Source organism: Triticum aestivum, chromosome 3B, assembly GCF_018294505.1.
Source record: "Triticum aestivum cultivar Chinese Spring chromosome 3B, IWGSC CS RefSeq v2.1, whole genome shotgun sequence".
In the NCBI taxonomy this organism is placed as follows: domain Eukaryota; kingdom Viridiplantae; phylum Streptophyta; class Magnoliopsida; order Poales; family Poaceae; genus Triticum; species Triticum aestivum.
The window spans coordinates 662137630-662209285 of record NC_057801.1 but is presented as its reverse complement, the minus strand read 5'-3'; the positions used below and the strand labels follow the sequence as shown (position 1 = coordinate 662209285).

Genomic DNA, 71656 nt, shown 5'->3' with positions numbered 1-71656 from the left:
TTCAAAAACATGGCAAACTTGCCATGGCAACTTTGTCGTGTTAAAAAACACGGAAAGTTATATATGTTCAAAAACATGGCAAACTTGCCATGGCAAACTTAATATGTTTTTTGGCAAATGTATTAACGGGGCATGGCAATTGTAGTTCACAGGGCATGGAAATACCTTTATTCACAGCCAACGTTGGATTTTTCTACGTTTTTCTTGCCATGGCAATTTTACTTTTAGTGACATGTCAAATTTCACTTTGTTTTTTTACATGGCCATTTTATTGTATAGAGCATGGAAACTTAAATTTAAATATGATGGCAAATATACATTTCCAGAACATGACAAATTTTAATATATAGCATGGCAAATATACTTGTGTAGCCATTGCAATTTTTTAATTTATTTCCATGGCAAAATCACACGATTTTTGCCATGGAAAAATTTAGTCCTTTTTTTGCCATGGCATACTTTTAATGATGCAAATTTTGCTTTTTTGCCATGGAAAATTTATTTTAAAGAGCATGGCAATTTTAATTTAAATATGATGGCAAATTTACATTTTCTGGAGCGTTGCAAATTTTTACTATGTAGCATGGTAAATATACTTGTATTCTCATGGCAATTTTTCATTTATTTTTTCATGGCAAAATTTAATCCATTTTTGCCATGGCAAAATTTACTCCATTTTTTGCCATGGAAAAATTTACTCCATTTTTGCCATGGCAAAAGTACTTTTATTCACATGGCAAATTTTAGTTTAACTTGCCATGTGAAGTTTTTCTGCCTTTTACATTTGTGTATTGAAAAATGGCAAAGTTAAGAAAAATTTCTCATTGTTGTTTTTTGCGTTTTCAGGCTTTTTTTAGCGCAGCAGTATGCAATTGGGTTGTGCCTCACTTTTTTTATTTCTGGGCTCATGACTTGTGTGCCAAGTGGGCCACCAGGGGGGTCGTTCAGGACGGGACATTTTCTGATCGAACTAAATCGTTCGGTAGGTTCCCCACCATGTAACGAACGACTCGTTCGGGTTGAGGATCTCCCATCCGGAACGTTCGGTAGTTATTGACGTCCTAGAGTTAAGCATCATCAGGCTACTTCTGGTATGTGTTCTATTTTTAGGGTGGAAGATCAAAATATTTTTCATGCCCTGGTGAGGTGCCCTAAGGCGAAGGATCTTCATATGGCACAGAGAGAAGTTTGAAATATTCTTGGGGAAGAGGTTTTCAACTTCCTTATTTGGCTGGATCAGTTGAGTCCTTCAGTGCTTGAGCAAATCATATTCATCTTTTGGAGAGCCTGACACTTAAGAAATGACTTGATTTGCCTCTGCTATTTTAGTGGATAACTATTGGTGGTCTTTCTCGTCATGCCTTCCAAATATTGAGTTGATTCCTACCGTCAAAGGCAGGGCGGTGGAGGCAGGATTAAACCCAGTCAATACTAGTAGGAGCATCATTGAAGTGTGGCAGCCTCGCCTCTGATTATATTAAGATTAATATTGATGCTAGCTCTGTGGGTATCAGCACTACAAGCATGGGGTGGTTGCCAGAAATTCTTCTGGTGATGTCCTTTCTTCTATACTAGAGGTTGTACGTGATTTGTTGTGTTGTTGATAATGTTGAGATTCTTAAATTTCTTTACTCACTCTATTTTAAAATATATGGTGTATTAATTTTTTGAAAAGTTAAACCTCTTTAAGTTTGATCAAATTTGTACAAAAATATTTCAAAATTCATAATATGAAATTGGTGTTATTAGATTCATCATGAAATGAATTTTGATATTAATTGTGTTCAATATTATGGATGTCGATATTTTTGGCTCTAAACTTGGTCGAAGTTAAAGAAATTTGACTTTCCAAAAAACTAATACCCCTTATATGTTGAAACTGATGGAATATTTAGTTAGCAAGTGGGGGAGATGAAGGAGTGTGTTTTCTTTTTATTTATAATGCAGTTATTTGGTGGGCCTTTCGCGGTATGATTTTGTGTTATCCGCTAACCAATCCATATTTATGTGGGAATTTTTTTTGCGTCGGTGGTTGCATGTATTATATTCGTGCTACAGTATCACATGGTGGCACTTTTTCTGGGTGATGGGAGTCTGGAGGGATTGATGTGTTTTTATAGGTCAGTTACTGGTGATTAATTTAAAAAATCGTTGGCCTAGTCAAAATGGTAAACCAATTTCAAAATTGAATACCTCAATTGAATGAAAGAGCTTTAAAATTAGGTAACATAGAGAATAAAAATAATTAATGGGGGGCTCCTTGAGAAATTGTTGACCCGGTCAAAATCGAGTGACCCAACTTTATATTGAAGCCTCAATTAATTGTGGAGATCTAAAAATTAGAAAGCATATTTTATTGTATAAAAAAATGAATGATGGAGTTTTGAGAAATTGTTGACCCGTCAAAACTGGGTGACCAAATTCCAATTGAAGACCTCAATTGATTGAGGCCTCCAATCCTAGGGAGCTTAGTGATATAGTATGTTGGTTTATCTACCACTGTGGATGAAGTTAGCTAAGGGTGTGTCTCGCTAGTCTCTATATCGATATCACCCTTAATAGACATGTTGTATTAGAAATTGATTGCTCTTACGAAGGAAGTTCTATCCATCACTAAACTTCTGCACAATTTTAAGCTGGCTAAGATAAATAGGTGGGCCGATGAGGTGGCACATTAGATTGCAAAGTTTAGTTTTGATAATAGGTCGGAGGGAATTATGTATTGTATAATAGTTTTTCACCCTGTGTGGCGCATGTTGTAAGGAACGATTGTAATAACATTTTAATTAATTAATATATAGGAGGTGTTTTCAGAAGAAAAAAATAGATGCCAGACTATCAGGCTCATTGTTTCCAATGGTATCTAAGATTTTTTTCAATAGCGAGCCCGTATCAATCAGGATAGTAACACATCCATGATCGGTCCATTGGTCGGGCAAAGAGGGGGGCCGCCCTGGTCCCTGAGAAGAGGAGGGCCCAAATATTTAATACAGTAATAACCACTATACTATTATTGATTAAGTTCAACAGATTATTGTACATGTGAAAAATAAAATCCTAATTTTGTTGGCAAAAAGTTACACCACATCATAGTAACAACCAATCTAATAGGCAGCAGTGAATCTGATAGGCTACAATGAGCTTAGTTAGCCTGCTAATCTCTTGCCAATAAACGTCCTATAGGTTGCGTTGAAATACATGTTAACTAGTTTTCTATGTTTAATCGGTATAGAACTTTTACTTTAGAAACTAGCATAAGGTCTTGTATACACCAGAAGAAACCAAACGTCTAAAATGAGTGTATCAAATACACAGACTGTATGTATATATAACTAAAGCGGCTATACGTTTACATTCACTGGTGATCTATATTATTTCAATACCATGCATATGTTGAAATTATTACTGAATTTAACTTACAACACATTTGCAAATGGTACAATTTATGCTCTATAAGGTTGTATAAATATGTCCATCTAATACACTGAAAAGCACAGTTAAGATATTAGTTAAACATTATTCATTAGAAACCTCTAACATGATATTTAATGAAACTAAAATATACAAAACATATGCACATACATCTACAATATGTATGTATGCACTATATAATTTATGAAATTTTCACCAAAATAATTCAAAGATAAATTTTGTTACATCACTTAATTCATATTTAGCATAAATAAAAGGATCAGCGATAGACACTAATAGTGATAAAGAACACTGGTTAACTATACCAAACAAATTATTTGGTTAATTATACTAACTAAATAGTTAAAAATATACTCCTTAAACTATAGTGTGACATGACATAAGATTAAATAAGTATAAAATTTTGGTACAAAAATAATTATTTTATTTTGCCCTCGGCCCAATATTAGTTTGCATTGTAGCCAAAGGGAGAAAAATGGCATAAGCTATTTCCACCAATGACAATGGACTGGTTGTGCAAACAGTGTTGTGCCACTCTATAGATCCGATCTTCACACTATGACATGGACAAAAGAGTGTCATCATCTATTTCAACTAGCATAACCATAAGAAATATAGCAACTCTGGAGAGAAAAACATCTAGTTCTACTTTTCCATGTTCCACATTGTTGATGATTTTAGTAGTGTGGCCAGCATTAGTTAGAAATAGCACTGTCAGACTCCTATCCCATCCGGTGAACATCTAGTTATAGCATTTTCCTTGGTCATTGCTTCCACCTTCACCATGTGATCCTGCAGTAAACTTGGAGTTGCACAAGGCGGATCCATGAGGAGTTGTAACGCCTCTTGTGAAACAAACTTTAGAGTGAAGAATATGACAATCAAATTCGTCAGAGAGAGTTTCATCAAGTGATAGTAATTTCAGCAGCATATAGGACGTGAGAAATGAACAATTATTTGCATCATGATTAGCTTGCGTCCCAACAAGAATTTCTTAGGTCTCTTGAAATTTCATCAGCCATTGAATTTCGTCTTGAGACCTGACCCTGCAAAAGAAATTAGTTATTCTTCTTAACCACCCACATCTATAGGGGTGGCTGAGAAGCAATGTATCGAAGTGCGCCAATTGAGAATTTAGGCTTTGAAGAATATGTATTTCTCTTCACGCGGGGGGGGGGGGGTGTAGAGTACTCAAATGAATATGAAGAAAAAATCTTCAAGGATTTATGAACATAGTGGTTTGAAGAATAATGCATATATTCATCAGACTGATGATTGTTACCATGCGAAATAGAAGCATTAGCATGACCATTTGACGACTTTGGTCCATGTGAAGAATTTTCCTGTGATTTTTCTTCTTCATAGGTGGTGTCATGACAAACATTCACCTAAAGATTTTCCTGAAGACTTTTGGGCACCCAGTTTTCTTCACTGGGGACCATTGTTAGTACCAACAATCTGGCAAATACTTCACCATTCTGATTTTTTGAACTGTTTATAGGTAGAGTCAAATGACTCATCAAAGGAATATGAAGTATCACAGTTGTAGCCAGTCAAAGTGGATGGATCTACAAGAGGTTCTTTTGCAGCAACCCAGGTGGTTTTGGGGTACTCCTCAGGTTTCTGGTAAGATCCATCAGCATTGAGTTTCCTCTCAAATCTAATACCCTCTTTCCTAGGGTTCCTATTCAAGATCTGCTTCTTGAGCACATCATAAAGGGTTTGATGCCCTTTGAGGCTTTTTTACATACTTGTAACATTCAATTCCTTCAAACCTGCATTTTTGTCAGTAACATTTGTGGTTTCCTCAGATGAGGGGACTGAGACCGCAGACACAGTTGAAGATATTGCAGTTTTAGAAGCATTTGAACATTCAAGTGAAGAATTTGCACTATCACGTTCAAGCCATTTCAAGCAAGTTGGAACAAATTCTTACTGGGCGGTACTGATCTTTTGAGCGAGCAATGGATCATTTTCCTTCTGAAAATCATCATGGGACACTCTTAGTTTTTCAAGATCTTGCTTCCACGAAGAAATTCATAGGAAAGCTTCTCATGATCGGCTGAGAGGGTCACATGACAACTTTGAATTCTTCATACTTTGACTGAAGACTTTTGATATTGTTAGTCCAAGCTTGGCTACGATCCATTTCCTCATCCAACAGATCGTCAGTTTTGTCTAGCAGTTTTTGAATCTTTTCTACAGCAATTTGTTGCTCAGTTGCAATTTTAGCGAGTTTCTTATAGCTAGGTTTAGATTCACATTCAAAGTCATCTTCACTAGAAGTATCAAAGTAGGCAGCACGTGAGGTTACCTTGTGTTGGTGTACAAAAGTATGGGCTCTTCTGTACCCCTTACTTGTGCATGGGTAGTTGTAGCCACACCTGCGGCAGGGCTTGGCAGGGCAGAAGAAGGAGAAACACAAGACTACCAAGACAACACTCAAGACAGTGAACAAAGATCTGAGGACGAGTTGGACCTCCCCCGGCAACACCCTTGTTGGGGCGGCTTGCGTGGCCCCGGCAAGCTCCTTACCAGGGCGGCTTGCATGGCCCCGGCAAGCTCCTTGTCGGGGCAGCCCGTGAAGCACTAGCAAGGCCATCACCCTTGAGGCTGAGAGCTTTGACACCATCGACAGCGTCAAGGCCAAGACTTGGGGACGCATGCATAGTAGCATGCAGATCTTTGTGAAGACTAATGGCCTGCAGGCCCATGTGGGACCAGAAGACGAAGCCCCCCGGCAAGGCCCTTGCCGGGGACGACTGCGAGGCCCCCGACAAGACTCTTGCCGGGGACAATTGCGGGGCCGCAGCCAGGCCCGTGCCCGACAAGGATTTCGCCACCTCACCACCACTCCAGCACGACAATCAGCCTGCCAACTAGGCAGACGCCTGCGTGGCGGCATGCAAATCTTCGTGGAGGCTCTACCACCGCGCCAGCACAACAGCTAGCCAGCCAGCGTGGCACTGCATGCCTCATTAGCTCGGACGCGTGTCAAGGTAGGAAGAGACGGCAACGGATAGGACGGCTTTAGTTACCGTCCCGGTTAAAGCAAGAGGGCACGTAGGCAGCACACTAAATGCGTTTGTCCTACGGTGCCAAGCGATAAGCTCATACACTGTAGCTTGCTTTCCACCTCCTGTGTGCCACTGTGGCAACCCCTTTTGACATATAAAAGGAGGCCTGAGGCGTACTGAGGGAGGATTCGGACTTTTTGGACTGGGCATGCACTGCAGCTAGTTCAAGAACTCAAGAACACTAAATACACACAAGCGGGACTAGGGTTTTACGCACCATTGCAGCCCGAACCTGGGTAAAAAATCCTCGCGCCGATCATTAGACCTGCTCTTCGCGCACATTCTCACCCCGCCAACCGTAGAAGGGATCGCCCCTGATCCCATAGGTGTCTTCCCCGACATCTTTGGCGCGCCGGGTAGGGGAGAGAAGTTGTGAGAATCTGGTCTAGTAGTTAGGGCAGCAGTTTCTTCATCGCCATGGCTTCGAAGAAGAAGATGATTGCAGCGGTCGTTTCGTCTGGAGCCGGTCCACCCGTGCTAGTGCGAACAGGTGATGTGGCAGACGCTGGTGGCGGAGGAGATCAAGACCATCTACGTTGCTCCGGTACCAGCAGCCAGGCGAACGGTATCGTCTGCAGCCGCAACGACGATCCGCACAACAACAAAAAGCTAAGTCACGCCAAACCTTGAGCGATTTCCTTTTTATAAGGTTATTTCCCTCGAATGGTTTCGGTTTTGTATGGAAAACCTGCACGCGAAGGAACCCTGTCACTATTAGCAGCGCCCTTGTTCTGTTTCAAGTCTGCTCAACAGCTCAAGTGGCTGCGCCAAGAACGGCAAGGTGGCTTGCCCGGCAGCGACACCCCCAAGCAGGCTGCTAAGGATATGTTCCTCAAAGCGCCCACGGCAAGGGTTAACGCGCTGGCAAGCCTATCCAACCAAGCGTAGGGTGTAGTACATAGAAAGAGAAATCGAACAAGAAACAACATGCACTTAGCTCAAAACACAACAAAGTTATATTACATCAGTGGTTGTCGCGGTTCTAACTTATGATAAAATTGTCTTGGGAGTGAACTCGCAGCGGCAACAAGAAATGGAGCAGCTACTCCCGGTGCTGGCCCTCCAGCCTCTTAACTCCGCCGACACAACTGATGATGGGCTTGATGCACTCCTCGAGAGCCTAGAGGTCCGCATCCTCCGGCAAGCTCTTAAGCGCGTTGGCGAAGTCGACGTTGGGGTTCCAGTACGCCACCTTGGTGAGCACCTTGGTCAAGGCGCCCCGGCAAAGCTTCCGGGCCTCTTCGGCTGGATAAGTCACCCGATTGGAGTGGATCAGTGCGAGGGCGTCAAGGACACACTCGAAGAACGGGGTCAGCCTGGCACTTTCGCTCACATTTACCTCCAGGGAGAACCTGAAGCTTGGCATGCCCATGGCGGACAACTACGTGGTGAGCCTCTCCGCGATGTCTACAAGGTGGCTGGTCCAGAGCTTCGTGTTGGCCACAAATTCATTGTGGGTGGCAGCAGCACTCTGCAGCAGCTGTCTCTCGTCTACGAGGTTCTTGATCAGGGTCTTCTCATGGGCCCTGGTCTTCGAAAGCATCCCTTCCAAGGTGTCCAGCTTCAGCTTCAGGTCAGCAATGGAGTTGTTGGCCTTGGAAAGCAGCTTGGTCTTGTCGGATATGGTGACCTACAGGTCCGCTAGTGTGCGGACGGACTTGTCTCTGTTGTCCTTCAGTGTCACGATCTCCTTCTTCAGCTCCTCCAGCTCCAGCTCCAGCTTCTCCACCTTGAGCCAGCTCGAGCTTGGCGGCCTCTATAGCCTCAGAACCGTTGACGGCCTCCTTCAGCTTGCTGGCATGGTCCAGGGCCAGAGCATCGAGTGCCTCTTTGTGCTTCAGCTCCAGCTCTTGGGTCCGCTGCACGACAAGCTTTTCAACCTCTTTGTCCTTGGCATGAAGCTTGGTCGCAAGCGCCTATTAACGAGCGACCAGGTCCTCTTCTTGAGCGTCAAGCAGGATGCGGCGCTGCGTCTAGTCAGATTCATCCTTGGCAACTTGTGCCTTCGCCGCCTCTTGGCCCTTCTCAATGTCGGCCTACTTCAGGAGGAGCTCTAGCTGGCGCTCGCCCAGCTGGTCCTGGGTGGCCCTCAAGTCTTGCTAGGCCTCAGTAAACCAGACTTGCATCTGAGCAACACGCTCCTGGAAGTCCGCTTCTGCCTTGTCCACAACCGCCATCCTGGAGTCCACCTTATCCTTGCAAGCGCGGTACAGCGCCTGGAGCTTCTGGAAATTGGAACGCATGGCCTGGAGGAGCTGATCTTCCTTGGTGCTGGTGCTGCTGGCGCCCGGTTCATCAACAACTTGGAGCCCGGCAGCGGTGAGGACCTCATCGTCAAACACCTCCCCTTTGGCTGGCGCTCCGGTGCTTGCCGTCCCTAGGAGGCTGACAAACAGATCGCCACCCACCTTCAAATACTTGCTCGGGCAGGGGCTGAAGAGGAAGAGGGTTGGTCATCGACCACCTCCTCCCCGGCAGGATCCTTGGCAGGCTCCTCAGTGGCGGCCTTGTCGGCCTCCCCGGCAGGCCCGTTGGCGGCCTCCTCGGTAGCGGCCTTGCCGGCCTCCTCGGCAGGCCCCTCGGTGGCCTCCTTGGCCTCACCCTCGGCAACCTCCTCAGTGGCAATTTTGGTGGCCTCAGCCTCGGCATCCTTGGCGGTCTCCTCAATGACAGCATCAACGTCCGTCTGGTCCATCAGGGGAGGATCTGGAGACCAAAAAGGAGAGTAAGGCAGATCCAAAGCCAAAGTTCAAGACAAAGAAAAGAAAGAAAATTGCATGGCAAAGATGGCAAGGGGCGGAAGGCAAGCGGCTTACCTGTAACAAGTGGGGAGTGTCTCCCTCCCCGACAACATTCGTTGCCGGGACAGAGTCACAAGCGCATGTGCCCACCACCTCTTCCTCCATGCACGTGGGCTCATAAGTGGATGTCCTTGCCGGGGACACCCCTCTGGTTGGCGTGGTTGACGGGGGTGGCGAGTTAGCGGTGGCCCTCAGTGGCTCCTCCTGTTACTGCTCTCCTCCTGCAAACCCGGCAAGGTCAGCACTGAAGATACGCACTCCAACACCCGCCAGCGAGAAATGACTAATGGACTTACGCTGGGGGCTGGGATGGGGGCTATGTCGAGGGCTGGTCTCCGGGCTGATGAAGATCATCCCCAGTGCACGTGAAGTGCTTGCCGGGGGCTCATCGCCCCATCGGGGCCCTGGCTCTCTTTGCCACCCTCTGAGCCAGCGTCTCCGTGTCCCTATGGAGACAAGATCAAGTCAAGACAAAATGATCTAGATAAAGGATCAGGAAATGAATGGGGAGGCGAGGTGCTCACTCGTCTTCCTCTTTTGGCTTTCTCTTCTTCTTTGGGCTGAAGGACCCAAGGTCAAAATCGGCCACCGGGATGGTGTCCGCAAAGGGAGGAGGAGGAGACGGGGTCCTTGGGTGCTTGGTCGAGGAGGAGGCGGCGGCGTGCTTGGTCAAGGAGGAGGCAGCAGCCGCAGCTTTCTTCGCCGCCGTAGCTTCCTTCACCGCTTCCGTGGCCGCGCGCCTCGTCTAGCGCATGGTTTGCACCTGAGCCTCTTGCCGCTGCATGGCCTTGCTGGGCCGGACTGGCTCCCCAGAGCCGGCCCGCTGTAGAACGCGCTTCTTCGGGGTTGAAGGCTCGGCCGCCTCGGACGCTTCCTCAGCCGCCTCCTTGGTCGTCTCCTCATACGTTTCTTCAACAAGAGGAGCCCCAGCGCTGGTGCCGTTGGGCCCCCCGGCAGACCCCGACCACTCAGCAAGCTTCTTCTCCTCTTTGGCCTCCTCGGCCTCGTCCTCCATGGCGCCAAGGCTACCGACCTCCTCGACAAGTGCCTCCTCCTCCACCCTAGTGGCAATGTACTCCATCTCTTCCTCAGTGGTGTGGCGGATGAGCTGCGACTCGGCGTGGACATACGTCTCCGACAAGTTGTCGAAGAACTTCTACACTATCTCTGCTTCTGGCTCGACCCAGGTCGAGTCGAGGCCGTGCGCGTTGAACGTCGGCATCATGGCGATGATAGCGGTCAGGCAAGATTGTTGCTCAACGGGACCACCCCAGCTGGCAACTTGAATGGATTGTCCACCTTGCCGGTCTTGGCGGCCTTGCCAGACTTCTCGTCCTTGCCGGTCTCGTCAACCTTGAGCTGAAAAAGCCTTTGGCAGAGATGCGCATGTTGTATCACCGTAAAATTATAATTCAGGCCAGGGCGGAGCCTCATGATGTCGGCTGTATTCTTGAAGTCCTAGGCTGGCCTCCCCTTGTTGTGTAGAAAAGCAATATGGCGGCGGATGAAATCGGCCCCGATCGTCTTGAGCGTAAGCCCGGAAGAGGTGAGGCGATGGATCCTGGTGGTGACGATTGTGAGCTTCTCGTTGTTGGCATCGACCTCGGCCAAGTCACTGCCGCGGGCCGGCGGCCTCCTACGGACCTGGAAGAAGTCTTGCGGATCCTTCTCCTTGACCCATCACCACCGGCCTCGCCATTCATCCCACTTATCCTTCATGGAACCCTCCGGGTACGTGCCCTTGCTCAAGGCCCTTGGGATCCAAGTGACGTAGCCAGAGATGGCGCCCCTGCCTGGATGTGAGGGACGAAATAGTGGTGGAAGAGCGTCGTGTTGGGATGTACCCCGGCAAAGCCCTCGCAGAGGTGGGCAAAGAAGGCTATGCATGCCATGGCATTCGGCGTAAAATCCAAAAGATGGAAGTCGTAGGTGTGCATGATGTCATTGAAGAAGTTGGAGAAAGGAGGGCAGAGTCCATAGGAGAAGTAATCAACGAAGAAAGGGTATTTGTTTAGACCTGGCTTGGAGAAGGGAGCAGGGATGATGACCGTAGCAGGATGCCCCACTATCTCTCTCACCCACAGGCACTTGAATTTCTCCTTAAGGGTGAGCGCGTCGATCGTCGAGATGAAGAGGGTGTGCTTCTTCCGCAGGTTCACCAGCTCGCTCTCCGACACCTCCTTCCCCTCGACGGCCTTGGCCGCTCCCTTGCCCTTACTTGCCTTGGGCGCCATGGCAGCTGAGAAGGGGCGAGGGGTCAAGAAGTAATGGAAGCGCGGTGGCAATGGGCGGAGGCAAGAACTCTGGTTTTCCTCGAGGAAGAAGAGGGGAATGGCGGTTCCTAGATTGGGAAAGGCGGGAAGGGTAAATGAGCAGCGCCCCTGTGGATTCCTCTTTTTATGGGGAAGGCGCAGGCCGCCTCTTTACTATTCATTGTGAGGTAACGCAAGCATGTTGCGGCCGTTCCACGCACGATCCCACGTCACCCTTGAGGCTGAGAGCTTTGACACCATCGACAGCGTCAAGGCCAAGACTTGGGGACGCATGCATAGTAGCATGCAGATCTTTGTGAAGACTAATGGCCTGCAGGCCCATGTGGGACCAGAAGACGAAGCCCCCCGGCAAGGCCCTTGCCGGGGACGACTGCGAGGCCCCCGACAAGACTCTTGCCGGGGACAATTGCGGGGCCGCAGCCAGGCCCGTGCCCGACAAGGATTTCGCCACCTCACCACCACTCCAGCACGACAATCAGCCTGCCAACTAGGCAGACGCCTGCGTGGCGGCATGCAAATCTTCGTGGAGGCTCTACCACCGCGCCAGCACAACAGCTAGCCAGCCAGCGTGGCACTGCATGCCTCATTAGCTCGGACGCGTGTCAAGGTAGGAAGAGACGGCAACGGATAGGACGGCTTTAGTTACCGTCCCGGTTAAAGCAAGAGGGCACGTAGGCAGCACACTAAATGCGTTTGTCCTACGGTGCCAAGCGATAAGCTCATACACTGTAGCTTGCTTTCCACCTCCTGTGTGCCACTGTGGCAACCCCTTTTGACATATAAAAGGAGGCCTGAGGCGTACTGAGGGAGGATTCGGACTTTTTGGACTGGGCATGCACTGCAGCTAGTTCAAGAACTCAAGAACACTAAATACACACAAGCGGGACTAGGGTTTTACGCACCATTGCAGCCCGAACCTGGGTAAAAAATCCTCGCGCTGATCATTAGACCTGCTCTTCGCGCACATTCTCACCCCGCCAACCGTAGAAGGGATCGCCCCTGATCCCATAGGTGTCGTTTCCCCGACATCTTTGGCGCGCCGGGTAGGGGAGAGAAGTTGTGAGAATCTGGTCTAGTAGTTAGGGCAGCAGTTTCTTCATCGCCATGGCATCGAAGAAGAAGATGATTGCAGCGGTCGTTTCGTCTGGAGCCGGTCCACCCGTGCTAGTGCGAACAGGTGATGTGGCAGACGCTGGTGGCGGAGGAGATCAAGACCATCTACGTTGCTCCGGTACCAGCAGCCAGGCGAACGGTATCATCTGCAGCCGCAACGACGATCCGCACAACAACAAAAAGCTAAGTCACGCCAAACCTTGAGCGATTTCCTTTTTATAAGGTTATTTCCCTCGAATGGTTTCGGTTTTGTATGGAAAACCTGCACGCGAAGGAACCCTATCACTATTAGCAGCGCCCTTGTTCTGTTTCAAGTCTGCTCAACAGCTCAAGTGGCTGCGCCAAGAACGGCAAGGTGGCTTGCCCGGCAGCGACACCCCCAAGCAGGCTGCTAAGGATATGTTCCTCAAAGCGCCCACGGCAAGGGTTAACGCGCTGGCAAGCCTATCCAACCAAGCATAGGGTGTAGTACATAGAAAGAGAAATCGAACAAGAAACAACATGCACTTAGCTCAAAACACAACAAAGTTATATTACATCAGTGGTTGTCGCGGTTCTAACTTATGATAAAATTGTCTTGGGAGTGAACTCGCAGCGGCAACAAGAAATGGAGCAGCTACTCCCGGTGCTGGCCCTCCAGCCTCTTAACTCCGCCGACACAACTGATGATGGGCTTGATGCACTCCTCGAGAGCCTAGAGGTCCGCATCCTCCGGCAAGCTCTTAAGCGCGTTGGCGAAGTCGACGTTGGGGTTCCAGTACGCCACCTTGGTGAGCACCTTGGTCAAGGCGCCCCGGCAAAGCTTCCGGGCCTCTTCGGCTGGATAAGTCACCCGATTGGAGTGGATCAGTGCGAGGGCGTCAAGGACACGCTCGAAGAACGGGGTCAGCCTGGCACTTTCGCTCACATTTACCTCCAGGGAGAACCTGAAGCTTGGCATGCCCATGGCGGACAACTACGTGGTGAGCCTCTCCGCGATGTCTACAAGGTGGCTGGTCCAGAGCTTCGTGTTGGCCACAAATTCATTGTGGGTGGCAGCAGCACTCTGCAGCAGCTGTCTCTCGTCTACGAGGTTCTTGATCAGGGTCTTCTCATGGGCCCTGGTCTTCGAAAGCATCCCTTCCAAGGTGTCCAGCTTCAGCTTCAGGTCAGCAATGGAGTTGTTGGCCTTGGAAAGCAGCTTGGTCTTGTCGGATATGGTGACCTACAGGTCCGCTAGTGTGCAGACGGACTTGTCTCTGTTGTCCTTCAGTGTCACGATCTCCTTCTTCAGCTCCTCCAGCTCCAGCTCCAGCTTCTCCACCTTGAGCCAGCTCGAGCTTGGCGGCCTCTATAGCCTCAGAACCGTTGACGGCCTCCTTCAGCTTGCTGGCATGGTCCAGGGCCAGAGCATCGAGTGCCTCTTTGTGCTTCAGCTCCAGCTCTTGGGTCCGCTGCACGACAAGCTTTTCAACCTCTTTGTCCTTGGCATGAAGCTTGGTCGCAAGCGCCTATTAACGAGCGACCAGGTCCTCTTCTTGAGCGTCAAGCAGGATGCGGCGCTGCGTCTAGTCAGATTCATCCTTGGCAACTTGTGCCTTCGCCGCCTCTTGGCCCTTCTCAATGTCGGCCTACTTCAGGAGGAGCTCTAGCTGGCGCTCGCCCAGCTGGTCCTGGGTGGCCCTCAAGTCTTGCTAGGCCTCAGTAAACCAGACTTGCATCTGAGCAACACGCTCCTGGAAGTCCGCTTCTGCCTTGTCCACAACCGCCATCCTGGAGTCCACCTTATCCTTGCAAGCGCGGTACAGCGCCTGGAGCTTCTGGAAATTGGAACGCATGGCCTGGAGGAGCTGATCTTCCTTGGTGCTGGTGCTGCTGGCGCCCGGTTCATCAACAACTTGGAGCCCGGCAGCGGTGAGGACCTCATCGTCAAACACCTCCCCTTTGGCTGGCGCTCCGGTGCTTGCCGTCCCTAGGAGGCTGACAAACAGATCGCCACCCACCTTCAAATACTTGCTCGGGCAGGGGCTGAAGAGGAAGAGGGTTGGTCATCGACCACCTCCTCCCCGGCAGGATCCTTGGCAGGCTCCTCAGTGGCGGCCTTGTCGGCCTCCCCGGCAGGCCCGTTGGCGGCCTCCTCGGTAGCGGCCTTGCCGGCCTCCTCGGCAGGCCCCTCGGTGGCCTCCTTGGCCTCACCCTCGGCAGCCTCCTCAGTGGCAATTTTGGTGGCCTCAGCCTCGGCATCCTTGGCGGTCTCCTCAATGACAGCATCAACGTCCGTCTGGTCCATCAGGGGAGGATCTGGAGACCAAAAAGGAGAGTAAGGCAGATCCAAAGCCAAAGTTCAAGACAAAGAAAAGAAAGAAAATTGCATGGCAAAGATGGCAAGGGGCGGAAGGCAAGCGGCTTACCTGTAACAAGTGGGGAGTGTCTCCCTCCCCGGCAACGAATCATGTGCCCACCACCTCTTCCTCCATGCACGTGGGCTCATAAGTGGATGTCCTTGCCGGGGACACCCCTCTGGTTGGCGTGGTTGACGGGGGTGGCGAGTTAGCGGTGGCCCTCAGTGGCTCCTCCTGTTACTGCTCTCCTCCTGCAAACCCGGCAAGGTCAGCACTGAAGATACGCACTCCAACACCCGCCAGCGAGAAATGACTAATGGACTTACGCTGGGGGCTGGGATGGGGGCTATGTCGAGGGCTGGTCTCCGGGCTGATGAAGATCATCCCCAGTGCACGTGAAGTGCTTGCCGGGGGCTCATCGCCCCATCGGGGCCCTGGCTCTCTTTGCCACCCTCTGAGCCAGCGTCTCCGTGTCCCTATGGAGACAAGATCAAGTCAAGACAAAATGATCTAGATAAAGGATCAGGAAATGAATGGGGAGGCGAGGTGCTCACTCGTCTTCCTCTTTTGGCTTTCTCTTCTTCTTTGGGCTGAAGGACCCAAGGTCAAAATCGGCCACCGGGATGGTGTCCGCAAAGGGAGGAGGAGGAGACGGGGTCCTTGGGTGCTTGGTCGAGGAGGAGGCGGCGGTGTGCTTGGTCAAGGAGGAGGGAGCAGCCGCAGCTTTCTTCGCCGCCGTAGCTTCCTTCACCGCTTCCGTGGCCGCACGCCTCGTCTAGCGCATGGTTTGCACCTGAGCCTCTTGCCGCTGCATGGCCTTGCTGGGCCGGACTGGCTCCCCAGAGCCGGCCCGCCGTAGAACGCGCTTCTTCGGGGTTGAAGGCTCGGCCGCCTCGGACGCTTCCTCAGCCGCCTCCTTGGTCGTCTCCTCATACGTTTCTTCAACAAGAGGAGCCCCGGCGCTGGTGCCGTTGGGCCCCCCGGCAGACCCCGACCACTCAGCAAGCTTCTTCTCCTCTTTGGCCTCCTCGGCCTCGTCCTCCATGGCGCCAAGGCTACCTACCTCCTCGACAAGTGCCTCCTCCTCCACCCTAGTGGCAATGTACTCCATCTCTTCCTCAGTGGTGTGGCGGATGAGCTGCGACTCGGTGTGGACATACGTCTCCGACAAGTTGTCGAAGAACTTCTACACTATCTCTGCTTCTGGCTCGACCCAGGTCGAGTCGAGGCCGTGCGCGTTGAACGTCGGCATCATGGCGATGATAGCGGTCAGGCAAGATTGTTGCTCAACGGGACCACCCCAGCTGGCAACTTGAATGGATTGTCCACCTTGCCGGTCTTGGCGGCCTTGCCAGACTTCTCGTCCTTGCCGGTCTCGTCAACCTTGAGCTGAAAAAGCCTCTGGCAGAGATGCGCATGTTGTATCACCGTAAAATTATAATTCAGGCCAGGGCGGAGCCTCATGATGTCGGCTGTATTCTTGAAGTCCCAGGCTGGCCTCCCCTTGTTGTGTAGAAAAGCAATATGGCGGCGGATGAAATCGGCCCCGATCATCTTGAGCGTAAGCCCGGAAGAGGTGAGGCGATGGATCCTGGTGGTGACGATTGTGAGCTTCTCGTTGTTGGCATCGACCTCGGCCAAGTCACTGCCGCGGGCCGGCGGCCTCCTACGGACCTGGAAGAAGTCTTGCGGATCCTTCTCCTTGACCCATCACCACCGGCCTCGCCATTCATCCCACTTATCCTTCATGGGAACCCTCCGGGTACGTGCCCTTGCTCAAGGCCCTTGGATCCAAGTGACGTAGCCAGAGATGGCGCCCCTGCCTGGATGTGAGGGACGAAATAGTGGTGGAAGAGCGTCGTGTTGGGATGTACCCCGGCAAAGCCCTCGCAGAGGTGGGCAAAGAAGGCTATGCATGCCATGGCATTCGGCGTAAAATCCAAAAGATGGAAGTCGTAGGTGTGCATGATGTCATTGAAGAAGTTGGAGAAAGGAGGGCAGAGTCCATAGGAGAAGTAATCAACGAAGAAAGGGTATTTGTTTAGACCTGGCTTGGAGAAGGGAGCAGGGATGATGACCGTAGCAGGATGCCCCACTATCTCTCTCACCCACAGGCACTTGAATTTCTCCTTAAGGGTGAGCGCGTCGATCGTCGAGATGAAGAGGGTGTGCTTCTTCCGCAGGTTCACCAGCTCGCTCTCCGACACCTCCTTCCCCTCGACGGCCTTGGCCGCTCCCTTGCCCTTACTTGCCTTGGGCGCCATGGCAGCTGAGAAGGGGCGAGGGGTCAAGAAGTAATGGAAGCGCGGTGGCAATGGGCGGAGGCAAGAACTCTGGTTTTCCTCGAGGAAGAAGAGGGGAATGGCGGTTCCTAGATTGGGAAAGGCGGGAAGGGTAAATGAGCAGCGCCCCTGTGGATTCCTCTTTTTATGGGGAAGGCGCAGGCCGCCTCTTTACTATTCATTGTGAGGTAACGCAAGCATGTTGCGGCCGTTCCACGCACGATCCCACGTCACGCACTCAATGCGGATCATGGGGAAGCGCAACTGACGAAGATTTTACAGCGGTTAAAACCCTACCACGCGTGCCCGCGCACTATTCAGGGCCTGGCCCAACAACGCTTTGCACTTATGTGAGGCCCAGGCCCGGGGGCTCCTGTCGGTGTACAAAAGTATGGGCTCTTCTGTACCCCTTACTTGTGCACGGGCAGTCATAGCCACGCCTGGGGCAGGGCTTGGCAGGGCAGAAGAAGGCAAAACACAAGATTACCAAGATGACACTCAAGACAGTGAACAAAGAGCAGAGGACGAGCTGGACCTCCCCCGGCAACACCCTTGCCGGGGCGGCTTGCGTGGCCCCGGCAAGCTCCTTGCCGAGGCAGCCCGTGAAGCACCAGCAAGAGTTGGAATAAACGCTTTCATAGTATGATCAAAGCATATGGTTTTATACAAACTTTTGGAGAAGCCTGTATTTAAAAGAAAGTGAGTGGGAGCTCTGTAGAATTTCTAATATTATATGTGGATGACATATTGTTGATTGGAAATGATATAGAATTTATGGATAGCATAAAGGGATACTTGAATAAGAGTTTTTCAATGAAAGACCTCGGTGAACCTGCTTACATATTGGGCATCAAGATCTATAGAGATAGATCAAGACGCTTGATAAGATTTTTCAATGAGTATATACCTTGACAAGTTTTTGAAAGAGTTCAAAATGGATCAGTCAAAGAAGGATTTCTTGTGTGTATTACAAGGTGTAAAGTTGAGTAAGACCCAAAGCCCGGCCATGGCAGAAGATAGAAAGAGAATGAAAGTCATTCCCTATGCCATAGCCATAGGTACTATAAAGTATGTTGTCTTGTGTACCAGACCTATTGTGTACCTTGCCATGATTTGACAAGGGGGTACAATAGTGATCTAAGAGCAGATCACTGGATAGCGGTCAAAATTATCCTTAGTGAGGACTAAGGAAATGTTTCTCGGTGATAGGGGTGATAAAGAGTACATCGTAAAGAGTTACGTTGATGCAAGCTTTCACACCGATCCAGATGACTCTAAGTCTCAATCTGGATACATATTGAAAGTGGGAGCAATTATCTAGAGTAGCTCTATTCAGAGCACTGTAGACATAGAATATTTGCAAAATACATACGGCTCTGAATGTGACAGACTCGTTGACTAAAATTCTCTCATAAGGAAAACATGATCACACCTTAGTACTCTTTGGTTGTTAATCACATAGCAATGTGAACTAGATTATTGACTCTAGTAAACCCTTTGGTTTTTAGTCACATGGCTATGTGAACTATGGGTGTTAATCACATACAGATGTGAACTATTGATGTTAAATCACATGGCGATGTGAACTAGATTATTGACTCTAGTGCAAGTGGGAGACTGAAGGAAATATGCCCTAGAGGCAAGAATAGGTTTACTATAGTACTTATAGTAGTGGTTTGGTTTCTTATACAAATGTATCTCACGAAGGTTTTGTTTGAGTTTTGTGTGATTGAAGTTTTCAAGTTTTGGGTTATATTACGATGGATGAAGGAATAAGGATAAGAAAAAGGCTAAGATTGGGGATGCCCGAGGCACCCCAAGATAATATTCAAAGAATTAGAAAGCAACTAAGCTTGGGGATGCCCCCGAGTGGCATCCCCGCTTTCTTCTAACAACCATCGGTATTTTACTTTAAACTATATTTTTATTCGTCACATAATATGAGTTTTGCTTGGAGTGTCTTGTATGATATGAGTATTTGCTTGTTTTGCTTTGTGTTTTAAGTGTTGAATCCTTTCTGGACACACCCTTTTTAGAGACCCAAAAATTATGCTATGCTTGCTCCTATGCTTCACTTAAATTTTTAGAGCCATGGACTTGCTCTAGTACTTCACTTATATCTTTTTGAGCACGGTGTGCTTTGTTAATTTTGAAGAAATGCTCTTATGCTTCACTTAGATTTATTTGGAAGTTAGTAATTTTTTAAGAAATTCTCTCTTGCTTCACTTAAATTATTTTGAGAGAAAGAAAAAAATTATGCTCATGATCTTCACTTATATTTGTTTGAGCTTATCAAAAGCAACATATGAAAATAGTCCCAGAGTGATAGATATCCAAGGAGGATATAATAAAAACTTTCATGAAGACCATTGGACAAAATAAACTTGATTCTTAGTAATGCTTTTGAGATATGACGATATGATATGTGAGTCATGTTGATGAGTAATTGTGCTTTAGTAAGAATATTGATGTTAAGGTTTGTGATTCCCTATGCAAGCACGAAAGTCAATAGTTATGCAATGAAATTTATATCCTACTTATGGTGCATTATTTGGTGTTACTTATGCTTAATGCTTGGGTACGAGATTTTTCGCTTTTTGGTGGTCTCTTCTCAATCTTTTTGCTAGCCTTCATTTTGCACTAAGTATGATCACTACTTGTGCATCCAAAACCCTTTAAACCAGTTTTGCCTTATGAGTCCACTATACCTACCTATATGCGGTATTTCCATGCCGTTCTAAGCAAATTTGCATGTTCCATCGTCTAATATTCAAAATAAATTTCTCTTTTGTGTGCTCTACTACTCGCGAGGCGGTAAAGGGTAGCCAATGTTTTCCATGCTAGATGTGTTATTCTCACGATGAGTGTTTATTCACGTGTCGCACGAGAGTACGGCAAAGGTACTAGGGATGCCTAGTCCCGAAATGAAAAATGAATTTACTTTATGTTGTCAAATAAATTCCTTGGAAAGTGTTGGTATGGAAGGCACCCGTGGATACGGCTAGCCATGGAAAGTGAAAGTTATGGTGGAAAAAGGAATAAACTTAATTTTCTGTTTGGGAACCGCCTATGATGTATCTAGCAATGAAAGTGTTGGGATGCTCCAAGTCATTTTCGTTGGTAGGAAAAGTATGCCTCTCAAAAATAATTTTATCTCTTAATTTAAGCTTTGAGCTCTTGCACCTCTACAAATACCTACTTCCCTCCGTGAAGGGCCTTTCTTTTACTTATGCAATTTTTATTTTGAATTTGAGTCTCCATCTTCTCTTATAAAGCACCAACTAAGGGGCACTATGATCGTATTTGAGCATTGGGTGTAGCTAATATTCGAGTGTGTTTCATGAATGGAAAAATGATTGAGCATGATGGGCTAGGGATAACTTGCTTTAGTGTTGATATTTATAAAGATATGGTTGCTTGTTGGTATGCTTGAGTATTAACGTCTTCATGTCAAAACTAGACTATTGCTTTGAATCATGTAAAAGTCCATATGTCCATGCTATAAAGAAAAGAATGTGATGAACATGTTAGGCAGCATTCCACATCAAAAAATATGTTTTTATCATTTACCTACTCGAGGACGAGTAGGAATTAAGCTTGGGGATGCTGATATGTCTCCAATGTATCTATAAGTTTCTATTGTTCCATGATGTTATATTATCATTCTTGGATGTTTTACAATCATTTTATAGTCTTTATATCATTTTTTGGTACTAACCTATTGACATAGTGCTCAGTGCCAGTTGTTTTCTGCATGTTTTTTACATCACAGGAAATCAATATCAAACGGAGTCCAAATGCAACGCAACTCCTGGAGTATTTTTGGGCCGCCAATGGGCCAAGGAAGCACCTGAGGGGCTGCTCGAGGTGAGAAGCACCCACCAGGGTGTGCTAGGAGGCCCAGGCGCGCCCTGGGGGGTTGTGCCCACCTCGGGTGCCCCCCGAATCGCCTCTTTGCTCTATAAATACCCAAATATTACATAAATCCTAGGGGAGTCGATGAAATATTGATCCAGCCGCCGCAGAGTCCAGAACCACCAAGATCCAATCTAGACAGCGTCATGGATGGGTTCACCACTTCCATTGGTGCCTCTCCTATGATGCGTGAGTAGTTCTTTGTAGACCTACGGGTCCGTAGTTAGTAGCTAGATGTCTTCCTCTCTCTCTTGATTATCAATACAATGGTCTCTTGGAGATACATATGATGTAAGTCTTTTGGTGGTGTGTTTGTTGGGATCCGATGAACTTTGAGTTTATGATCAGATCTATGTTTTTATCGATGAAAGTTATTTGAGTCTTCTTTGATCTCTTATATGCATGATTGCTTATAGCCTCGTATTTCTTCTCCGATATTTGGGTTTTGCTTTGCCAACTTGATCTATTTATCTTGCAATGGGAAGAGGTGCTTTGTAGTGGGTTCGATCTTACGGTGCTTGATCCCGGTGACAAAGAGGGAACCGACACGTATGTATCGTTGCTACTAAGGATAACAAGATGAGATCTATATCTGCCGAAATAGATAAGCGGATCTCGTCTACATCATGTCATCATTCTTATTGCATTACTCTGTTTTCTCATGAACTTAATACACTAGATGCATGCTGGATAGCGGTTGATGTGTGGAGTAATAGTAGTGGATGTAGGCAAGAGTCAGACTACTAATCTTGGATGTGATGCCTATATAATGATCATTGCCTAGATATCATCATGATTATTTGAAGTTCTGTCAATTGCCCAATAGTAATTGTTTTCCCATCGTTTGCTATTTTTCTCGAGAGAAGCCACTATTTGCCTTTGTCTATTTTTCTCGAGAGAAACTACGGCCCTCGGGTCTCTTTTCATCATATTTGCCTTTACGATCTATTTTCTCTTGCATTTATTTCAGATCTATTAAACCAAAACTACAAAAATACCTTGTTGCAATTTATTTGTTCCGCGATCTATCTATCCTATCTACCACATTTTACATCACGTTATTTGCCTACTTGGGCATCATACCCGAAAGGGATTGACAACACCTTTAACACGTCAGGTTGCGAGTATTTGTTATTTGTGTGCAGGTCTTGTTTACGTGGTGTGGGGAGGTTCTCCTAATGGTTCGATAACCTGGTCTCATCACTGAGGGAAATACCTACCATCGCTATACTGCATCATCCCTTCCTCTTTGGGGAAATACCGACGTAGTTCTAGCAGACATCACCCGCATATGATATTCTTCGCTTGAGAATCAAGTTGCTTGAATCTCTTCACATCAGTAGCATTGGTGCTCGGTCCAACAGAGGGCACACCATTCTTGACGATAAACCAGAGATCCTTGTCAATAGCCTCAAGATGCATGTGTGTCTTGTTATTCCAGTAGGGGTAGTATGTGCCTTCAAAGATTGCATGCGTCAGAGACCTTGATCATACATGTGGTCGACATAACTAACTCCAGGTCGTTAAACCAAAATCATACAGAACAAGGGAGTACCTTGCTCTGATACCAATTGAGAGAGCGGGTTATCTCCCAAGAGGGTGAATGGGATATTTTTAGAAATTCATCAAACTCTGGCGAATTTGACGAAGATCATAGTGGCGAAATAGAAATAGAGGCAAGACTAAGTCATCACAGAGAAGTAAAACATGCATACAAGATAGGTGCAGGTGAAGAACATGCAATCATACATACAATCGGGCATACACAAGATGAACTGAATAAATGAAAAGAATCATGATGAAAGTCTTCGGTTCAAATTCTTCAGAATGGAGATCACAAATTCTTCTAAAGCAGAAATACTGAAAGTAAAGGGTTGAGGAATTTGAAACCAGGTTAGCTTGGTGATGACACCATGATTTCATAGACAAGTTCTAGTTGCTGCATCAACTGTACATCTGGTTGGAGTGGTTTGAGATTTAACACAGAAGACACGTAGTCTTCACTGTATTCTCCTTGAGCTAAGGTCACTTTAGACCTTGCACAATCACTTGTGGTAAGTCTTCAAGGTTGACTTCCAAAACCTTCACAAACTTGTTCACTGGTATTCCACAATGACTCTTGGATGCTCAGAACTTGACGCCTAACTGTCTGGAAGAATGACAGTCTTCAAAGGTAACAGGTCGGATCACACAGATCAATCCCTTCAGGGATGCTCAATCACTTTGGCTCTGGTTGGGTTTTTTCTTGCTTAAGTTTTCACAAAGTCGTTGGAGGACAGGTTGCTCTCAAATGACAAGTGTCAATCTCTCTCTTGGAGCATCCAACCAACAAATGCTTGTGGGGGCGGCTATATAGCAAGGGCAACCCTACATGAATTGTCATAAATGCCCCTTCAAACATGACGGTTGTCGGGATAAGGATCAACTCGACAACTGGCACTCGCATAGCCACGCTTGGAAATTTGAACTCAAATTCATCGAGGCAATCAATTTCCTCATGGTAGGCATATCACACTGGCGAAATACTAACTCCACGGTCACACCAATTTCGTCAATGGTCAGAAGAACTTCATGATACGTCCCCAACGTATCTATAATTTTTTATTATTCCATGCTATTATATTATCAATCTTGGATGTTTTATACGCATTATTATGCTATTTTATATCATTTTTGGGACTAACCTATTAACCTAGTGCCCAGTGCCAGTTGCTGCTTTTTTCCTTGTTTTTGTCTTTACAGAAAATTCAACGCCAAACGGAGTCCAAATGGAACGAATTTTTTTATGATTTTTCTTGGACCACAAGACACCCTGGAAGCTTCGGGAGGAGGCCAAAATGTCCACGAGGCGGCGACAAGCTCAGGGTGGCGCGCCCCCCTAAAGGAAATATGCCCTAGAGGCAATAATAAAGTTATTATTTATTTCCTTATTTCATGATAAATGTTTATTATTCATGCTAGAATTGTATTAACCGGAAACTTAGTACATGTGTGAATACATAGACAAATAAAGTGTCACTAGTATGCCTCTACTTGACTAGCTCGTTGAATCAAAGATGGTTAAGTTTCCTAGCCATAGACATGAGTTGTCATTTGATTAACGGGAACACATCATTAGGAGAATGATGTGATTGACTTGACCCATTCCGTTAGCTTAGCACTTGATCGTTTAGTATGTTGCTATTGCTTTCTTCATGACTTATACATATTCCTATGACTATGAGATTATGTAACTCCCGCTTACCGGAGGAACACTTTGTGTGCTACCAAACGTCACAACGTAACTGGGTGATTATAAAGGTTCTCTACAGGTGTCTCTGAAGGTACTTGTTGAGTACGTATTTCGAGATTAGGATTTGTCACTCCGATTGTCGGAGAGGTATCTCTGGGCCCTCTTGGTAATGCACATCACTATAAGCCTTGCAAGCAATGTAGCTAATGAGTTAGTTAAGGGATGATGCATTATGGAACGAGTAAAGAGACTTGTCGGTAACGATATTGAGCTAGGTATTGAGATACCGACGATCGAATCTCGGGCAGTAACATACCGATGACAAAGGGAACAATGTATATTGTTATGTGGTTTGACCGATAAAGATCTTCGCAGAATATGTGGGAGCCAATATGAGCATCCAGGTTCCGCTATTGGTTATTGACCGGAGACGTGTCCCGGTCATGTCTACATAGTTCTCGAACCCGTAGGGTCCGCACGCTTAAAGTTCGGTGACGATTAGTATTATGAGTTTATGTGTTTTGATGTGCTGAAGGTAGTTCGGAGTCTCGGATGAGATCGGGGACATGACGAGGAGTCTCTAAATGGTCGAGACGTAAAGATCGATATATTGGACGACTATATTCGGACTTCGGAAAGGATCCGAGTGATTCGGGTATTTTTCAGAGTACCGGAGAGTTACGGGAATTCGCCAGGGAGTATATGGGCCTTATTGGGCCATACGAGAATAGAGGAGAGAGGCCAAAAGGAAGGAGGCGCGTGCCCCCCCCTCTGGTACGAATTGGACAAGGGGTGCAGCCCCCTTTTCCTTCTCCCTCTCCCCCTCTTTCCTTCTCTCCTACTCCGGAAAGGAAAGGGGAATCCTACTAGGACTTGGGAGTCCTAGTAGGACTCCACACACTTGGTGCGCCCTGCTCTAGGGCCGGCCTCTCCCTCCCTCCTTTATATACGGGGGCAGGGGGCACCTCTAGACACAACAATTGATCTCTTGATCTCTTAGCCGTGTGCGGTGCCCCCTCCACCAGTTTCCGCCTCGGTAATATCGTAGTGGTGCTTAAGCGAAGCCCTGCGTCGGTAGCATCATCAACACCGTCAACACACCGTCGTGCTGACAGAACTCTCCCGCAAAGCTCTGCTGGATCGGAGTTCGTGGGACGTCATCAAGCTGAATGTGTGCTGAACTCGGAGGTGTCGTACGTTCAGTACTTGATCGGTCGGATCGTGAAGACGTACGACTACATCAACCACATTGTGCTAATGCTTCCGCCTTCAGTCTACGAGGGTACGTGGACAACACTCTCCCCTCTCGTTGCTATGCATCACCATGATCTTGCGTGTGCGTAGGAATTTTTTTAAAATTACTACGTTCCTCAACAGTGGCATCCGAGCCAGGTTTTATGCGTAGATGTTATATGCACGAGTAGAACACAAGGGAGTTGTGGGCGATACAAGTCATACTGCTTACCAGCATGTCATACTTTGGTTCAGCGGTATTGTTGGATGAAGCGACCCGGACCGACATTACGCATACGCTTACCGAGACTGGTTTTACCGCCGTGCTTTGCACACAGGTGACTAGCGGGTGTCAGTTTCTCCAACTTTAGTTAAACCAAGTGTGGCTACGCCCGGTCCTTGAGAAGGTTAAAACAGCACTAACTTGACAAACTATCATTGTGGTTTTGATGCGTAGGTAAGAACGGTTCTTCCTCGGCCCGTAGCAGCCACGTAAAAACTTGCAACAACAAAATAGAGGACGTCTAACTTGTTTTTGAATGGCATGTTGTGATGTGATATGGTCAAGGCATGATGTTATATTTTATAGTATAGATGATCATGTTTTGTAACCGAGTTATCGGCAACTGGCAGGAGTCATATGGTTGTCGCTTTATTGTATGCAATGCAATCGCCATGTAATTGCTTTACTTTATCACTAAGCGGTAGCGATAGTCATAGAAGCAATAGTTGGCGAGACGACAACGATGCTACGATGGATATCAAGGTGTCGCGCTGGTGACGATGGTGATTATGACGGTGCTCCGGAGATGGAGATCACAAGCATAAGATGATGATGGCCATATCATATCACTTATATTGATTGCATGTGATGTTTATCTTTTATGCATCTTATCTTGCTTTGATTGACAGTAGCATTATAAGATGATATCTCACTAAATTTCAAGATAAAAGTGTTCTCCCTGAGTATGCACCATTGCCAAAGTTCATCGTGCCCAGACACCACGTGATGATCGGGTGTGATAAGCTCTACGTCCATCTACAATGGGTGCAAGCCAGTTTTGCACACGCAGAATACTCAGGTTAAACTTGACGAGCCTAGCATATGCAGATATGGCCTCGGAACACTGAGACCGAAAGGTCGAGCGTGAATCATATAGTAGATATGATCAACATAGTGATGTTCAACATTGAAAACTACTCCATTTCACGTGATGATCGGTTATGGTTTAGTTGATTTGGATCACATGATCACTTAGATGATTAGAGGGATGTCTATCTAAGTGGGAGTTCTTAAGTAATATGATTAATTGAACTTAAATTTATCATGAACTTAGTCCTGATAGTATTTTGAAAATTATGTTGTAGATCAATAGCTCGCGTTGTTGCTTCCCTATGTTTTTATATGTGTTCCTAGAGAAAAGTAAGTTGAAAGATGATAGTAGCAATGATGCGAACTGGGTCCGTGATCAGAGGTTTATCCTCATTGCTGCACAGAAGAATTATGTCCTTGATGCACCGCTAGGTGACAGACCTATTGCAGGAGCAGATGCAGACGTTGCGAACATTTGGCTAGCTCAATATGATGACTACTTGATAGTTTAGTGCACCATGCTTAACGGCTTAGAATCGGGACTTCAAAGACGTTTTGAACGTCATGGACCATATGAGATGTTCCAGGAGTTGAAGTTAATATATCAAGCAAATACCCGAGTTGAGAGATATGAAGTTTCCAACAAGTTCTATAGCTAAAAGATGGAGGAGAATTGCTCAACCAGTGAGCATGTGCTCAGATTGTCTGGGTACTACAATCGCTTGAATCAAGTGGGAGTTAATCTTCCAGATAAGATAGTGATTGACAGAGTTCTCTAGTCACCATCACCAAGTTGCTAGAACTTTGTGATGAACTATAGTATGCAAGGGGTGACGAAAACGATTCCCGAGCTCTTCGTGATGTTGAAATCGACGAAGGTAGAAATCAAGAAAGAGCATCAAGTATTGATGATTGACAAGACCACTAGTTTCAAGAAAAGGGCAAAGGGAAAGAAAGGAAACTTCAAGTATAATGACAAGCAAGTTGTCACTCCCGTGAAGAAGCCCAAAGCTGGACCTAAGCCTGAAACTGAGTGCTTCTACTACAAAGGAAATGGTCACTGGAAGTGGATCTACTCCAAATATTTGGTGGATAAGAAGGATGGCAAATAGAACAAGGGTATATTTGATATACAGGTTATTGATGTGTACCTTACTAGTGTTTATAGTAGCCCCTGAATATTTGATACTTGTTCGGTTGCTAAGATTAGTAACTCGAAACAGGAGTTACAGAATAAACATAGGCTAGTTGAGGGTGACATGACGATGTGTGTTGGAAGTGGTTCCAAGATTGATATGATCATCATCGCACATTCCCTATACTTTTGGGATTAGTGTTAAACCTAAATAAATGTTATTTGGCGTTTGCATTGAGCATGAATATGATTTGATCATGTTTATTGCAATACGGTTATTCATTTAAAATCAGAGAATAATTGTTGTTCTGTTTACATGAATAAAACCTTTGATGGTCATACACCCAATAAAAATAGTTTGTTGGATCTCGATCGTAGTGATACACATATTCATAATATTGATGCCAAAAGATGCAAAGTTGATAATGATAGTGCAACTTATTTGTGGCACTGCCGTTTGGGTCATAACGGTGTAAAGCGCATGAAGAAACTCCATAAAGATGGATTTTTGGAATCACTTGGTTATGAATCATTTGATGCTTGTGAACCGTGCCTCTTGGGCAAGATGACTAAAACTCCGTTCTCCGGAACAATGGAACGAGCTAGTGACTTGTTGGAAATAATACATACCGATGTATACGGTCCAATGAGTGTTGATGCTCATGGCGGGTATCGTTATTTTCTGACCTTCACAGATGATTTGGGAAGATATGAGTATATGTACTTAATGAAACATAAGTCTGAAACATTTGAAAAGTTCAAAGAATTTAAAAGTGAAGTGGAAAATCATCGTAACAAGAAAATAAAGTTTCTACGATCTGATCATGGAGGAGAATATTTGAGTTGCGAGTTTGGTCTACATTTGAAACAATGCGGAATAGTTTCACAACTCACGCCACCCGGAACACCACAGCGTAATGGTGTGTCCAAACGTCGTAATCGTACTTTACTAGATATGGTGTGATCTATGATGTATCTTACCGATTTACCACTATCGTTTTGGGGTTATGCATTAGAGACAGTTACATTCACTTTAAGTAGGGCACCATCAAAATCCGTTGAGACGACGCCTTATGAACTATGGTTTGGCAAGAAATCAAAGTTGTGGTTTCTTAGTTTGGGGCTGCGATGCTTATGTGAAAAAGTTTCAACCTGATAAGCTCGAACCCAAATCGGAGAAGTGCGTCTTCATAGAATACCCAAAGGAAACTATTGGGTACACCTTCTATCACAGATCCGAAGGCAAGTTATTCGTTGCTAAGATGGATCCTTTCAAGAGAAGAAGTTTCTATCGAAAGAAGTGAGTGGGAGGAAAGTAGAGCTTGATAAGGTAATTGTACCTTCTCTCGAATTGGAAAGTAGTTCATCACAGAAATCAGTTCCAGTGATTCCTACACCAGTTAGTAAGGAAGCTAATGATGATGATCATGAAACTTCAGATTAAGTTACTACAGAACCTCGTAAGTCTTCCAAAGTACAGTCCGCACCAGAGTGGTACGGTAATACTGTTCTAGAAGTCATGTTACTAGACCATGATGAACCTACGAGCTATGAGGAAGTGATGATGAGCCCAGATTTCGCGAAATGGCTTGAGGCCATGAAATCTGAGATAGGATCCATGTATGAGAACAAAGTGTGGACTTTGGTGGAGTTACCCGATGATCGGCAAGCCATACTGTATAAATGGATCTTCAAGAGGAAGACAGGCGCTGATAAGTAGTGTTACTATCTACAAAGCTCGACTTGTTGCAAAAAGTTTTTCGACAAGTTCAAGGTGTTGAATACGATGAAATTTTCTCACTTGTATCGATGCTTAAGTCTGTCCGAATCATGTTAGCAATTGCCACATTTTATGAAATCTGGCAAATAGATGTCAAAACTGCATTCCTTAATGGATTTATTAATGAAGAGTTGTATATGATGCAACCAGAAGGTTTTGTCAATCCTAAAGGTGCTAACAAAATGTGCAAGCTCCAATGATCCATCTATGGACTGGTGCAAGCATCTCGGAGTTGGAATATACGCTTTGATGAGTTGATCAAAGCATATGGTTTTATACAGACTTTTGGAGAAGCCTGTATTTACAAGAAAGTGAGTGGGAGCTCTGTAGCATTTTCTAAAACTATATGTAGATGACATATTGTTGATTGGAAATGATATAGAAATTCTGGATAGCATAAAAGGATACTTGAATAAGAGTTTTTTCAAAGAAATACCTTGGTGAAGCTGCTTACACATTGAGCATCAAGATCTATAGAGATAGATCAAGACGCTTGATGAGATTTTCAATGAATACATACCTTGATAAGATTTTCAAGTAGTTCAAAATAGAATAGTCAAAGAAGGATTTCTTGCCTGTGTTGCAAGGTGTGAAGTTGAGTAAGACTCAAAACCCGACTATGGCATAAAACAGAAAGAGAATGAAAAGTCATTCCCTATGCCTCAGTCATAGGTTCTATAAAGTATGCTATGCTGTGTACTAGACCTATTGTATACCTTGCTCTGAGTTTGGCAAGGGAGTACAATTTTGATCTAAGAGTAGATCACTGGACAGCGGTCAAGAATATCCTTAGTGAGGACTAAGGAAATATTTCTCGATTATGGAGGTGATAAAAGAGCACGTCGTAAAGAGTTACATCGGTGCAAGCTTTTACACCGATCCAGATGACTCTAAGTCTCAATCTGGATAAGTATTGAAAGTGGGAGCAATTAGCTAGAGTAGCTCCATGCAGAGCATTGTAGACATAGAATATTTGCAAAATACACACGGCTCTGAATGTGACAGACTCGTTGACTAAACTTCTCTCACGAGCAGAACATGATCATACCTTAGTAATCTTTGGGTTTTAATCACATAGCGATATGAACTAGATTATTGACTCTAGTAAACCCTTTGGATGTTGGTCACATGACGATGTGAACTATGGGTGTTAATCACATACAGATGTGAATATTGGTGTTAAATCACATGGTGATGTGAACTAGATTATTGACTCTAGTGCAAGTGGGAGACTGAAGGAAATATTCCCTAGAGGCAATAATAAAGTTATTGCTTATTTCCTTATTTCATCATAAATGTTTATTATTCATGCTAGAATTGTATTAACCGGAAACTTAGTACATGTGTGAATACATAGACAAACAAAGTGTCACTAGTATGCCTCTACTTGACTAGCTCGTTGAATCAAATATGGTTAAGTTTCCTAGCCATAGACATGAGTTGTCATTTGATTAACGGGATCACATCATTAGGAGAATGATGTGATTGACTTGACCCATTCCGTTAGCTTAGCACTTGATCGTTTAGTATGTTGCTATTGCTTTCTTCATGACTTATACATGTTCCTATGACTATGAGATTATGTAACTCCCGCTTACCGGAGGAACACTTTGTGTGCTACCAAACGTCACAACGTAACTGGATGATTATAAAGGTTCTCTACAGGTGTCTCTGAAGGTACTTGTTGAGTACGTATTTCGAGATTAGGATTTGTCACTCCGATTGTCGGAGAGGTATCTCTGGGCCCTCTTGGTAATGCACATCACTATAAGCCTTGCAAGCAATGTAGCTAATGAGTTAGTTAAGGGATGATGCATTATGGAATGAGTAAAGAGACTTGCCGGTAACGAGATTGAGCTAGGTATTGAGATATCGACGATCGAATCTCGGGCAGTAACATACCGATGACAAAGGGAACAACGTATATTGTTATGCGGTTTGACCGATAAAGATCTTCGCAGAATATGTGGGAGCCAATATGAGCATCCAGGTTCCGCTATTGGTTATTGACCGGAGACGTGTCCCGGTCATGTCTACATAGTTCTCGAACCCATAGGGTCCGCACGCTTAAAGTTCGGTGACGATTAGTATTATGAGTTTATGTGTTTTGATGTGCCGAAGGTAGTTCGGAATCCCGGATGAGATCGGGGACATGACGAGGAGTCTCTAAATGGTCGACGTAAAGATCGATATATTTGACGACTATATTCGGACTTCGGAAAGGTTCCGAGTGATTCGGGTATTTTTCGAAGTACCGGAGAGTTACGGGAATTCGCCGGGGAGTATATGGGCCTTATTGGGCCATACGGGAATAGAGGAGAGAGGCCAAAAGGAAGGAGGCACGCGCCCCCCCCCCCTCTGGTACGAATTGGACAAGGGGTGCAGCCCTCTTTTCCTTCTCCCTCTCCCCCTCTTTCCTTCTCTCCTACTCCGAAAAGGAAAGGGGAATCCTACTAGGACTTGGGAGTCCCAGTAGGACTCCACACACTTGGCGCGCCCTCCTCTAGGGCCGGCCTCTCCCTCCCTCCTTTATATACGGGGGCAGGGGGCACCTCTAGACACAACAATTGATCTCTTGATCTCTTAGCCATGTGCGGTGCCCCCTCCACCAGTTTCCGCCTCGGTAATATCGTAGCGGTGCTTAGGCGAAGCCCTGCGTCGGTAGCATCATCAACACCGTCAACACACCGTCGTGCTGATGGAACTCTCCCGCAAAGATCTGCTGGATCAGAGTTCGTGGGACGTCATCGAGCTGAACGTGTGCTGAACTCGGAGGTGTCGTACGTTCGGTACTTGATCGGTCGAATCGTGAAGACGTACGACTACATCAACCGCATTGTGCTAATGCTTCCGCTTTCAGTCTACGAGGGTACGTGGACAACACTCTCCCCTCTCGTTGCTATGCATCACCATGATCTTGCTTGTGCGTAGGAAATTTTTTGAAATTACTACGTTCCCCAACAGCCCCTCCTTCCAAGCGTGTGGGGGGCCGTAGCTCCTCTAACCCTAATTATTCTTCTATAAATATCCAAATATTCCTCGAAGACCAGAGGGCACACCAAGAATACTTTTCCACCACCGCAAGTTTTTGTCTTCGTGAGATCCCATTGGGGACCTTTTCTAGTACTCCATCAGAGGGGGATTCGATCATGGAGGGCTTCTACATCGACCTTGCTACCCTTCCGATGATGTGTGAAGTTTACCACAGACCTACGGGTCCATAGCTAGTAGCTAGATGGCCTCTTCTCTCTCTTTTATCTTCAATACAATGTTCTTCTCGATGTTCTTGGAGATCTATTTGATGTAATCTTCTTTTGTGGTGCGCTTGTCGAGATCCGATGAATTGTGGGTTTATGATCAGATTATCTATAAATATTATTTGTCTTCTCTGAACTCTTTTATGCATGATTTATATAGCTTTGTATTTTTCTCCGCTCTATTTATTTGGTTTGGCCAACTAGATTGATTTTTCTTGCAATGGGAGAGGTGCTTTGTAATGGGTTCAATCTTGCGGTGCTCAATCCCAGTGACAGAAAGGGACATGACACATATTTGTATTGTTGCCATTAAGGATAAAAAGATGGGGTTTGTTCATATTGATTGGATCTATCCCTCTACATCATGTCATCTTGCTTAAGGTGTTACTCCGTTCTTGTTAACTTAATATACTAGATGCATGTTGGATAGTGCTCGATGTGTGGAGCAATAGTAGTAGATGCAGGGAGGATTCGGTCTACTTGTCTCGGACGTGATGCCTATATACATGATCATTGCCTTGGATATCTTCATAACTATGCGCTTTTATATCAATTGCTCAGCAGTAATTTGTTTACCCACCGTATGCTTTCTTTCAAGAGAGAATCCTCTAGTGAAAACTATGGCCCCGGGGTCTATCTTTTATCATATTATTTTCATATCTACAAAATCAAAAACACAAAAATACCTTGCTGTAATTTATTTACTTTTATTTTATTTCGCAGTTTTACTTATCTTTTATATCTATCACTATCAGATCTCATCCTTGCAAGTAACCATGAAGGGATTGACAACCCTTTTATCGCTTTGGGTGCAAGTATTTGTTTGTTTGTGTAGGTCCAATTATTGGAGACTTGTGTGCTCCTCCTACTTTATTAATACTTGGTCCTTAACTGAGTGAAATACTTATCTCTACTTTGCTGCATCACCTTTTCCTCTTCAAGGGAAAAACCAACACAACCTCAAGAAGTAGCAGGAATAATTTCTGGCGCCATTGCCTGTTGCATTTACATTGTTTGCCTCTCATTTTCTTCTCCACCACTTCTAAAATGTTTTCAGAAAAATACAAAAATATTTGTCTTTTTGCTCGTTTGCTATCTTTGCTTGTGTGCCATGTGCCTTCTATTTGCTTGCTAAACATCTATTATGGATCCTCATCCACTTGCTAATATTTTCAAAAGATCTAATTATGTTGAAGCAAATGCTAGTGAGTTGAGTGTACTTGATTTTCTCTATGAAGTTTTGCTTGAAAATCATGAATCTGAAATTTGTGATGAAATATTAAAAGAAGAAATTTATAAAGTGATTCATGATAGCTCCTTGAATGAAAAGCATGATCGCACTGATGTTATTATAAATTCTATTAATGTCAGTTGTGTTAACAATATGCAAACTACAAGCTTGGGGATGATAATTTTGTTATGTTCACTACTTATTGCAATGATCATGATTGGAGTGATAATGCTTCTTATGATCTTGAAAATGTATTTATGCCTCATGATGAATATGAAATTGATAATAATGTTTGCGATAATATTGAAAGTGGGTTTGGAAGAGCGTCAACTTTAGAAGAAAAAAAAGGAACCCCATATATTTGGAGAGTGTTCAATCTTACAATTTTTTGATAAAAGTGGGTTTGGAGAGGTCATGGCTTTAGTTGATGATAATCCCACTATTTTGTAAGAGTGTCAACTTTGCATGCATGTGGATCATGTGGAGAATGTTTTATGTGATAGCTATATTGTTGAATTTGTTATGATCCTACATGTAATTATTATGAGAGGGAAAAAATATGGTTGTAGGAATTTTCATGTTACTAAAATACATCTCTTTATGTTGAAATTGCTATTGTTTCTTTCTCATTCCTTGCATATGCTAGGTTATTCTTGTCTTGATAATTTGTTCTCTTATAAAATGCCTATACATAGGAAGTATGTCAGACCTAAATGTGTTTATCACATGTTTTATGATGCTCTCTTGGTGCTTTAATTTTTGTCTTTCATGTGAGCATTAATAAAGTCTCAAGCCTATCTTAATGGATATAAAGAAAGCGCTTGTTGGGAGGCAACCCAATGTATTTTTTTTGTTTTTCTTCTTTTTCTTCTGTTTTGCAACAAATATGTCATTATACTTCTTTTATGATGGTGTTCTTGTGTTTAAATTAGTGTTTGTGTCAAGTAAGACCTTTGGGATGATTTGGAAGATAGTTGATTTGATTCTATGAAAACAGAGACTTTTGTGCTCAGTTGTGAAATTTTGAAAATTCACATAAACATGTTTTTGCTCTGAATCTTCTACACATAATTGATATACAAATTGCCCATGTTTTCCTGTTTTTTCAGAATTTTTAGAGTTACATAAGTATGAGCAATATTCAAGTTACTACATACTGTTCTATTTTTGACAAATTTTGTTTTCAATGTGTTGTTCGCTTGTTTTGATGAATTTATGGGTTGTATCAGGGGGTATGAACCATGGTGAAGTTAGAATACAATAGATATAATGCTAATATGACATTGGAATGAGTTTACAACAGTACCACAAGTGGTGATTTGTTTTATTATACTAATGGATCTCCCGAGTTTTCTGTTGAGTTTTGTGTTGTGGAGTTTTCAAGTTTTGAGCAAAGTTTTGATGGGATAAGGAATAAGGAGAGCCTAAGCTTGGGGATGCCCAAGGCACCCCAAGGTAATATTCAAGGACAACCAAGCGTCTAAGCTTGGGGATGCCCTAGATGGCATCCTGTGACGCCCCCGATTCAATCATACACTATATCATACACGGAAATATGTATGATCAAGATCAGGGACTCATGGAAAGATATCACAACACAACTATAAACACAAATTAAGTCATACAAGCTTTATATTACAAGCCAAGGGCCTCGAGGGATCGAATACATAAGCTCGAATGCAAACGAGTATGTGGAAGCAACAATATCTGAGTACAGACATAAGTTAAACAAGTTTGCATTAAGAAGGCTAGCACAAACATCTATGATGATCGAAAAGGCAAGGCCTCCTGCCTGTGAGCCTCCTAACTACTCCTGGTCATCGACGGACTCCACGTAGTAGCAGTCACCCTCGGGGTAGTAGTAGTAGTAGTCGTCGGGGTCGCATCTGGCTCCTAGAATCCGTCATCTTATCGCAACAATCGGGTATGGAGGAAAAGAAGTAGCAAAGCAACGGTGAGTACTCATCCAAAGTACTCGCAAGACTGACATCAGATCTATTGTAAGTGTGCATCGGTAACAAATGGAAGGGTTGTATCTATGGGCTAAACTGTAGAATGCCAGAATAGAGGGAAAGCCTAGCATATCAAAGACTAGCATCTTCAAGCATCTTGCAGCATTTAGAAGAGTACATAATAGCATATTATAAATTAATAGTTTGTTGTAGTAACCACGCCTAGAGATCCTTTCTCGACTCGCTGCGAGAAACCAATCCAGGAGCCACATATCCATTTCATGCCTCAGCATCCAGTTCTAGTTGTATCGATCGGGATACAACTCCGAGTGTCCGTTATCGTGGACACGGCTATTCGAATAGATCAATCTTCCCTGCAGGGGTGCACAAACTTACCCAACACGCTCGATCAACTCCGGCTGGACACACCATCAGGTCATGATCGGCCTCGGTCGATCAACACGTCGTAGTCCTACCTAGGCTCAACAGAGAGGCCAGCACGCCGGTCTACATCCTAAATTGAAGGGGTCATGGGCCAATCGTCCTTTGCAATCCTGCGCGTTGCGAGGATGGCCGGGATCAGTCCTGGCTACCTCCTTATACAAGGCAGGTGCTTATGCGGACCACCCGGGCGCGTGCTGCTCCATTGCTGATGTTTGTGAGCTTTCAGAAGAAACGTACGATGTAGAGTGCCCATACTTACTCCCGCTTGGTAGTCAGTGCGAAAAGGCCAGAGGCCTACTCGGATCACATATCCAAACCGTTAGTGTCTTGGGAGCGCGCGGTAATGATCAATGATCCATGATATGTGGCCTCGTCGCCCCGTCTCACGGACTTACAGCAAGGGCTAGGAATGTCCGGTCGTGCCACGTGGAAAACTCGCAGGTATCCTCCAGATCAACCCGACTACACATCAACTCATGGGTACACTCACGGTCAACCCGACTTCAGTCATGGTTTTGTGGTAAAATCAAAGTAAATGTGTGTCCAAGACAGCAAGGGGGAAAACCCGAGGAATCACCCTCGATGGATTCCCACTCGATGTAACCGTTAAGGTGGACTTGGAGGAATCACCCTCGATGGTCCACACTTGAGGGGTTGCACAATAGAGTCTTTATCGAGAGTGGTGAAGGAAGAATCACCCTCGATGACCACGCCCGATTAACTATCACCCTCGACACTCGATAGTAACCCTGGAGTGTTGTGCAACTAAGGGGGTGTGATGTGATGTGTCGGTCTCTGGACATTGATCATGTTGATTATGTCATCGGTCATCAAGCGGGGGCAACTAGGACAAGGTGAGGGCTCACTGGTGGATCGCAAACCAGCCTATACTAAGAAGTTTAGGATAAGCAGGTAAGGTAAGAAAGCAAGTAACAAAATCAGGCTATGCATCAAAATAGGATCATACGAAAGCAGTATCAATTCTAATGCAAGCACAAGAGAATGGGCGATATCAGAATGATCAAGGGGATTTTCTTGCCTGGAAGCTCTGCTGCAAAGAAAGAAGGGTCATCGGTAACGTAGTCGATCACAGGGGCAACATTGGTCTCGGGGTCTATCGGAGAGAAGAGGGAGAAGAAACAGTAAATACAAGCAATCAAGTGCAACACTAAGCATGACATGACGATATACAGGGCTAGTGGTGATCTAACGCATAACTACACGTTGCAGACGAAGAGAGAAAACATCTGTAGGGGTTTTCCCGGTGTTTGGCATTTTCCGGATAGACGAAAGAGAGGGGACGGTTCCATGTTCAGTATGCTAGGGCCATGTGACAGATGAATGGATTGCATATTCGGATTCGTCATATTTTCTGATCAGTTTTCATGTATAAATTATTTTCATCCGAGTTACAGATTATTTTATATGATTTTTCAAAGTTTTTGAAACATTTTCTAAAATTCCTGAAATTATTAATATTTTCAAAATAAAAGGGAAATTGCTAGGGGTACCAAAAAGTGTACCTAGCAAAGTGTTGGTCTGGCTGATAGTGGGACCCAGTCAACTGCCCAGTCAGCAGTTGACTGCTCAGTTGGGCTAGTGAGCCCCAGTTGCCAGTGACTGGCTTGCTCAGTCAGCAGGTTGACTGGGTCAACCGGGCCTAGTGGACCCACATGTCAGCCACGGTTAGGTTTAACTAAAATTTAACCATTTAAACAGTAGATGGGCCAACATGCCAATCTCTAGTTTAAGTAATAGGTTTATTTCTTTAACAACGGTAGTTAGGGCCAGTGGGGCCCGGTGTGAGTGAGGGTTAGGGTGGCGGTTAGTGGCTAATGATGTGCCATGTTAGCGGCAATCTAGCGCGCGAAGACAGTGAGATAGGGCACGCCGGCGAGGACCGTGCGGTCGCCTCCGGCGGTCATCCGAGGTGTGGTTTGGTCCTACGGGACCGGCGCGGCGAGGTGCATCCATTGGTGCACGCGATGGAGGCAGCGATGGTCGGAGCAAGCGGCAACAACGGCGTCCGGTGGCGGTCGGAGCAAGAGCTTGTCGGATTCGAGCGTGCACGAGGAGATCGGATGGTCTACTAGCCTGGGCGACATCTAGGAGAGGCGGGGAGGACGTCTGCGCGCACTGACGCTAGCTAGGCTCATTGTGGCTGCAACAGTGAGCTCTCGGACGAGGTGGCAGGGATATCTAGGGGGCGCTAGAGCTCAGGGGAGGGGAGGATGCGGGGGGCTCACTGGGAGGTTGCGGGGAGCTCGACGGGGCCGGGGGTGCTCAAGGATGAGGGGATTGATGCGGCAGCCGAGGTGGATCTCGGCGATGGGAACGGAGCGTGGTCGGCATTGTCGGGGCTCCCGTCGTCGACCTCATGGTGCGGCGGACAGAGGCGACCGCAACGAAGCCTCCGGACATGCGTCGGTGACACGGGGTAGCTGGTGGCCACGGCCTCAATGGCGGCACGGCGAGGACGGCACCCGATTGCGGCTATGCAGAGGAGGGCGATGGGGGGAGGAAGGGAAGGGGCTAGGGCTCACCTAGGGGTGCCCTGGGGTCGGCCTTATCCCCCCGCATCGGCTACGGTGTCGGGGGATGGCCAAAGCATGCCCGCCGTTGGCATCAGGTGCACGCGGTGCCGCCACGCACCAGAGAGAGAGGGAGGTAGAGGGAAAGAGAAAATGGGTTGGGCCGGCACCTGTAGCTCGCAGGCTTAAGTGCACAGTAAAACTCCTTTCCTTTTCTTTATTTCTCTCTGTTTCTTTTTACATAAAATGCTTTACAATATTTTGGGTTGCCAAAAGGATTTTGTAAAATGTGATTCTTGTCCACATAATTACATTGCAGTGTTTTGTGTTGGCACAAAAAGTTTGGGGGAAAATAGAAATATGTAAGCATTTTCAGAAAATGAAAACGTTAATTATTGTGTTGTTGAACCACTTAGTTAATTTCCAAGGGCATTTTGGGAATTAAAATAATGTTGGTTTTATTTTTATAATAGCTTTTGGATTTTCTACAATATTATGAACATTTTGTTTTGCTGCTTGAAAATGTAATATTTTGACTTGCATTTCAAATTAGAATTTGTCTTTGATTTCTATCAAGAGGCACTTAGCTTAGCAAGCTTGGTGACATGGCATCATTAGGGTGAGGTTACTGTAGCTAACCACTGGGGTGTTACACACCCCCTCTTTTGTCTACAATCCATCGGTAAATTGCTTGAGGCTGTATTTTTATTCACTACATGATATGAGTTTTGCTTGGAGCGTCGTGTATTATATGAGTCTTTGCTATATTTTGTTTTTAGTTTTCCACAATCATCCTTGCTGGACACACCTTTTTGAGAGGGACACACATTATTCGTAAATTTATTAGAATACTATTTGAGCTGCACTTATATCTTTTGAGCAATGAAGTTGCTCTAGTGCTTCACTTATATCTAATAGAGCACGGCCGTGGTTATATTTTAAAGAAATTGATAGACTCTCATGCTTCACTTATATTATTTTGAGAGTCTTATAAATAGTATGGCAATTTGGTTGGGTTATGAATTTAGTCCTAATATGATGGGTATTCAAGAAGGATATAATAATAATAACTTTCATGAAGATCAGTGAATATATGAGAAGTTTGATTCCTTGCATTTGTTTTGAGATATAAAGATGGTGATATTAGAGTCATGCTAGTGAGTAATTGTTGTTTAGTAAGAATATTGGTGTTAAGGTTTGTGATTCCCGAAGCATGCATGTATGGCCTCTCGTTATGCTATGAAATTGGAGCATGATTTATTACTGATTGTCTTCCTTATGAGTGGCGGTTGGGGACAAGCGATGGTCTTTATCTACCAATCTATCCCCCTAGGGCCATGCGTAGTAGTACTTTGCTTCGAGGGCTAATAAACTTTTGCAATAAGTATGTGAGTTCTTTATGACTAATGTGATTCCATGGATTATATGCATTATTACCTTTCCGCATTTTTCTAGCCTCTTCAGTACCGTGCATTGCCCCATCTCACCTCGAGTTGTGGTGCAAACTTCGTCGGTGCATCCAAACGTCGTGATATGATACGCTCTATCACACATAAGCCTCCTTATCTTCCTCAAAACAACCACCATACCTACCTATTATGGCATTTCCATGGCCATTCCGAGATATATTGCCATGCAACTTCCACCGTTCTGTTTTATTATGACACATATCATCATTGTCATATTGCTTTGCATGATCATATAGTTGGCATAGTATTTGTGGCTCCTCCACCACTCATATTTTTTATACATGTCACACTAGATCATTGCACATCATGATACACCCCCGGAGGCATTCATATATAGTCATATTTTGTTCTAGTATTGAGTTGTAAGTGAATAGAAGTGTGATGATCATATTCATTATTAGAGAATTTTCCCATGTGAGAAATATAAAATATATATAAAAATCAGAGGACAAATGAGCCCAAGAAAAAAGAGGCCAAAGTGCCCAACAAAAGAGAAAAAATGAGAAAATGAGAAAAAACAAAGAAAAAAGAGAGATAAAAAGAGAGAAGGGACAATGTTACTATCCTTTTCCACACTTGTGCTTCAAAGTAGCACCATGTTCTTCATGATAGAGAGTCTCCTATTTTGTCACTTTCATATATTACTAGTGGAAATTTTTCATTATAGAACTTGGCTTGTATATTCCAATGATGGGCTTCCTCAAATGCCCAAGGTCTTCATGAGCAAGCAAGTTGGATGCACACCCACTTAATTTTCTTTTGAGCTTTCATACACTTATAGCTCTAGTGCATCCATTGCATGGCAATCCCTACTCCTTGCATTGATATCAATTAATGAGAATCTCCATAGCCCATTGATTAGCCTTGTCAATGTGAGACTTTCTTGTTTTATTTCTTCTCCACACAACCTCCAACATCATACTCTATTCCACCCATAGTGTTATATCCATGGCTCATGCTTATGTATTACGTGAGAGTTGACAAAGCTGAAGCGTGTTGAAAAGTATGAACCAATTGCTTGGCTTATCATCGGGGTTATGCATGATAAATACTTTGTGTTAAGAAGATGGAGCGTGATAAACATGTTAGGTAGCAATCCACATCAAAAATTCTGTTTTTATCATTTACCTACACGAGGACGGGCAGGAATTAAGCTTGGGGATGCTTGATACGTCTCCAACGTATCTATAATTTTTTACTTTTCCGTGCTATTATATTATCAATCTTGGATGTTTTATATGCATTATTATGCTATTTTATATCATTTTTTGGGACTAACCTATTAACCTAGTGCCCAGTGCTAGTTGTTGTTTTTTCCTTGTTTTTGTGTTTATAGAAAATCAATAGCAAATGGAACGAAACTTTTTGATGATTTTTCTTGGACCACAAGACACCCTGGAAGCTTTGGGAGAAGGCCAGAAGGGCCACGAGGCGGCAACAAGCTCAGGGGGCGCCCCGGGGGGTGCATCCTCCAAGCTTGTGGGCCCCTCGTAGATCCTCCAACCCTAATTCTTCTTCTATAAATCAAATATTCTACGAAGACAAGAGGGCACACCAAAAATACTTTTCTGCCGCTGCAAGTTTCTATCTTCATGAGATCCCATCTGGGGACCTTTTCTAGTACTCCGTCAGAGGGGGGTTCGATCACGGAGGGCTTCTACATCAACCTTGTTGCCCTTTCGATGATGTCTGAGTAGTTTACCACAGACCTACGGTCCATAGCTAGTAGCTAGATGCTTATTCTCTCTCTTTGATCTTTAATACAATGTTCTCCTCGATGTTCTTGAAGATCTATTTGATGTCATCTTCTTTTGTGGTGCGTTTGTTGAGATCCGATGAATTGTGGATTTATGATCAGATTATCTATGAATATTATTTGTCTTCTCTGAACTCTTTTATGCATAATTTATATAGCTTTGTATTTCTCCCCGATCTATTGATTTGGTATGGCCAACTAGATTGATTTTTCTTACAATGGGAGAGGTGCTTTGTAATGGGTTCAATCTTGCGGTGCTCAATCACAGTGACAGAAAGGGACATGACACGTATTTGTATTGTTGCCATTAAAGATAAAAAATGGGGTTTGTTCATATTGATTGGATCTATCCCTCTACATCATATCATCTTGCTTAAGGTGTTACTCCATTCTTGTTAACTTAATATACTAGATGCATGCTAGATAGCGGTCGATATGTGGAGTAATAATAGTAGATGCAAGCAAGAGTCGATCTATTTGTCTCGGATGTGATCCCTATATGCATGATCATTGCCTTGTATATCTTCATAACTATGTATTTTTATCAATTGCTCAACAGTAATTTGTTTACATACTGTATGATTCCTTTTAAGAGAGAAGCCTCTAGTGAAAACTATGGCCCTCGGGTCTATCTTTTATCATATTATTTTCAGATCTATAAAATCAGAAACACAAAAATAGCTTGCTGCAATTTATTTACTTTTATTTTATTTTACATTTTTACTTATCCTTTATATCTATCACTATCAAATCTCATCCTTGCAAGTAAGCGTGAAGGGATTGACAACCCATTTATCATGTTGGGTGCAAATATTTGTTTGTTTGTGCAGGTGCAATTATTGGAGACTAGTGTGTTCCTCCTACTGGATTGATACCTTAGTACTTCACTGAGGGAAATATTTACCTCTACTTTGCTGCATCACTCTTTCCTCTTCAAGGGAAAAACCAACGCAAGCTTAAGAAGTAGCACTTCATCTCTGTCGCTGAAGAACTCGACTGCACTGCAAGAGATTTCCAAAGTCTTCAACTCGAAGAATTAGGTAGTTGTAGGCTTTTGAGCATCACTTTGAAAATATGTCTATGTATCACCTAGACCCTCTTTAACAGTACAGTGTTTCCTACGACTCAAATAAAGAAGATAGAAACTATGAAAACAAAGTCTTCAAGCTCCGATTCTTCACTTCATTTCTTCAAAGAACGCATCAAATTCTTCACTTGAAGAAATACATTTTTAGGGTCATCTTTCGTCGGTTAAGTCAAATCTTCAGGGATTATAACTCATGTGTACACCGGTTAGTGCGTAAGCCACACTCTTTATCTTTAATGGGTTGATGACGAAGCCCCTTGGCCCATGATCTTCTGGCCGTATCTTGTACGAGTCATGGATCTATGGTGGGTCATCCGTATACTTGGTATATCCCATATTTATAACACCGCAATGTTGAGCGTTAACTTTTTTCAATAAATTAGAGTCAATTCATGTCGGTGTATGTTCATTTTGCGATGGCGTAGAGAGAGAAATTTATGTGTTTGCTTTGTATTGTATTGTTGCATCAGGCTGCTTCCATGGCCATGCCTGGCGATGTGCCTGACATTTGGTCTGTGTTGAGTATTGTGATTAGATTAAAAATATAGAATAGACTAGAAATTATTTTGTCTTATTTTGTATTAAAAAACCATTACTTCTATATATGCTTACGAGGCTCAAGCAATAAACATCGATTCCATCAATCCTTCTCTGTCTCTTCTAACATGGTATCAGCCTAAACGATCCAAACCCTAGCCGTCGTCACTGTTTCCGCTCCGCGCCGCCCCCGGGGATGTCGGTCCCATGAACGCCACCAGGAGCCATGCCGCTCATACCTAGGGTTCGTTCACCGATCGTGTTGATCGGCTGCCCTAGAGAGTATTTTTCTCAATACTTTGATTCGGGTTTTCTCTCTCCCGCCGGTCATCTTGATCGGCGTTTTTTTTGGTTCAATCTAATATCGGTTTGCATCACCTACCCCCGCCGTCGACCCAATGCCTCTACTTCGACCCGTGCAACCACCCGGCGTCTACTTTGACCTGGCGGCCTCGCGCGACGCAGCGGCCTGTCAAGGCCGTCGTCCGCGCGTCTGCCCGCCCATCATCTTGTGCCGGCTGTCGCCGCCCTGCTTCGACCGGGACTTCTCCATCACCACCTGCCTCCGTCGTGTCAGTACGGCCGCCCTACCGTCTGTCTTGGCGGCTGGCGGCTGCGTCGGGCTCACTGACTGCCTCGGGCCAGTTGCGCTCGTCCACACGTCGTTCCACGCTGACCGTCGTCGGTGGCTTCATCTTGAACTCCGTCGCCACTCCGACTCCACCGAGCGACGTCCCCTGCCCGCCCGTGATCCGCCTCATCTATGCCGTGAGACCGATCTGGCCCGTTGGTTGCGCGCGCCTCCGCAGGTCCCATGAAGACCGTCCTGAGTACAACGCGCACCTACACCGATCGAGCAACGGGTTACCGCTGTGTCGCCCCGTGGTTCTCCCATAGCTATATTGACTCATGCACCGCCGCTGCGTCGCCCCTTCGGTCGTAGCTCCGTGGCCGGCGGTCCCTGCTGTCGCCGGAGGTCGTCCCTGTGGCTACATCGACCCACACACTGCCGCTGCGCCGCCACTTAGGGTCGTAGCGCCGTGGCACGTAGTCCACGCCGCCGCCCCAAGGTCTTCCTGTCGTCGCCCCAACCGCATGTTGCCCCTGCATCGCCCCTTCGGGCCGTAGCACCGCAGACCGTGGTTCACTCCGCCGTCCCCGCGTGTTAACTTCCACGTGGTATGTGCCGTGCCGCCTCCCTTGGCGCGGGAATGCCATTGTCCCCGCCGGTCTTTGTCACATTGTTGGGTTTTTACTCGCCTACTTCGAGCATTGCCGCCGCGCACCTAACCAAGCCGCCACCGCCATCGTCAGGCCGCGGTCGCGCTCTTCTTCGACGCCGCTGCCGCTCGCTCACCCGAGTCGTGCCGTCCGTCCACCCCCTTCGTCTTCGTCCAGCACCATCTCATCGCCAGCATCATCGTCATCTTCCCCGACCACCGTTGGCGACATCGGCCCCACGTCGATTGGTGTCGCAACCATCCTCTAGTCCTCATCTTTTGGTCCCTCTGACTCCTCCGACATGTCGTACAACTCGTGTAGGTCCACATCTACGCATGTCCAGTGCTGGCAATACCGACGGGTGCCTTCGTCTCCGATGTGTTCCCAAGCCTAGCAAGCCTGGAGTGGTGCATCGTCAACATCGACTTCGAGTATCTACGCATGCTCGATGCTGGCAACACCGACGCGTGCCTTCGTTCACGACGTGTCCCCGGGCTTGACAAACCCAGCACGACGTCTCGTCAACAACGTCTTCTTCCCGGCGCAACACTACTTCGACACCATTGTGCCTATGACTGACTCGGCGCCTCCTTGCGCCCGCGGCTCCATGGCAACTTCCTCGACACCGGCCACCCCGACTCGATATCGACCATGGCGTTCTTCGCACGGCTACCTCGACCACGGCTACAACACTCTACGCTCTCGACTACCTCGACAAACGGCACAAAGGGCTACCGCCTTGTTTGAGCAACCTCGTCGGTTTCGCGGGGGGGGGGGGGGGGGGGGGGGGGGGTCCGTCGGCTTACCTTCGGATTCTTCTCCAGTCTCACCGTCTGCGTCGCTACCATTGTGACTGCAGGGGGTGTTGAGTATCGTGATTAGATTGCAAACATAGGATAGACTAGGAATTATTCTGACTTGTTTTTTACTTCAAAAAGATCATGTATTTCTATATATATGACCACAAGGCTCAAGCAATAAACATCGATTCCATCAATCCCTCTCTATTCTTCTAACAGTCCGGCCATATGTACTCTGTGCAGCGTGGCGGCGACCGGTGAGCTACCATGGACTGGAGCGCCTGAGTTCAAGATTATTCTGCAAAGGCGGCCTTGAAATTGTGTAGTCGAATATATGAATTTATACAAATTTGTTTCAATATTTATACACCTATAGGCTAGTTTCACCAAAAAACTGTGTAGTCAATTGACTACCAAGCTTGTACTACATGGCTTCGCCAACCGCGCCAGCCACTCAGGCTGAGACCTTTGGCATGTATCTTTCGGCTCTGAAATAGTCGACATGTTTACTCACACGATGCAGCAATCTGTATGTACATGCAACGCATTCCGCACAGCTTGCGGCACTGGTCCTCCTGAGATGGATATATGTATACATGGATGTATATTACGTATCATCAGTGAACGAATTGTGGAAAGAAGCAGAAGCCTTGGCTGCTCACGAGTGAAGCTGTTCAAGGCCTCCACGCTATATTACACTGAATGACACAGACGTATATATAGAAAAGAAATGCCTGACATTCGAATCACATTGTCAGCAAGGCCCACGAGTCGTCATCGATTCACACGCCTTGCGCGCGACGACCGGTCGACCATCATGCAGATCCTTCCTTCTTGGCTTCCTCCGCGTACAGCGCCTTGATCTCCTCCACGTCGTCGCTGCTGCCCAGGAATATCGGGGATCTCTCGTGGATGTCGGTGGGGATCAGGTCAAGCGACTGCATTGCATTGCCAACAAACAGAGTGTCAACATACTGTCTGTTGCTGGACATGAAATTCTGGCCAAGGGAAGAAAAACAGAGATGCTTGCATGTCACAACAACACATACCCGTCCTTTGCCTGTGAAAGACTGGCCTCCAGCCTCCTCCATCAGGAATGACATGGGGAACACCTCATACATCACACTGCAAACACAGCAAATTCAGGCAACTTCAGAACAGCTGCGTGCAATGGTGGAGGTGCTGTTTGAGTTGTGCGCACAGGCAGTGGCGTACCGGAGCTTTCCGCTCGGGCTCTTCTTGTCCGCGGGGTACAGGAATATGCCGCCGTATAGCAAGGTGCGGTGGACATCGGCAACCATGCTGTGAACCATCAGGAATGGAGTGTTATATGTTGTGACAAGCATTTTACAAGTTTGTTAACATTCATTGATCGTGTAAATTTTGCATTGTCGGGGGGAAGCTTCTGAAGTATGAGAGGTAAATTGTTCAATTCGTCAGGTAAGCAGGTTGAAGATTCACAAACCTGCCAATGTATCTCAAGGATTTGGGTGATGAACCATCCGTGGGATACTTGCACTTCTCCACGTACCTGTTGTATATATGTGGTAAATTTTTAGCAGGAACACTCAAGGAAGTAACACTACTCTGAAAACAACAAGATCTCATACTTTGCAGTAGGGGTGTCCCAGTTCTTGGCATTCCCTTCGTTAACCGAATAGATCTTTCCTTTCGGCGGTATCTGAAGCATAAAGCATGCAGATTTTAGTAGTACGCCTCTTGGTGAATTTTCAGAAAATAAATACTACAGTAAATCTCAGTAATTCTGCCAGCACACCTTGATGTCTGGATGAGTCATTATGAACTCCCCAAGAGAAGGGTCAAGCGTGAAGCCGTTGACACCATTTCCAGTGCTCAGGACAAGCTGCAGACAATTAGCATACACAGGCCAATTCAGACAGTGCGCTTACAGTCACGCAAAGATTTATCTTGCTTGTGCAACACGAGGTCAGGGAACTTGATTAATTACCGTGCAGGAACTCCCATACATGCAGTATCCAGCAGCAATCATGTCCTTCCCAGGCTGCAGTACTTCCTCCAGAGTCACGGTGTCTTGGTTCTTGATCATGTAGATCCCAAAGATCTGTAGAAAAACATGTAAGAATAAGGAATAAACTGTCCATGCAGCATATTTCTACTTTTTTATGAGCATATCCCCTGGGACTTTGAAATGGCAAAAAGGAAAGCAGACTCCCCGTAATTGTGCGTGTTCCGAACAACTTTTTTAGCTTTGAAATTACTTGTGCGCTTCCCCTACCGTTCCGATGGAGACGCCGCAGTCGATGTTGGAGGAGCCATCCAGGGGGTCAAAGCAGACACAGTACCTGATGGAAAATGAAGATCCGCACATTTCATCAGAAACAACAGAGGAAAATTCGCTCCTTGACCACATCAAGGTATTTGAGCAGAGCAATCAAGGAGCCGAAGGCTTTTACGCACTTCCCACGGAGCTTAGGGTCCACGAACGTCGCCTTCTCGTCCTCCTCGGACACAAGAACACACTGCACGTATCGGTTCGCAGCGCAAAGCAGTGTCACAAAACAGAATGAAATCAACAATCTTGTATGTACAAAAAGAAAAGAAATGGCAGGGAAAAAAAAGAAATGGGATGAGACAAAGTTCATACGGTGCGGCCGCTGCTGACGAGGGCATTGACGAACACCTCGTTGGAGAGCACGTCCAGCTTCTTCTGCTCCTCCCCCTGAAGAGCCCGCGCCACCAATTGACAAACAGGCAACCATCATCATCATCATCATCATCATCATGCTTCCATTCCCACGGATCGGAAGCAAAACTGAACTGGAGAGAAGAGAAAAGAAAGAGGAAGAGCACAGCAGCTTGCCTGGACGTTGGTCTCGCCGGCGAGACCGGTGAGCTTGGCGAGGCCGGCCTTGTTGACGGCGGAGGCGACGAACTTGCAGCCGAGGACGATGTGGGAGAGGAGGATGGTGAGGTCGCCGCGCGACTCTGGGTGCCTGCTCTGCTCGTTCAGCACGTGCCGCGTGATGGTCATCAGGTCCGTCCGGAACGTGTCCGCCGCGTGATCCATCTTCTCCGATCGGCCGGGGACGACCCTACCCTCCCTCTCGTTCGCTTAGCTCGGACGGAGAGCTCGTTTTGCTTGCAGCGCGGACCCCGGAAGTGAGCGATCTATCTATGCCCAAGTAGTACGGCGCGGGAAGTGGCCGGCTGCGAACCGTGACGTGACGCGCGGCGTGCCGTTTTGGTAGGTAGCGCGGGGAGAAAGTGAGGCTGGGAGCGGAGGGGCTTGGGGCTCCAACGGAATGAGCGCCGAGGCCTATCCCCTCTATCCGCGATGGCTGGTAGCACGGTGGCCGGGCGCGTCTGTGGCCGTCGCGTGGTGACTGGTGAGGTGATGGGAGTGAGTGAGAGGAGCGCAGGGCTTTGTCCCGCGCCCGCACGTAACCTTCCCGCCGGAGCAAGGCGCCAACGCGGGCGCTTAGCCATCACGCCGACAGCGGCTCTGTTTAGCTATAACCTGAAGCCCGACGTGACGGCGAGGCGGTTTTGCGACGGTCGTCAGGGGCGAAACGGCGGTTCGTATCAAGCAAAGCTTGGGCTGTTGGCATCTGTTATTGAATTCAATAATCAAGACGAACTTTGCTTGATGGCCTGCCCTTCGCGCGTACGTGGAATATCCTACCTTTTTTTTTATGAACAGTGAATATCCTACCCCTTTTCAACCATACGTGGTATATACCAGGCTCAGCCTCAAGTGTGGCTTCAGATCCTGGATTCGAATGCACTTTCGTGGTCCAGTCAAGCCACTGGCGCAAACTTGACACTGTCTATAACTTCGCCGACTAAGGTCAACAGAGAAAACGTGCCCATTTATACCGTTGCTTGTATAATAATAAAAGTTGCATCCAGGAAATCAGCAAAGGCATTTGCATTTGACACGGTATGCATGTTGACCATTTAACACAGTATGCATATCGCAAGCAGAACACTCAAACATAAATAAACTTGTAATAAAATCACAGAAGCATAATCTTCAACAATATCACAACATAAATTATGAGCAACCAGTGTTCCAACATACAGTACATAATGTAAGGGCAGCAACTGTGCTCCAACATACTTGAGAAATGAGATAGCGACAATCTAAGCAGGGAAGACAATGATGTTGGCCATTGCTAAGTGATGTTAGTTGCTATTCGAAGGCGTCACCAAAGAATAACAGATTTACAGTATTGATCCCGTGCCTCACAGACACTTTCATGGGCAACCAGACTTAGTACAGCACAACAATATCCGGTTGATTTTCTTTCTGAGAAACGGGAGCAGAGGCGTAACTGAAGGTACAAGGAGCAAGTATAACAGTATCAGGATCTTTGTCGGAAAACAGCATTAACCTGGAGCCTTCCAAGATAATTGCAGGATCACACTTCAAACTTCAAAGTATAGTACAACAACTGTTTGTTTTCTTCGCCTGCTTATAGAACATCTGAAAAGGCAGAATAACATCTCTCAGGAAAATATATGATAACAGAAATAAGCGAAGCATTGAAATGACCCATAACACTAACATCATGATTTTCATCAGCAAGTTAAAAAGAAGTGTCGTAAGAGCCCTTTTGCCATATGTACATTATACGCTGTATCTAACAACAAGCATTCTGGAAACTGGACAGAGTTCAAGAAATTATAATTATACTAGAAGATAACCAGCACGTTGCAACAGGAACACATGCTAACATTGGTAATAGTGATGACATGGATGAAGTGTGAGGATTAACTATGATGAGATGGCATGCTGATGATGTGGCAAACATGCATGACTTGTTGATGTGGATGAGTTGCATGGATAGAATAAAATAGGTAGATAGTGGGGTGAGCGTGCAACTAAAAAATACTCCCTCCGTTCACTATTATAAGGCGTTTTGGATATTTCAGTGTGGACTACATACGGATCAAAATGAGTGAACAAACACACTAAAACACGCCTATATACATCTGATTCAGAAAAAAGTTAGAACATCTTATAATAGTGAACTGTGGGGGTAGAAAAGAAGGAAACAATTAATAGGTGATATGTGTTCTGATGTGGTATGTGTGCATGTTCCAAGGAATAGTAGTGGGGATCAACTATTTAGGAATATAGGATTACAGGCCAGATGTTGTAAGCGCAGCATTAGAGCAGCTTTGGTCAATGTTGTAAAGAAATAGGAGTGAAGGACATTACAACTAGATTTATATTATTATACAAACCAACAAAATTATATTAGCATCACATATAGTACATGAATAGAAATAAGTATCACTTTACAGTCATCCCATGAGCAGTGATCCTTTCACACTAGACAAGTAAACTTTACAATTTAATGGAGTATATGCACAAGTGCTGGTAGGAACCGGATCCCTACCAGGGTGTGGTCTCAGGTTGTAGGGGTGGAAGGAGGGATGGCGTGGAGGAAGGCGTGGTCTCCCGGCTAGAGAGAGAGAGCGCAGCGGTGGCTAGGGTTAGGTCTCCCGGCTCCCTAAGGAAGCCGGGCAAATATGATTGCTTCTTGCTTAATCCCAAAACGGGTCCTTGCACGAGTTTATATAATCCTCCTAATAAGATAATTGGGCTAAGCCCCTAATAACGATAAGATAAATTGGGCCACAACTAACTAGGCTAAGCCCCTAATATGCCAGTCATAACATCTCTCCCCGCCTGCACAAACAGCTCGTCCTCGAGCTGGAAGGCGGGGCAGATCAACGGTCGCCAAACACCTCCGCGTCAACTGGGGCGGGCTGGTCGCCGAGCCCGGCGGCGGCGGGGTCCTCCTCAATGTAGTCTGCAGCCTCCAGGTAGAAGAGTTGTGGGCAGACGTTGCCCGGTACGTAGGGCTCGTCACAGTTGAAGCACAACCCTTGGCCGCGACGCTCGAGTTGCTCGGCCGGGGTAAGCCGGGGGAACGGGCATGCCGCAGCCGCGGCGAGGGGCGTCGCGGAAGCCTGGGCAAGCCGACCCTGCGCGGGAACTTCTGGCCAAGGTGGCGGCCCAGCGGCCCGGGGTGGTGGCGCCTGCTGGATGGCCACCGCGCGACACTCGAACGTGCGGGCGTAGTACATGGCCGTCTGGAGGTTCTATGGCCCGCGCATCTCCACGTCCACGCGAATGTGGTCCGGTAGGCCGCCGACGAAGAGCTCAGCCCGCTGACGAGCCGAAACACCGGGGGCGTGGCACGCCAGTGCCTGGAAGCGGTCGGCGAAGTCTTGCACCGAGGTGAGGAACGGAAGACGCCCAAGCTCCGCCAGACGGCTCCCGTGTATAGGTAGACCGAAGCGCAAGAGGCACAATTCGCGGAAGCGTTCCCATGGTGGCATGTCGCCCTCGTCTTGTTCGAGGGCGTAGTACCACGTCTGTGCGGCTCCTCGGAGATGATACGAGGCGATCCAGGTGCGGTCGGACGCGAGCGTGCGCTGTCCCCTGAAAAATTGGTCGCATTTGTTGAGCCAATTCAGGGGGTCGACGGTGCCGTCGTAGGTCGCGAACTCCAGCTTGGAGAATCTCGGCAGCGTCTGGACATGGACGACGGGCGGGTGCGCCTCGTCAGCACGGCGCAGCGAGGATGACGGGGCCGAGTATGCGGGCATCAGGGTGCCGCCCTGGAACAGGGGCCCGTCGACGCTGGCGAAGGGCTCGGCGTAGCCGAGGACCCGCCAAACTGCATGGCCGGGTGCGTCACCGGCGGAGGCAGCACGTGCGGCCCGACCGAGGCCGTCGTGTAGACCGGCGGAAGGGACCCAGCGAGCCAGGCCGGTAACGAAGACGGCGACATGGGAAACCAGACCTGGTGGATGGGCACCCCCGGGCCCGTCGTCGGGATGCCCAGGGCCGCGGTCGCCGGTGGTGACGGCTGCAGCTGTTGCCCCTGCTGCATGGTGGAGGCGCCGGGGTTCGTAGCTGGTGGCGGCTGCCATGGCAGCTGCTGCATGGCGGCGGCGACGGGGTCGCCAAGGACGGCGGCTGCGGCGGCGGCGGGGCGGTGGCGAAGGGCACAGGCAGCTGCGGCCCATAGGATCTCGCGAGGAACGTGTAGATGCCCATGACCGCCTGGGTGAGATCCCGAATGGCAGCCGTCATCTCCTCCGGGGTGAAGACGACGGGGACGGGCGCGACGGAGGTGACCGGCACCGGCAAGAGTGGGGCACTGGCCGTGGTGGCCATCAGGGCGGTTGTCGCGGTCGGCAGCGGAAGGGTCGGGGTGGGCGGCAGTGAGGACATGATCGCACCAGAGCTATCTGATACCAAATTGGTAGGAACCGGATCCCTACCAGGGCATGGTCTCAGGTTGTAGCGGTGGAAGGAGGGATGGCGTGGAGGAAGGCGTGGTCGCCGTCGTTGCGTGCGCGCGAGAGAGAGAGAGAGAGCGCAGCGGCGGCTAGGGTTAGGTCTCCCGGCTCCCTAAGGAAGCCGAGCAAATATGATTGCTTCTTGCTTAATCCCAATACGGGTCCTTACACAAGTTTATATAATCCTCCTAATAAGATAATTGGGCCAAGCCCCTAATAACGATAAGATAAACTGGGCCACAACTAACTGGGTTAAGCCCCTAATATGCCGGTCATAACAAGTGCGCCTGCAGCAAAATAATGTGCAGGCTGAGGCTCAAAGATGTTGAATGCTCGTTGTAGCTCGGAGATAACTAACAGTAACTAGCAATTTTTCACCATGTCATTAAACACAAAAGCACTCATGAGGTAAATAGAAAACAGATAGATATATGCTTACCTGTGAAGCAGCACTCAGGTCTGAGCTTTTTTCAACCAAGCTATCCAACCTCTCTCCTCTTTGAAGGACATTCTCTATAGTTTTATGCTGTTAAATTATTCAAACACAAATAAAGCATATCAGCAATAGGTTGCTCCCACACACACAAAAACAGCATGACATCTTCGGTACAAGATGGGGTTGACTGGCCTTGCACCCATTGTGTGTGATGCAAGTAGTGGGTAAATCTGTAGATATCCAAGCAGGCAGAAAAAAATCAAATAAGAAAACACTTACTAGGATAATTTTTGTTTCATCCAAGTCCCTCTGGATTTTTGTTAACTTGTCAGCCTCTGCAGGATCCTACAAAATGGCAGATGCTTCATCATTAAAAAAAACAAGTTTACTCATCGGTTCCGGCAAGTTGGACAAAGCAATGAAAATGACCAGAGAATAAAGCATACTGCAAAAATACACTGACATGTCCAAACATAGAACCTATTCATGAATATGTGCAAAATATAGAACCAATCCCTGAGAAGCCAACACAGAATACCATGGGTCTGGAATACATAGCAACTTTTTCTTTCAAAAACAGGCATACAACTACAAGATACAACACATTCCTAAGAAAATAGAATCCCCCAGCACACCAAACTTTTATCTGGCCATCTTCTTCATCATAAAAGATAAAACAAGAAATAGAGAACAACTGTGGTTATACGATGGATATCGCAGAATTGTGAAAGAGACAACTTATTACAAGTGTGGTTGCTCCCTCCCTCCCTCTCAATTCTTCTTACCGTGGAGTATATAGGAAAAATAGACCAGTGTACCGATTACTATGCCCGGAAAAAAACATATAGCATTATGCTACCTCCTAGCAATGAACACATGAGCATACAGAACCTTCCATAGATGGTTATACCTGAAATTTTGTCAAAGCTTCCATCAGGAAAGGCCACTCTTGAGTGGAATCTGCTGTGGCAGCTTTCCAAGCATCCCCAAAAGCCTTCTGGTATTCGTCAAGTACCTTCATAAAACACATCACAGCTAAGTATCACCAGAAAACACTACTATGGAAGAACTGCTCTATGGAACTTATTCAGTTATAACAGTACAACAAATTTTCACATGACCTCGATAAAATCATGATTATTATCTATACACATTTGAATATATGTCAGGAGAAAAATATATTTGTTTAGCAAAGACTGTACATGGTTTATCAGTCTCTGCTCTCTGGCTAATTACAAAAAAAAGGGACCCTAGACAACATCGCACTCCATTGTTTTCTCAGACAACATGGTATACATTTCATTGAACACCGAAGCAAGACTCCGAACATTGGTTATAGGTTGTAGCTAGTCTGTATCTAGAAGCAAAACAACTTTATGGTTGTTTAGGCCATTCGGAATAAGAACACATAACAGGAAGATCGATCCCGGCCTGTTGGTAAAAAATGATCATAGACCAATCATGAAATACATAATACATGAGTTTCAACAACAACGATCTATTACCTTATTCAGAAGAGAAAATGCACTTCGTACAGGATAGTGATCATCCATGAATGCCACCACGCAGAGGCCATTTCTGTTGTGTGAGTGAACCTTGTATTCTGCAAAGAAACAACAAAGTGTCTGAATGATTATATCTTCACAATTACATATGCGAAAATGAATTTGCTCAAAGTCACTGAAACAAGAAGGAACACCGGCAATCAACTGAACATACAATGAATAAGAGCAACTGGGATTTAAATTACGCCGTGAGCATCAAAATTAGGTCAAATCCACCAAATTGTCAATATTGTCACATAATCATGAATCATTATGGAGAGACAATTACAAACCTACAGCGCTACTTTCAGCAACAATATCTCTTCCAACAGCGCATCCGATGAACTGGATAGGGCTACAGGCTACTTTGCAGAGATCGCCGGAATCACCCATGTTGGCCTTGCTCTAGGAATCAAACTACTGCGAGGCCTGTAGTTCCAAACCCAGACCCCGGATCTGAGCATCGGATCACAAAGTAAGCTAGACCTAGAGGGCAGCGGCAAGCAGATCTGAGGAGGGGTGGTTACCTTCGTGCTGGACGGACTGGCGCTGGCCGGGCTGGGTGCGCTGGGCGACGGTGCGGGCGACGAAGACGATGAACTCGCGGGCGGCGCCGCGCTGGAAGAAGCCGAAGTGGCTGACGTCCGTGGCGTTGGCCAGCACGAGCGCCTCCGAGCCCTGCCCGCCGCTGGAGGAGGAGCCCCCGGCGCCTCCCGCCGACGGCTTCAGCACGACGAGCGCCGTGATCTTCATCTCCGCTCCGACGAGGCTACTGGATCCGCGGCGACCTTGGGCGGTGAGTTGGATGGGTTTGGACGGGAGTGGAGATCGCCGCGCGGAAGTAAAAGAAGTTTCTCCCCTCCCTTTTCCTACTTTGCTGGATTCGGTCTCACCCCCACGACGTCGACAAGTCAATGACAGCGGGCCAGCCTTGGGAGGACAGCGTTGGTTTTCAGCTACTATTGGATTCCTTCCGCCAACCACCAACGGAAGGGCCAAAGAGGCAAACGGGGAGCACCTGGAAACTTCCAGAACAAAATCTGGGGAACAAATATGGAGCAACACAACGGCGGTGGGCTTATCCATGGACGGTAATCATTAAGCGGCGATACTGTTCTTCATCTCCATCACAGCAGCGCCATCAGAAAACATGAGTAAAAAATCCAAAAATAAAGTAGTGGAAGAAAACGAACACTGAAAAATCCAATGAGGAAAGGGATGAAAATTATTATGCGGCAACCGCGTTCTTCCTCTGCATCACATCACAACCATCATACAGCTAGACAACATAAATGAAGAACAAGAAAGCAGTACGCATCACAGAGAAAAACACTGAAATGAGATTCATATGATGATAACTGCACTCTTCATTGATAATTCATCGCAGCGAGGAGCTACATATGGCAAGACAACGATGAGAGCGGACAGGAACATGTTAAGCTACACCACCAAGCTCTGAAACCGGAACATCACAGTAGGACTCTCTGATAACGCACGCACGCGGCTACCGCTACCTAGGCCCTCTCCCCGCGGATGCGGCGGGCGAGCTGGATGTCCTTGGGCATGATGGTGACGCGCTTGGCGTGGATGGCGCAGAGGTTGGTGTCCTCGAAGAGCCCGACGAGGTACGACTCGGCGGCCTCCTGCAGCGCGGAAACGGCGGAGCTCTGGAAGCGGAGGTCGGTCTTGAAGTCCTGCGCGATCTCCCGCACCAGGCGCTGGAACGGCAGCTTGCGGATCAGCAGCTCCGTGCTCTTCTGGTACTTGCGGATCTCACGGAGCGCGACGGTGCCGGGGCGGAAGCGGTGGGGCTTCTTCACCCCGCCAGTGGCCGGGGCCGACTTGCGCGCCGCCTTGGTCGCCAGCTGCTTCCTCGGCGCCTTCCCGCCGGTCGACTTCCTCGCCGTCTGCTTCGTGCGAGCCATTGCTGCGGGGTGGGGGTGGGGAGGGGAGGCTGCTTCGGTGGTTGTTGATTGCTTGGGGGATTTGGGAGCTGGATGAGATGGGATGGAGAGGATGGGGGCGGTTAAGTAGGGAGGAGCCGGCGGGATACTAGAAAAATTTCGGCGCTGCGGCGAGGTCGAGTGGATGGAAGATGGATTTGGGGCGTTGGATTGGTGGCGGGTGGGCGGCTGAGATTGGTTTTTGGGTTAGAGCACGCGGATCGTGGGGTGCGATCCGTGGGAAGGCGATTACAGGTTTCTCATTGGTTGGGGTGTGACTGTGTCTGTGTAGAGTCACGCGGATCGTTGGCCAGGATTCCTCGATTCTGATTGGCTGATCTGACAGTGGGCCTTGCACGGTGTAGCGTTCCTTTTTCAGTTGTCGTGTAGTGTTTATGGTGAATAACAAATGGGTCCAAATCTTTTTCCCGGCTTCATATTTCTTACTGCGAGTTTCAAACAAGAACTCAAATTTTATCTTTCTTTTTTTGCGAGAAACTCAAATTTTATCTTGTGGGTACATATAGTACTTTCTCTGTTTCTAAATATTTGTCTTTCTAATGATTTCAACAACTGACTACATACGGAGCAAAATAAATGAATCTACACTCTAAAATATGTTTTAAATCTCTAAAAAGACAAATATTCAGGAAGTGAGGGAGTATATGTTTTTGATTTGTCTTTTTAAGTTTTTATTAATAGCTACTTTTTAAATAATCCCTCAATTCATACATATAAAATGTTTAGGATATTTTAATATGAGCTATATACGAACTGAAATTAGTGAATAAACACACTAAAATGTTAGAACATTTAGAGATATTAAAACTGCGCATCTTTCCAACCATCTCAAGCCACTAGCATTCTCAGCCGTTGGATCTTCGGTTTGTATGTTTTCAACTGTCCGATTACCTTTCAGTCATGCCTGGCTTTCGTTCGCTACCCAGCAAGCGCCACACGTAGTGGGCCGCTGCTCCGGAAACAATTTTGGCCCTCTCGTGTTAAATTGGACCAAATGGGCAATATGGTGTACCACTCTCCGTCCACATGGCAGCCATCGATCTCTCGTGGAAAAAATGGCACAGCCCTCTCTCGGTGGCTAGCATGGTGACTGTCCCTCGTCTCTGACCGACCGGTTCGCCTGGCAGGCCGATGCCATGGGGCACTGGCGCGGAATGCTAACCATCCTCTGGGTTGCCCCGCCGGCGACGCAACGGGGAGGTGGGTGGGGCAGCGAATCGTCGATTGTTGTTTGGAATTCATTTACAGGCAATTGATTGACGAAAATAATCAGAGCCGGTGATCGATGCATGCCAATCGCCAGCCGCGATAATTGCATATCACTTACCAATGTCGATTCATGCTCTTTCTCTGGTCTGGGCGCCTCGATATAATCTCCACCGCCCCTCTGCTCCTGTCGTGGAATTGTCACGTCAGATGTCCTAGCGAAAGGACTTAATCGTGGAGCCATCGCAACTGGGAAGCTTGAAGGGGTTACTAGGACAAGAGACACGGGAGGTTTATACTAGTTCGACCCCTTACGATGAAGGTAAGGCCTACGTCTAGTTGGGTTGGTATTGCTTGATGTTTCGATGACCAGGAAGCGAGATACGCTATGCCCGGTTCCCGATGAGTTGTTTCTTACCCTCAGCCGCCAGCGGGTCGCCCCCTTATATACACGGGTCGGGGCCCTGCGGCTTACAGAGTCCCGGCCGGCTCATAAACAGTGTTCGGCTCGGTGACTAGTTAAATCTACCTTACGATACAAGTCATGCCATTATGGCGGTTTACTACGACGGGCCTCAAGTCGCTGGTGGGCCTTAGACCCTTTATTGAACTGCCGTCTTCATGCTTGGTCTTGGGCTTCTTTCTGATGAGTCTTCTTTGCGTAACCCGGCCCCTCCTGGGTGGCTTACACAAATAGTTATATTCCCAACATTAGGCCCCAGATTGAGTTGAACCGGTTCATGTCAATCTTAAAATACTTCAGAAATAAACCTTCAACTTTCTGCCTGTGCAAAGGTTTTTAACCCGCCATGATGTCATTTTCTGGATCCACGTTAACCCACCGTGACGTCATCTTCAATTAAATCCTTATTTTATCCTGCTATATCTTCAATGGATCTTTGCCTTTACTGATTGTCCTGAAACCCGAGGCGTCGGGGTCGCTGGATAATAATATCCAATCTCCTCGTTTCTCGCACCGTCCTGGTCGGCCCTTCCCTATAAATAGGCTCGACCTAGGTCTTCTTCATTTTCTTCCTCAGTCATTCGTCTTCTTCCTCTCGCTCTCTCTCTCTACCGCTCGAGCTCCACCGTCGCCGCCATCGCAAATCTCCTCGTCCTCGCCAACTCAGGCCGCTGCATCAACCTGATTTGACCAGAAAAGCGCGATGAAACTCCACAGCAACTCTGCATCTGTAAGTTTCCTCCTTCTTGTTCCTCAGATTCGCATTAGGATCTTCGAGTTCCTCGGTGTTCTTCATTGTTCGTCAGGAACCCCTTGTAGATTTCATCACCACCGCCGTTTCTTGATCCTTAAAATGATATCAAACTGATGCGGTAGCTATTTTGCACCCATTTCAAACACAAGTAGATTCCTTTTCTCTGTACAGAAGCCTTGTTTAGCACTGATGAACTTATCTGTACTAGTTTTAGGTCTAGAATATTTTCCTTTCTGTGCACATGTTTGATCCAAAATAATATCCGCCAATTGCGAAACCTGTTTATGTTAAGCCCATTTAACCCTAGCGGCCCTCATTGCCGGTTTAAAATAGACAATGTTAATTGACGGCCTTGCCAGCTCCTGGCAACTTAAAATAACTTCTAACTGTTACTGATTCCCATAGCGACTTAGGCAACCAGGTAGAATCAGTCATATGTCATTAGGCCCCTTCTTAAGCTGCCATCTTGAATAAACTTAAATTGTTTTCCTCCGGGTTAAAGTTGAACCGGAACCTCTTATTTTGTCATAGGCTTCAATTTACATAATGGCACCCAAGGCTCCCAAAGCTCCCGTGACCTGCAACTGGATCAAATCCACTGTTACAGAGAGCACTTTGTCTGATTTTGTGAAATCCGGCCATCTGCCCAAGACGAAGGAGGTCATGTCTTATCGTGCTCCTAACCCGCCAGAGGAGAAGCCTCAACCCAAAAAGGGGGAGGTAATCGTGTTTACTAATCACATGAACCGGGCTTCGCTCCACCCGGTTCAAAATTCTTCAGGGATGTTTTGCATTTCTTTTACCTCAGACATCAAGACATCGGGCCCAATTCCGTGTCAAACATTTGCAACTTCCAAGTCTTCTGTGAGGTGTACCTTGGAGAGGAGCCCAATATACTTTTATTCAAAGCGCTGTTCTATTTAAACCGGCAGAATGAACGTGCCAACGGGCCCAGTCTTGAACTCGGTGGCATCTCGATTCAGCGGCGGAGAGACTGCCTCATGCCGAACTGCCGAGTCACCCAAAGGATTGGAATCATACGTGGTTCTACTGTCAGGACACTTCTCCGGCTGAGGAAAATCCTCTGCCCGGCTTCCGCGCCCCGCGCCTTGAGTCCAACCATCCGCTGCCGGATAAACTGACTACTGTTGAACGTCTGCCACTTGCTCCCACCATTAGAAAAATCAAAGCTCTTTTGGGAAATGGCTTAGACGACATCGACCTGGTCCGAGTCTGGGTTACTTGGCGAGTGCTTCCGTTAAGTCGCCGCACCGGCTTAATGTGCACTTACTCCGGCGAGAAGGATGGCCGACTGCGTCATAGCCCCGATGACTTACCAGAAAATGTGGTGGAGGCCATGATCCAATCATTGTTGAAAGAAGGCACGGGGATTAGTAATGCCTTTGGCTTACTTCCCTTCTGCAAGAAGAACCCGGCCCCTGCTGTGAGTCACCAACCTCAATGAATACTCTTTACTATATTACATCTTGCTTTTACTCATAACCCCTTATCATTTTCACAGGCTGATGACAACTTCTGGAAGGTCAAATATGACCATGAGGCGGCCAAACAAGCCAGAGCGGAAAAAAGAGCCGAAAGGAAAGCCGCCAAAACAGGAACTTCAAGGAAGAAGAAACCAAGCGCTTCAGATTTATTCAAATTGGACGACACTTCTGATGATGAAGAAGAGGCAATTCTTAACTCTCCTGGCTCTTTTATCATTATTTTATTGACATTCTATCCTTTCAGGAGGATACGGGGAACAGCCAAGCAATTGACGAAGAGGTAACTATAATCTCCTCCGACTCAGAGCCCTTGCCAAAGCAAAAAATCCAAAGGGTGACCCGGAAAGTAAGATTTTCACATCCTCTAGCTTATCAAGATCCTTAATTTCTTTTGAAGCAACAACAGTTTGAAAGCCGGAGGCAGACCCGGAACAGCAAGGATGTAGAGCTCTCCTCCGGCTTACCTGACGTAACCAGGAAGCGTCGGACTGAGGTTATCTCCGATTTACATTCTGTTTTACCTTTGGCGGGTTTATTTCGTCAACCTCTCAATTCATCTGACTCCAATTATCAGGATACCTCTCCTTCCTCCGGCGAGTCTATGCAATCTAACATGCCGGCTTTCAAAACTGCCCCGGGGTAACTTAGTTTTGTTTACCTTATGCTTTACCTTACCATGCTTTTATACTCATCCTTCTTCCTTTGTCCACAGCGTGCAAGTGAAGCCTAGTAAGAGGGCAAAAAAGAGTAAGTTGTCCCGAGACCCGGTTGTGACTGAACCAGAGCTTGGCATGACTTCTCCTGATAGTTCTACCCATCAGCCACCGCCTGAACCAGCCTATGACATTCCAGCACCAACCTCTGATCCATCCACCGAAAATACTCTCAACAGCTCTGATAACCCGGAAGCTCCTAGCTCGGCCAAGACAATTGATCCAGACGTTGAGATTCTAAAGACTCACTTTGTTGAGCCAGGGCGACCCACTGTCCTTGCCAAGTGTTCTGCTAAGGAGGAACTGCTGGAACGCCGAAAGGCCAAGCTAGACATTGCTGACTATACTAATTTAAGTATTGGAGATATAGTCTCAGGCTATCTCAATCAAGTACATAGCAGTCGTGACCTGGAAATTAACATGGTGAAGCAAATACAGCAAAAAACTGAGGTATGACTGAGGCAATTTTATTTACAGTTTCTGTGTGATCCATCGGTCTCGGATTATTATATGTATATATGTGAGTACTAGCCGGAGGTTTGGAAGAGCGAGCGCTAGCCGGAGCGGTCGGAACCGCACCCATGTCGCCCACCGTACCATACAATCAGCTCCGAAACTCGGTCGTCGCAGGGTGACCCTGCCAGGCCCACAAAGACACTCACATGAAAAGCGCCGGAGGAAGGCACATGTTACCTTGCATGTGGGCCATCTCGGAGGGGAAATAACGACGAGAGGCTGACAAAGTTGACCCACATGCTTGACCCAGTCAAAAACAAGCAACCCAATTTCAAAATAGAGACCTCAATTGACCGAGAGAGCTTCAAAATTAGGGATCTTGTTCAAGTTAAAGATTTCTTTTGCGTAAGGAGTACATCTTTACAAAGGAAGCATACGGTTATTTATAAGGCATGCACACGGTATAAGATTACACAAAGAATGACGTTGAGGTGGACGTTGAATGTGTTTTGTGCCTTGCGAAATAACACTGGAACCGCTGGGTGCATCCTAATAAGTGCAGAGAATCCACATTTTAGATGTGCATGATTAAATGTTTGAGGTGGCGACCACCGATTCATCCTAATTTAAGTTGAGTTGCCATCAACGGTCAACGCCAATGCGGGCCAGACACACTTATCACATGCATCAACATATGCGTCATGGACCCCGATCGATGCTCCTCTCATCAAAGACCTCGCTAGGCATCCTTTAAGTTCCTGGGCTCTAGATTGATTATTATAAGTGGTCTTTGTTCTTGTAGATTTTACTTGTGAGCATCAGTGAGGGTTTAACGGTTATTTCCTAGGTCTTTCCTTGTGTGCACACCATAGCCGGCCAGGGATGTACCCCACATTCCCCACTTTGCATCATGCCCACAAAGACACGGCTGACGAAAAGCACTAGAGGAAGGCACACAGTACCTAGAAGGCGGGTCGTTAACAATCAGAGGCTAACAAAGTTGACCCACTTGCTTGACCCAATCACAATCAACCAACCCAAATTCAAATTAGACACCTCAATTGATGGAGAGAGCTTCAAAATTAGGGAGCTTAATGAAGTTAAAGATTTCTCTTAGGTAGGGAACACATCTTTACAAAGGAAGTGAACGGCTATTTATAAGGCATGCTTACAATACACAGTTACACATAAATTTACACACTCACATGTTCGTGCAAGCAAATAGACACACGTCTATATAGGACTTTCACTTTCTTGTCAACTCGAGTAATTTCAATGCAGCTGACGTCTCTTGTAACTTATCATTACTTTTCCTTTGGGCTCTGGAGTTATCTTGCTCCAGTCTGCCTTTGGGAAAGGAGACATTAGCTTGAGCTCAAAGTTTCTTAAAAGATGGCTCCATATCAGTTTAATTTGCAGATAAGCAAAGGCCATCCCAGGGCAAATATGCCTTCCACCACCAAATGATGTGTACGAGAACTTGCCACCAACTTTGTCCTCCTGTCTCCCAGGACTAAACCGATCAGGGTCATACACCCCAGGGTCCTTGTAAATGTATGGCAGCTTACTGTTAAATACGGTCGGAATTGTGACGTTATGACCTCCTGGTATGTCATATTCCTTGCCTTCCTTGGTGTGGACCTTGAATGTCTTCTGTGCCTTGCGAAATAACACTGGAAGCGCTGGGTGCATCCTAAGTGCCTCCTTTATGCAGTTGTGCAGGGTATCCATCTCTAACAAGGCCTTGTAGTCTATCCGGTTTCCATACTTAATAATGATATGTTTTTGCTCCTCGACGGCCGCCATTAAGAACTTCGTGTTGCTCAGCAAGCGAGCTCCAGTCCATATACTAGTGTGAGAACTCGTGTGCCTTGAAGTAGAAATGAGGATGATCATCATACCAGAGATTTCTGCTATGGTCGTGGGGCGACCATCCTTGTACTTGGAATCAATTAGCCTCTGTAATGCATCCTCCTGTGCTTGGCTGCGTGACCTAACTGCGGCAGAGAATATTTCTTTCAGTTTGATGTGTGCCTTGTCACGTCGGCGGTTTGCCGGTGTTGGAATATATGGGAATAAGAAACTGATGATGGTTGCCCCGTTCTCAAGTTCATGAAGCAATGAATAGATTTCAGTTGGTATCATTTGATGCCGAACCGTATCTGCTAGTAACCACCGACTAGAGGTCAACATGAGCACCTGCTCAAGTTCATGTTTAAGATCAACTGTGCCATCTTGTCCCCACTTTGCAAAGTAGGCCTGCGGAATACAAATAAATACAGTAATCTTTTAGTTCAGTTTCAAGCATTAATCCTATTGCAATGATTTAGTTAATTATATTAAAATTATCTTCTTCTTTTTTGCTGGGAAATGTTGATAGTATCTATAGCTGGTGAGAAAGCACGTCTAAGTGGATGACTCGTACTAGAAAGGTGAATATTTTTTGGTAACTCAACTCCGATCACGTACTTAATCAGTAGTCAATCAATTGGGGAAATAAAAATAAAAATAAAAATAATGATCACTTGTACTATATATTCTACGTACATACCTCCACTTCTTGAAATATGGGATCAACATGGCTCCTCAACTTGGATGGCTGTAGTGCTTGAATAATGAAGTTTGAGTGTTCATTGCGAGTCGCGGTGTCTACCCCAAACCCAACCTCTTGACCATACATTGGAACGGTGAACTCCAACAAATTACCCCAGCTAATCTCTGAGTCCAGCCCTTGAAAGAAATGAGCTGACACCTCCGGTCCAATCAACAGGGTCACCTTGGGTCCAAGCAAGTTTATGGTGAACACACTGCCAAACTTTGTGTATAGATCCTGGATCGTAGCTTGCAAGCCCTTGTTAAGAAGCGGAGGTATGAGAGCTAGGACATTCACCACAGGAGGAAGTGGTCGTGTACACACATGATTACACAACTTGTTTTTTGCTTTTAGAACCTTGGCGGCTACCACAATTATTATTGAACAAAGAACTACTGAGAATAATGTGGTGCTAGCAGCTGCCCAGTCCATAACGTACATTGTCAACTAACTAGACAGGCCCTGCAAAAGAAGTCATGAACATCGAGGGTAGTAAATTAGATTTGTATATCCATACAAGCAAACTAAGTTATTAGATAATAAAGACATTACGGTGCAGTTGTATCATCTTGATACGGCGATTGAGCGGAATTCCAATCATCGAAAATAAATATAGTGAAAGATATTGGATTGTTGACTTGTAATGTAATGTAATGTAATGTAATGTCAGTGTCATTCAATTGATTTATCCGTTATTTGACATGCAACTCGAGCCGCTACCATTACGTCTCCCACCTAGGCAACACCCACTGCCAACTCCCTCTCCTTGTCATCGTCGAGAAAAGCCTATGCGGACGAAGGTTGTAGAGGGGGCTTTTTCCACATGTGAGTTGGACCCATACTTCCTAGGCCGATGGCGGAAATACTGCAACGCTTGTTGGAGAGAGGTTCGGGCCCTGTCCTGGTCGTCAGCCGGCAGTTTGAGCTACAATGGTGGTCAGAGTCATGTCGATGGTTGAGAACTCTCAACTACGCTGCAATATGGACTACCAATTGTTGTTAGCGGCAACGTATACCATTTGTGGTGGACATGTGATACTTCTCCAACGTATCTATATATTTTTGATTATTTCATGCTATTATATTATGAATCTTGTATGCTTTATAAGTCATCTTATACAATTTTTGGGAACTAACCTATTAACTTAGTGCCCCGTGCCGATTCCTGTTTTTTTTTTGCCATTTTCTTTGTTTCGCAGAAAACCATACCAAACGAAGTCCAAACACGATATAATTTTATGGTGATTTTTTTATGGACCAGAAGAATCGCTAGAAGCTTTGGTGGAGGGCCAGAAGACCTGCCGGGAGGCTATAAGCTCAAGGGGCCCGCCTCTGTTTGACCTAATTCTAGCGCTATAAATTCCCATAAATCCAAAAAACCCCAGAGCGAGGCCCGAAACAGTTTTATCACTACCGCAAGCCTCTGTTCTTCCGCGATCCCATCTGGAGGCCTCCGCCGAAACTCTGCCAGAGGGGGAATCCATCACGGAGACCATCTTCATCAACCTTGTTGCCTCCATGATGATGTGTGAGTAGTTCCCACAGGACCTACGGGTCCATAGTCTTCAAATACAATGTTCTCTTTGGAGATCGATTCGATGTAAACCTTTTGCGGTGTGTTTGTTGGGATCCGATGAATTGTGGGTTTATGATCAGATTATTCATTGAAACTATTTGAGTCTTTTCTGACATTTATTTATGTGTGATTTTAAAGCCTTGTATTTCTCTCCGATTTATCTATTTATTTTGGCCAATTAGATCAATTTATCTTCAGTGGAAGAGGTGCTTGGTAGTAGGTTCAATCTTGTAGTGTCCTTACTCTGTGAAAGGAGGAGTTGCAAGGCACGTATTTGTATTGTTGCTACTAAGGATAAAACGATGGGGTTCGATCATATGAATTTGATTTAACTTTGTCTACATTATGTCATCATGCTTCAAGCATTGCTCTGTTTGTTATGAACTTAAAACATTGGATGCATGCTGGATAGCGGTCAAGTGGTGAAGTAATAGCAGTAAATTTAGTAAGATTAACGACCTACGTGTCTCGAACGTAATGCTTTTGTATTGATCATACCATGAAGAATTATCATAACTATGCGTTTTTATATCAATCGCACAACAGTAATTTGTCCACCCACCATTGTTATGCCCATGCGAGAGATGCCTCTAGTGAACATGTGGCCCCCGGGCCCATTCACTTTATATTTAATAAAACCCTAAATTACCTGCTGCAATTATTTACCTTTTATTTCCATTTATTATTATATATCTACCACTATCAGATTTAATCCTTGCCATTAACGTGTACAAGGGGATTGATAACCCTCTTGCACGCATTGGGTGCAAGCTTTTGCTCTGTGTGTATGCAGGTAATGTGTAAGTGTCTATGTGGTATCTCCCATTGGTTCGATAAACATTGAATCTTAACTGAGTGAAATACTTTGTGCTACTATACGACATCACCCTTCCTCTTCGAGTAATCCCAATGCCTATCACAAGTAGCAATATGCGACCAATCATTGGGCGAACTCGTGAACTTACCTAGCAGTGTAGACTATTCATGAGTCTAGGTTATTTGGGGACCTCTCCCAAAGAACAACCCCATCTTCCACATACTGTGCGGTTGCCGACTGCGGTGGAGGCCATGTCCTTATATGAACCAATGATATGTGTTTGGTGACATATGTATTACATGTGATGAAAAATGTGTGTTTAGTAGAAACTTTATTCTTAGATGAATCCATCCATATGTGTCGGTCAAATCAACGACCTAGGAGCACATGCACACTCTATGCGCCCGTCCAAAGGTTACTAAAGCTGTTTCTAAATCTAGATGTCATCATTATATATGGACTTGCTTCTAGTGAACCTATGAATTCTGGGTTTCCTTCCAATAATAAAAACTCCGGAAACATTTCTAATTTTCCTTTTTCAAGAATTTGAAGATGCAAAAAAAAAACAATCTTTCAGAGGAAAATGTGAAGGAAATATGCCCTAGAGGCAATAATAAAGTTATTATTTATTTCCTTATATCATGATAAATGTTTATTATGCATGCTAGAATTGTATTAACCGGAAACATAATACATATGTGAATACATAGACAAACATAGTGTCACTAGTATGCCTCTACTTGACTAGCTCGTTTATCAAAGATGGTTATGTTTCCTAGCCATGGACAAAAGAGTTGTTATTTGATTAACGGGATCACATCATTAGGAGAATGATGTGATTGACTTGACCCATTCCGTTAGTCTTAGCACTTGATCGTTTAGTATATTGCTACTGCTTTCTTCATGACTTATACATGTTCCTATGACTATGAGATTATTCAACTCCCGTTTACCGGAGGAACACTTTGTGTGCTACCAAACGTCACAACGTAATTGGGTGATTATAAAGGAGCTCTACATGTGTCTCCGAAGGTACATGTTGGGTTGGCATATTTCGAGATTAGGATTTGTCACTCCGATTGTCGGAGAGGTATCTCTGGGCCCTCTCGGTAATGCACATCACTTAAGCCTTGCAAGCATTGCAACTAATGAGTTAGTTGTGAGATGATGTATTACGGAACAAGTAAAGAGATTTGCCGGTAACGAGATTGAACTAGGTATTGAGATACCGACGACCGAATCTCGGGCAAGTAACATACCGATGACAAAGGAAACAACGTATGTTGTTATGCGGTTTGACCGATAAAGATCTTCGTAGAATATGTGGGAGCCAATATGAGCATCCAGGTTCCGCTATTGGTTATTGACCGGAAACGTGTCTCGGTCATGTCTACATTGTTCTCGAACCCGTAGGGTCCGCACGCTTAAGGTTTCGATGACACTTATATTATGAGTTTTGATGTACCGAAGGAGTTCGGAGTCCCGGATGAGACCGGAGACATGACGAGGAGTCTTGAAATGGTTGAGACGTAAAGATCGATATATTGGACGACTATATTCAGAGTTCGGAAAGGTTCCGAGTGATTCGAGTATTTTTCGGAGTACCGGAGAGTTACGGGAATTCGCCGGGGAGTATATGGGCCTTATCGGGCTTTAGGGGAAAGAGAGAGGAGAGGTTGGGCGCCCCCCAAGGCCTAGTCCGAATTGGACTAGGGGGAGGGGCTGCGCCCCCTCCTTCCTTCTATTCTCTTCCCCCTTTCCTTGACTCCTACTCCTACTACTTGGAAGGAGGGGAATCCTACTCCCGGTGGGAGTAGGACTCCTCCTTGGCACGCCCTCCTTGGCCGGCCGCCCCCTCCCCCTTGGCTCCTTTATATACGGGGGCAGGGGGGCACCTCTAGACACACAAGTTGATCTCCGTGATCGTTCCTTAGCCGTGTGCGGTGCCCCCCTCCATCATAGTCCACCTCGATAATATCGTGGCGGTGCTTAGGCGAAGCCCTGCGATGGTAGAACATCAAGATCGTCACCATGTTGTCGTGCTGACGGAACTCTCCCTCGACACTCGGCTGGATCGGAGTTCGAGGGACGTCATCGAGCTGAACGTGTGCTAGAACTCGGAGGTGCCGTAGTTTCGGTGCTTGATCGGTCAGGCCGTGAAGACGTACGACTACATCAACCACGCTGTGCTAACGCTTCCACTTTTGGTCTACGAGGGTACGTGGACAACACTCTCCCCTCTCGTTGCTATGCATCACCATGATCTTGCGTGTGCGTAGGAAATTTTTTAAAATTACTATGTTCGCCAACAAAATGCTTGTAGCTGCTCCCGGCGGCATCTATTCCGGCAGATGTTGTTTTTTCATTGGCTCTGCATGGGTGAGCTCCGAACTGCCATTGTTTATTGCATAAAAATTGAATACCAGCTACATATATGCAAATGGGTAGTGTTGGTGGTGGAGGGGATAGGATGTGCTGTAAATATCTTTGTCACACGGGCCCTATATATTGTGTAAGAAATGGAGAAGAATACATGGCCACATATATTCTAGACAAGTCAACTTTTGACATCTGCCAGGAGCAAGAATATGTTGCCATGTGCAAGACTGCAGCTTCCATGGATCCATTACAATAACTGGACTATATCTAGTATACTCTTAAAGACGAAAAAACCAAGCTAAAACAACAAACAAACTTGTATTCGAGCCATTGCCTAGGGTGTGGGTGCAAAATTAATAACTTTTAAGTATCATTCAAGAGTCAAGAACTGCATAATTGTTTTGGAGTGAACTCCAAAAGCAACTATAGTTTCTAGAGTTTTCAAAACATATATATGCCACCAAAAGTAGCAATGTTGTTTCCTGGTCAGAGCAACTATAGCACAGTTGTCTAAACTACAACCTGCATAATCATTTGGAGTGTGCACTCCATAAAGTTTTGGAGGCTCCGATAATTTTAGGGCCCACTTGTCTATGTCCAATCCTTCTTCTTATTACCAATCCTCTATCCATACACACATCTCAATGCCCAATCCTTATTCTTCTACCAAATAATTGAGAGCATGCTAGTCATTTATTTGTTCAAACATGTTTTTAATAAATGATGAATCCAATTTTATATGCAAGTAAAAAAACCACACGAGGAGACCAGATAGGAACATAACTACATTAGTTTGTATAGCCATGCAATAAATTGCAAAAGGAGCATAGAGTTACAAGTACGCAATAAAGAGCATATGACAACTGATCTTGCAGGTGTATGGATGTGTGTTAGTTTTGTTGGTGCACTTACAACACAGTGCTTACCTATGTAAATAGGTTATTGACGCAATGAATCAATATCATCTATTGTTAATTATATTGTTATAAGCATGTTTTATATTTTATGGAAACAGAGACATATATTCATATACAAATAGAAATCAGTGTGCACCTATAAAAATTGTATCAGTGTCTAAAATATTGTGTATTATTCGATGAAAATGATACTAGTACAAAAAATTTGAAGCACTAAAAGTTGATGCCCTTGCAAATTTTTCACGCACTCTAAGAAGATGCCCTCAGGAATGTACAAATTGTATTTGATGAAAACCCATACGTGGTTTAAGTAATGAAGTTGTGTTTCTCCTAAAAAGATTGTCAAAAAATCGAGCAATATAGAGTGTGCATCAGTCACGCACATAGAAGACATCAATCACGCACAAGTATGCAGTATTTGTATCTATTTGTCTAGGCACATAAATTAAGCCCCTCTGGTCCCTACCATCCCTTCAACCTGCTAGAAGAGATCTGATTGACTTGATCACCTTTGGAAAATCCCAATAGAGACCAATTTGTTTCACTGTTGATATAAATGGAATTGGTTGATGATGAGGAAGAGGATTCTGTAGATGAGATGACCAGGGATGATGACGGTCTCTTGAAGACATCCTAGACACTAGGAAAACTCCAATGGCAAATCTGAGCAGGGGTTTGAGACTGAAAGCGAGAGTGTGAAGTTCACTTCCCCAAGCTTAGATAGCAGCCTGCTATTGGCCCTACAAAGAAGAATTGGGGCCTTGTACAAGCCACAAGGCAGATCACCATGGTCCTATTCATTGGACAAACCATGATGCAAAAAATCTCAGGAGGTTCAAACAGTGGAGGTCCCTAAAACATGTAAAAAGAACACCGGGTTCTCTCTTTCCAATAATCCTTTCATTTCAGTAGCACATAAAATTGGAGTTGAGGTCGAGGATTGTGGTAATTCTTCTAGCTCTACCAATACAGTAGACCTATATAATTTAGTTATTAATATTTTTACAGCAAGGACTGTTGGTATGTCACTTATACTCCACTCAATGTTAGGAGTAA

General features: G+C 45.9%; 3 protein-coding genes across 3 annotated transcripts; all 3 read right to left on the bottom strand.

Moving 5' to 3' along the window:
• Positions 1-46548: 46548 nt before the first annotated feature.
• Positions 46549-49232, bottom strand: LOC123071530 (fructose-1,6-bisphosphatase, cytosolic). Its single transcript, XM_044495106.1, has 11 exons — positions 48815-49232; positions 48599-48673; positions 48412-48473; positions 48230-48296; positions 47942-48055; positions 47750-47836; positions 47583-47653; positions 47438-47503; positions 47188-47274; positions 47022-47097; positions 46549-46910 (listed from the first exon to the last, which is right to left on the bottom strand). Exons 1-11 carry the CDS (start codon positions 49019-49021, stop codon positions 46788-46790), a joined length of 1035 nt encoding a protein of 344 aa, XP_044351041.1. The 5' UTR covers positions 49022-49232; the 3' UTR covers positions 46549-46787.
• A 754-nt stretch (positions 49233-49986) lies between these two features.
• On the bottom strand, positions 49987-56240 carry LOC123071531 (VAMP-like protein YKT61). Its single transcript, XM_044495107.1, has 6 exons — positions 55785-56240; positions 55219-55316; positions 54624-54728; positions 53993-54058; positions 53717-53803; positions 49987-50440 (listed from the first exon to the last, which is right to left on the bottom strand). Exons 1-6 carry the CDS (start codon positions 56008-56010, stop codon positions 50390-50392), a joined length of 633 nt encoding a protein of 210 aa, XP_044351042.1. The 5' UTR covers positions 56011-56240; the 3' UTR covers positions 49987-50389.
• Positions 56241-63590: 7350 nt separating this feature from the next.
• LOC123067667 (obtusifoliol 14-alpha demethylase-like) lies at positions 63591-65373 on the bottom strand. Its single transcript, XM_044490367.1, has 2 exons — positions 64870-65373; positions 63591-64577 (listed from the first exon to the last, which is right to left on the bottom strand). The coding sequence occupies exons 1-2, from the start codon at positions 65350-65352 to the stop codon at positions 63591-63593; spliced, it is 1470 nt and encodes a 489-aa protein (XP_044346302.1). The 5' UTR covers positions 65353-65373.
• Between the last annotated feature and the right edge of the window lie 6283 nt (positions 65374-71656).

What these genes read in the sequence shown, in the direction of transcription:
- LOC123071530 (XM_044495106.1), bottom strand. Translation starts at nt 49,021, where the DNA reads ATGGATCACGCGGCGGACACGTTCCGGACGGACCTGATGACCATCACG. An exon ending in GCGGCGTCTCCATCGGAACG is followed by an intron (nt 48,056 to 48,229) that starts GTAGGGGAAGCG and finishes GTTTTTCTACAG; the next exon opens with ATCTTTGGGATCTACATGAT. An exon ending in TGTATGGGAGTTCCTGCACG is followed by an intron (nt 47,837 to 47,941) that starts GTAATTAATCAA and finishes AATTGTCTGCAG; the next exon opens with CTTGTCCTGAGCACTGGAAA.
- LOC123071531 (XM_044495107.1), bottom strand. Translation starts at nt 56,010, where the DNA reads ATGAAGATCACGGCGCTCGTCGTGCTGAAGCCGTCGGCGGGAGGCGCC. An exon ending in CATTTTCTCTTCTGAATAAG is followed by an intron (nt 54,729 to 55,218) that starts GTAATAGATCGT and finishes TGTTTTATGAAG; the next exon opens with GTACTTGACGAATACCAGAA. An exon ending in ATGAAACAAAAATTATCCTA is followed by an intron (nt 53,804 to 53,992) that starts GTAAGTGTTTTC and finishes ATAATTTAACAG; the next exon opens with CATAAAACTATAGAGAATGT.
- LOC123067667 (XM_044490367.1), bottom strand. Translation starts at nt 65,352, where the DNA reads ATGTACGTTATGGACTGGGCAGCTGCTAGCACCACATTATTCTCAGTA. An exon ending in CCATATTTCAAGAAGTGGAG is followed by an intron (nt 64,578 to 64,869) that starts GTATGTACGTAG and finishes TGTATTCCGCAG; the next exon opens with GCCTACTTTGCAAAGTGGGG.